Here is a 71,381-nt window from a genome sequence, read left to right as displayed (position 1 = left end):
TATATCTCTCCCATTTCTCCTTCTCTTTTCCTCATCCCGAGTTCCATTTTCCAAAGGTATCTACTCTCCAACATTTTATGTGTTGAAAGATGAATTTAGAAGGAAAAGGACTTTCATGATTGGGGCAGAAAAATGTTGTCAAAATGGGGAAACTTAAAAAAGTCTTGCAACAAAGGACAAAATGTCCTTAAAAGTCAATAGTAATAAATAATAAGGATATAGTTTAGAAAAAGACAAATCAAGATCACTATATCTTCTCTGACCCAACTTCTAGGGGGATAGTTCACCTGGACAGGAGTTGTACCACTTTGTTGATGTCCAGCATCACCTATGAAACAGACCACTCTCCTTGCAAGCATTATCTGTGGTGTGTGTTGGCTGTAGGGTGGGAGAGGTGTTCCAGGTCCTCCTGTGATCGCAAAGCAAAGCCCAACCCATTTCTCAATGGGCTCAGAGTGGCAGGTGCAGAAAGTAGAACTGGAGCTGTGGAGAGACAATCAGTAGTCCCCCAGGATCCTTCCACATGCCTCTCACCTCGGGGTGGTCTTCTCCAGACAAGGATGCCAACTCCAGCCAGGGCAATGGCGAGGACAATGGACCCAGCAACAGCTTTCATCACCAGAGGGATAGTTTCTGATTCTGAAAGCAAGAAAATGAGGAAAACTCCACAAGTCTTCCTCCCCGTCTACCTTAACTTTGGAAGACTTTTTTCCCTGTGATGACTGGGAAGCTCAACACTATTTTTCTTACTGTCCCTTCTCACTTCATAGCTCCGTGGGGACCAATAATCTAAAACAGAGGAACAGCAGTGCTCAAAATGTGTCTGATGCCCCAGGGGTCCTCAAAGCCCTTTCAGGGAGTCCACGAAGTCTAAGTCATGATTTCCCACTTTTTATCTCAATCTCCCACACGTGTACAGTGGAGTTTTCTAGAGGCTACATGACATGTGATAGCAGCATCGCTCTGATGGCTAATGGAATATGTGTTTTTGTTTTCTTGTGTTAATATTTTTTTAATTTTTAATTTGTAATACAGTAAATAAAATAGATATAACCCACATAAACAAAAGCTCTTTGGGGCCCTCAATAATTTTTAAAGTATAAAGGAGCCCTGAGAACAAAAAGTGAGAGACTCTCTGATTTAAAAGAACCATTCTAAGGCAAGCAGTGATCCATGCTTCCTGCTTGCCCTCTTTCCTCAGTCTCACCACCCCTCCCCCCTACCGAGAGTCACAACCCTGTCCTTACCCTGGGGGACCTGAAGAACCGTGTGGAGGCCACAGTGCTCTACATGACAGGAGTAAAGTTCGCTGCTCTGAGCATCCAGCTCAACTGATACCCACGTCTGATAGGTCCCATCCCCACTGGGAAGAATGTCTCCATAATCCACTTGTTGGACAATTTCTTCCCCGTTTTTCATCCAGATCATGGAAATTTCTGGGGGGTAAAAGCCATGAGCTCTGCAGAAAAGAGTTGTCATCCCTGGAAAAGTTTCTCTGCGATTTACTCTGACCAGTGGAGGCTCTACGAAGAAGAAGCTAAAGTTAAATGGAAGTATCTTTTGTGCATGAGCATACAATACTACAGCTTGGCAACTGGGTTTCCCAATTAATTTTTTTCATTGCAGGAAACATCTAAAACCAAGAATGTCCCAGAACCCAGCTTTATACCAACAAACTGCTTTATCGTGTACTTCCTACTAGGGCAGTGTGCCTGGGAACGACGAATGTGGAGCTGAGCCATGCTCTGTCCTCCAAGGGGAGAAAAAGAAAAGGAAAACTGAGCTACAAAATGCATAAGCGACTGTTTGCGATAAGGAATTAAGCAAAAGATTGGAGATTAGAACTCAGCACTCCTTTTTCTTAATTCTGTGTGAGTACAAATAGATATCACAGCCATCTCGGCTCAGCCTTGGCTCTGACTGCTTGTGTACTTGGGCTGGCTCTTTGGAGATTGCTATGTTCTGAATGTTTGTGTCCCCCCCGCCAAATTCATGTTGAAATCCTAACTCTCAAATGTGATGGTGTTAGTAGGTGGTATCTTTGGGAGGTACATAAGTCCTGAGGGTGGAACCCTCATAAATGGGATTAGTGCCTCATAAAAGAGGCTCCAGAGAGATCCCTAGCCCCCATCCACCATGTGAGGACACAGCAAGAAGTTGGCAGTCTGCAACCCAGAACAAGCCCATCTGACCATGCTGGCGCCCTGATCTCATACCTCCAGCCTCCAGAACTGTGAGAAGTAAATTTCTATTGTTTGTAAGTTACCCAGTCTGTGAGATGTTGTTATAGCAGCCTGAATGGACGAAGACAGTGATTGTCATCAGGCATAGACACATGTAATATAAATTATGTCATGGTTATACCCTCTAAGGGGCTATAGAAATTCCTATCAGGGAGTGGCTCCAGCAGTGACAACAACAAATTATCCATCTGTGGCCTTGCTTCCTCTTGACTATTCTGCTAATTTTCCATATGGTGCTGTCCTCAACGTTTCCTGCTGACACTGGGTCACATCCTGGCATGAGCCACACAGAGCCTGGTGGCACACCTGGAGGGACTGCTTCCTTTCACCTCTAAGACTCAGCTCCTCACTCCTCCTTGCTCTCCGCCACCCTGATCCAGAGAAGAGCCTTCATCTCAATGACACCTTCTTTGTCTGTTTCCTGAGGTATGAAATTTAGTAGGAGAAAAAGGCTTTCCAACATTAGAAGAAAATATAAATGCCACCAGGAGAGACACTGCCTGTAAGAAACCGATCCCAGATCCTTTTCTAAGAGCAGGTTTTGACCAAAGGGTTGAGACCCCATGAGGATACTCATTGTAGAAAGAGAGGAGGCAGATAGACTGAAATCAGACTTCCTACACTCTTCCCACACAACCCAGGTGCCCAGGCTCCCCGCTGTTTTCCCAAAGAGCTCCTCACCCCAGAGAAAATCAAGAGGATTAGTATTAACCCTCAAATCCCAATTCAGAGCAACTTTGTCCTAATTTCCCTACCTTCTCCCCAGGGCTGAGGAGCAGTAGGCTGAGAGCAGTAGGCCAGGGGTTCTCTTTGTTTGCAGTCAAAGCCTATGCCCCTCATTGAGATCAGCAAGTGGAGACTCATATGGCCCCTCTTCAGATCTGCCCAGCCTTGGCCTAGAAAGTGTTAGTGATTAAGGGTTCCATACAACCCCAAGTTGGCCATAGATTTCAACCAGATACTAAGCTGCCAAGCCTTCTTCAGTCTGGCTACAATAATAACATTTAATGTGTGAACAGAGACCTATAGTATACAAAGTGCTTTCATATACATCATTTCACATCAATTTCTGTAAGTTACCCAGTCTTTAGGATGTTGTTATAGCAGCCTGAATGGATGAAGACGGTGATTGTCATCAGGCAGAAATATATGTAATATAAATTATGTCATGCTTATCACACCTATTTATTTTATTCAAGATTATTGCTTTCTTGGCCTAGCATCAATTAGCCCACTTTTTCTGATAACAAGAACCTATTCTCCTGACAGACACAAGACATACATTGGAAAATTTGTCCATCCCGCTCCAACACGTGCTTCTGTTAAGAGGTACCGATCTTAATCCTGCCACCCAAACCTAACCCAAACTGTGTGCACTGGTTATTCTCTCTTTACTAGCCCTCAGATCTAGTCTCTGACCTTCTGTACTCTGCTTTGTGCCCCAGGAGCCTGTGCTCATCAGACTCCACCTTTAGGGCTCTCTTGTCCCCAGCTTCCAGCTGGGTTTGGCCGCTGGGAAGAGCATCCTCAGCAAAAGATCAAAGAACTGGAGGGCTTGGGGTCTTGTCTCCCAGTTCCCCAGCCACTGCTGTCTGCCAGTGACCAAGTTCCTCCACAACCCCAGCTCTTGCTAGAGGCTCCTCCAGGCTACTCCCCTTGCCAGGCTCTGGTAATGACGGTCCCTCTCCTTGCCCTTCAGATCTAGGGCATGTAACGGCTTCGCTCTGTTACGAGTCTCTAGGTACCTCACCAGACCTTACTGGTTTCCTCAATCCTAATTATACTTCTGTAGATAATCCTGTTATTGAATTCTCCTCAGTTAAACCATTTTGGGCAGGTCGTTTAGTTCTTGCTGGAACTCTGTTACCCATGGCCAACCTTAGAAACCCATCCTGATGGTCACAATGATTAGTCCAAGAGATGGCCCTCCATCCAACTCAGGCCAACCAGGATCCTCCTGTGGTAAAATTTTTTGTAACTAGAGCTGGGAGAGAGAGGCCCCTGCTGCCGGGATGGTGAAGCTTCAAGGATATGAGCTTTATGCTGGCTGCCGCATCCTCACCTTGGAAAAAGCCAATTAAATCTTGATTTTAATTCCCCAGGTCCCCACACTGCCCAGATTTCTGCCTTTCAAATAGCTTCCATCTTTGTGCTTAAGCCAGTTTGAGCAGGTTTCTGTTACTTGCAACCATTATAATTAAGATGGTTGTTCAGCTAGCAAGTGGGAACACCGAAGCTCAAAATCTAGTCATCTGCCTCCAGGGCCAGCGCTCTTGGACAGACAGTCCATGTTCACAACTGTGGCCCAGATGCCTCCCCAGCGGCCTCCTACAGCTCTTGAAAGTCCACCACTAAAGATCACCCCTGTCGGAAAAGTCACACTGTTTCTAGGAGTTTCCCATCACATGATACAGACATAATTCACTCTGAATAAGATTACAAGTGAAAACTCCTGTATTAAGTAAAAGTTGACCAATTCGGCCATATCTTTAATGTATAAGAGGAGCTTTTTACTGAAAGGAATCTTATCATAAATCATTTAGGAAAACAAAGACCCTCCATTTGTCTTCTTTGTAAGCCCAGTTTGTCACTCGTACTGGTGTTGGGTAAGCCCTTAGGGACTAAACAACTTGTTAGAATTGCTCCACTTCCCAACTTATCACCGACAAAGATGGAAGGGCTTGTCTCACTGGGTCCCCCAAAAAGCAGGCATCCCTGGAGGTACTCGACTCTGGCAAGAAAAGTGAAATTGCTGACTCTTGTCAAGATGCTGATAAAAAGTAATAGGGAAAATTTTCACAAGGAGTTATAGATCACGATAGTCAAACTAACAAGACGGATTTCAGAATATGGTGAATATAACCTAGATTAGACGAAATTATGTATAAAACCAAGGGTCCTGAGGATGTGGGGACAAGGTGTTGTCCCTTCTCTTTACCTGTCCTTTGTAGGGTATCTTTCCCATACTCCAGGAATCTCTTTAACCAGGCAATACATTCTTCTTCCAGCCAATTCTTTTCATATTGTAACTTATGCCGATTGGCCTCCCATGCCTTCTTGGTGATGTAAGCTATGTTATCTAGAGCCGTCCAGGAGAGGGTGTCTTTGTCGAAGATAATGAAATCCTGTCCATCATACGCATATTGGAGAAATCCCGTGGTGCTTCCATCCTCCAGCAACTCGCAGCCGATCATTCTCTGGTAAGTGTGAAACCCTGAAACACACATGCAGGCCAGAAAGGGGTTTACACAGGGATGTGGAGGTGAGCACCCAGGTGATGTGACTGAGAGCATGGCTGGAAGCATCCTCAATCCCGGAATACATCACCCCACAGGCCAGCCATGGCATCACTGAGTCTCCAGGAGGTTCCTGTGACATAAGCCCATCTATCAACAGATATTTGTGGAGTACCTACTGCATGCCAAAAGAACATGATAATTCCTGCCTTGGGGAGTTATCCTACAATGGGAATGATTAATTGATAAACTTTATAGTGTGGTGGAGGAGGGAGAAATATGCAGGAGCCAGAAATATCCCTGGGAAACTTAATGCAGTAAGTCATTACGCATAACAAGCAACTCACTACTCCGGGCCACCAGGAAATGAGATAAAGAACGGCCAAATTGAGAATGGGAAAGGAGAAGATACAGGTCAGGAGCCTGAATAGGATAGGGTAGGGACATGGAGAGCAAAGGACAAAGGGCTCCTAGAGAGGAGACAGACAATTTGGAAAATGCATAGGGCAGTGGGCAGGCACTGAACCCCAACAACCAGATTTCCAGCCTTTTCCAGAAACCAGAGAGACTGCAACTCAGCAATGTTCACATTCACTGTCAGCCCAGGGACCTCTCTGTCGGGGTGGGGCCTAGCAAGGGAAAGCATTCATTGCTGCTGCGTTCACCACCTGAGTGATTGTAGAGGCTCTCCAGGTGCTGCAATTCCTTCTTGAACGTCTGCTGCCAGCCCCTCAGCAGCTGAGTGTACCTCTCCCAGTGATCCGGCGCGAGGTTCTCCGCCATCCAGGGGGCCCGTGGCTCCTTCCGCCGAGAGACACTGTCATATGTGGTGATAGGATGAGAGTCCACATACCCAACTGAAATAAACTCAGGGATCCCATGGCCAGGATCTGAAATGCCCAGGCGAAAATATCTCAGCGAGTGAGTCCCTGGGAGGGAAGCAAAGAAGGAAGGTATTTAGAGTCACAGATGATCCAGATCCATAAGCTGCATTCCATTTAATCCCCATGTCAGTGCTCCACATTCAGCTGCACCCACTCCTCCTGGGGGCCAGCTGCTACTTCCTCTTACCGAATCACACAACCCCAGGAACTGGGACCAGGAAAGGATTTTAGAGCTCTAGCCCAAGACTAGGAGCCTTTTTGATTCAGGTTTGGAAACGCTAGAATGAAATTTTACAGGTCATCTCAATTTGTAAGCGAAGTAGAGAGTGCTGCTGTGGTCTGTGGGAGAGGGGCCCAGGACTACCCATTGGCTCCCCAGAGGGAGCTGTCCCTAAGCGACTCTGAGGGTTTGAAAACCCTGATACCTCAACCCCTTGTGTTACAGAAGAAGCTTCTGGGTGGATAAATGAGGGCCCCCACTCCACCACTGCGTGTGCCCACGTGAGTGTACACACACACACACACACACTCCAGGTCAGTCAGTGTGAGAATTCACATAAGGACTCAGGCTTCCTGAGAAAAATCTCTTTAAAAGCACAGTGCTTTTCCTGTTATACCAAACCATCTCTGTCAACTATTTTCTTATTCTTTCTCTACTTTTTCTTCTGGCAGAATATCATGATAAGAATTGTAATAATCTCTAAGAGTCAAAGTAGGCTAAAATAAACCAAAAGCATTTGGCCCCCTCTGCCACTTCCACACTGAGCTTCTCTCAGCTCGTCCAAGAAGCTCACGGTCTGGTGGAGACAGACAAGACAGTTTCAAAGCAGTGTGATAGGTATTGTGACGGCGTCAGTGTGGGGCGTGGGCCCTCCAGGAAGACTTTCCAGAGGAGATATGTCTTAGGGGAGATCTCAAGGACAGGTAGAAGATGAGCAGGCAAAGGGCTGGGAGGGGAGACAAGGGGAGGGTGGTGGGAGCAGGGCAGAAGCCTTGTGTGTAGGCAGGAGGTATGAGAATGTGGCAGACTGTGGGAACTGATGGCCTAAGATGGCTGGAGTAAGTGTCACAGAGACTGGGAGAGATGACACCTGAGAAGTAGGCAGAGCCCAGGCTGGGAAGGCGCAGGGCGTCCATGCCGTGCCAAAGAGCTGCAGACAGAAGGCACACAGCAACGCTGGCTTTCGTCCCTACTCTGCTCCCTGTTCCCTGGAAACGCCCATCTCCGAGCCTTTTGTCTTGTTACCTTCTGCCCTTTTGACTCACCTAAATCCTTCTCAGTCATCAAAACCCATCTCCAAAGACACTCCCAGGACCAGCTCTGACATTTGCGTGGGTGAGGACAAAGGAGGTGCACACATCAGAGATCCAAATATTTAAAAGGAATAAATCAAGCTAACAAACTGTTAAATAGTTCTATCCTCCTACTTTGACAAATATCCCTTCGTATGACTTCAAAGGCCAAGTTCAAATTTAAAAATATCAGACTTTGTGAAATTCTGAGCCTGAGTGAGATAGCACAGAGAAAGCTGGCCTCCATCCTCCAACCCCTGGCCCTTGACCTGAGACTCACCTCCTTCACTGCCCTCCGCTGGCTCCACCCAGCCCTGCCAAAGGCCTCGTTGCCCACATGTAGACACTGCTGCTCTCTCATTCAAGCTGCATCCACACACACTGCCTCCTGGCCGCTCCTCGGGCCTAGCAGCATAGTCCATCCTTAGGAGAATGGACCAAAGGAAGAGGCCTATATAAACCCAGCAGCCCTGAGTCATCTGGGCAGCGAACTCCAGACACAGGGTAAGCACATGGACTCCTCACTCTGTGGGGAAGGATGTGGTAGAGGAGGGCCAGAGTGGAGCCCTCTAAAGTTGTGGGGCCACATCCACTGCCAGGGACTTCTCTTGCCTGTCTAAGGGATATACTAGACACCACTTCCCCAAAGTCCTTCCAGATTGCCCAACTCAATGCTGTTGTCCCCTTTCTGAATTCCCTGGGCACTCAGATCTTCACGTATGGCCCTTGTCACTGTGCAGAACCATGGATGGGTATCAGGCTCCCATTCCCTAGGCCGAATGCCACTTAAGGATGTTCACTCTGCGCTCTTCATTTGTAAATATATATTTAAGAAAAAAAAACATCAAATTTTAAAACATCAGCTCACAACTGGTTGGGTCAGCCTTTGTGCGTGCAAGTCTGTCAATAATTATCTTTTCTCGGAAACTGCTTCTGAAAGAATTTATAACGTGGAGAGCATCTTTTAGAACTGACCACCCCAAGGCCAGGATACCCGTACTTTAACTACGAGGGGAGACAGGATTCCCTGAGACTGAACCAGGCTGCCGGGCCCCTGCTGGCTAATCGTACCAGCTGTGAACACAGTGCAAGGTCCAGCTCCCCTTTCTCCCTGCCCTCCAGATGGGGTGGAGGCTGCTTGGCAGGGTTCAAAGCAGGCACCCAGCCCCTGGGCCCCCTCCCTGGAGGCTGGGTCCTGCACGTGCGCTGCCATGCTGAGCAAGATGGAGGCTGGTCTCCCCCAGGCTTGGGCAGAGCATAAGGCCCCAAGGCCCCTCAGCACTGCTTTGATCTTTCACCTCTGCCTTTCCCTTCCTGTGGGGGGTGGGGAGGCAATTCAGTGGAAGCCTCTGAGGTTGGACGTAAGATCATCATGGGTTTTTAAAAATTTATTACTTTATGGTTTATTAGAAAGTATTATCCCATATATTGCTTTGTTTGGCCCTTGGATCAACCCGCAAATGATTATTATCCCCATTTTACAGGTGAGAAGTCAGAGGTTCGGAGGTTTTGTAATTTGCCCAAGGTCAAAGTGTTGGTTCTTAGGAAAACAAGAGCCAGGGGTTGAGGCAGAAGCACAAGCTCTATCCGCAAACCAGCAGTTACCATTCTCTGCCTTCTACTCTCCTTTCTTTGCTCACTTTCCACCCACTTCTCCATGCTAGGGCACTCAAGAACTGGGACTTAGCTTTTTTCCTTTGTATTTCCTGCAAGGCCTAGCACTTGGAGCTTGGAACATGGTAAGAACTTTGTAAATATTTGTGAATTAAATTGTTGGCTAAGCATTTTATTTCTCTGCTTTGAAATAAGGAAACATGCCAACATGAATATGAATCTATTCAACCTGGAACTTACACTTAAAAAAAATACTTTTCAGGGGCTGGCTCCACAGCCTAGTGGTTAAGTTTGGCGTGTTCTGCTTTGGTGGCCTGGGTTCAGTTCCCTGGGAGCAGACCTACACCACTCATCAGTGGCCGTGCTGTGGCGGCAACCCACATACAAAATAGAGGAAGACTGGTGGCAGATGTTAGCTCAGGACCAATCTTCCTCAGCAAAAAAAAAAAGCACAAATACTTTTCATAAAGGACAGGCTGGTAAAGGAGAGCAGAACTGAAATCTAATTTATATCCAGTCCAGAGTCTGCAAAAGGTGTACATGCTTGAATCTGCAACCGATTCTGAAACAGTTCTATTTCTCCACATCTGGAAAGGTTTTGCAGCTACTCTGAAGATATACAACTGTTTAAAGATGCGGGCAAAAGGAAGAACAAGTCATGAGCATCAGCTCTCACACTTTGTTAGTATCCATTTGTGTATTCAACAAACATGTGAGCGTCTCCTCTGTGTCAGACACTGTTCTGGGACCTGAGCACACAACAGATAAAACAGATAAAAATGTCTGTCCTCATGGAACCTATACCCTAATGGGAGGAGGGGAGGAAGAGAGACAATGCAAAATAAATGAAATATGTAACATGTCTTTTAAAAAGTGCAATGGAGAAAAAGCTGCAAAGAAGACTAAGCAATACAATTTTAAACAGCAATGGTTAGGAAGGCCTCCTGGAGAAGGTGACAAGGACGTGCAGGGAGTGAGGGAGCCAGGCAGATATCTGGGGACAGCACTCCAGGCAGGGGATGGCACAAAGGCCCTGAGGAAAAGACGTGCCTGGCATGTTCCAGGAGCAGCAAGAAGGCCTGTGGCTGGAGCTGAGGGGGTAAGGGGAAAAAAAATAGGTAGGAATCGCTTCCACAGTTATTCATAGGAAAAAACCTCACAAATCAAACTCTAGGCAAAGAAGGGGAGAGGAGAAGGAAGAAGGAATGAAAAAAGAGACTGTTACTGAGCTAAGTTGGATTGGTATAGAACTTCCCTTGGAATCCAGGGTTCCTTTTATGATCTCTGGGGTCTGCATTCCTAGTAGATGCCAACAAGCAAAAAAAAAAAAAGCATTAATGACTTGGGACATTAAAGCTCAATGGGAAGATTTCTTCTAAGTGAGTATCATTGACATCATCTCCACACATAACATTTACAAGTCACGTAATTTTGCTTTCTTATGAAAACATAACTTCGTAAAAATCCATGTCATCCAGAGTTTATAAGAGGTAAATAGAGAGAAATAGGGTCTGTTGATAATACTAAGTACAGTGTAATGCCCTTTTCTCCAACCTCAATCTCAGTCTAATTCCTGGTTTTGGAGCAGAGTTCTCCACCAGCCAGCCCTGACTTCAAAGGCTGCTCTGCCCCTAAAGGCTGGCCTCCGTCTGCCGGTCGTCTGCCTGTCCATCCCTCATGCAGCTGCAGTATGGCTCTGCTCCACGACATCACAGCCCTCTCCCCTTCGTTTGCCAAGGGCTCGTTACCCATCTGGTGCATCCACAAGTACAGTCACGCTTGCTTCCTAGTTGGGCTTCCAAAAGGCTATGTCGGTGTGATGGGAAATTAGTTGACAGGTATTAAGTCAGAACAGAAAAGATAGAGCAAAGTCCATGGTACTCCTTCTCTCATGGTACATTAGACCTTGTAACAATTTATCTCCTATGGATGTGTTGCCCAGATGATCAGATTTCTAGTATAACTATGAAGGTTGATCATTTGAAAAGACCTATATTTGACCATTTTTGATCTATAAAAATGGCAATTTCATGCCATTCAATCTAATCTTCTGACTCTTCTTGCTCCAATAATTATGAAATTGGGTTTCTCTCTCCCTTTCAAGAAACAGATCATCAGCATCAACTCACTTATTGAACTGAAACCTGCAATTGAGAATTTGGTCTTCTGCCCAGGCTGGTCAAGCTGCTTTGCAAAGGGCATTTGCTGGCCTGTCCCAGTAGTCTCTGAGAGACAATGCTGGAAAGCCTGAACAACACAACCAAACCGCTCTTAGAAGACCACATGCAGTGGTCACTTTATGTCCTAAATGATGTTCCCTTTAACCTATAGATTGACTAGTTGGGCCATTTTTACAAGAGGCTGTGAAAATCACTGGATTATAAAATAATCGATGAAGTGTTTTCAGGTATTCATTCATGGGGGCAATTTATATTTATTGGGTATCCGCCATGTACAAGGAATTGTGAGGCATTGTCAGGAAGAGAAAAACAAATCAGACACCAGTTCTCTTCCCCAGGCACTTACAGGATTATTGGAGAACTAAAGCACGTAACATAAATAAATACAATGCAATAACACACAGCAGCCAGCGGTAAGCGCCGTGAAAGGGGTACCAATGGAGTGCTCCAGAAGCTCAGAGGAGAGAGATCCTGCTTTCCTATGAAGGATCCAGAAACGCTCCAAGGAGGAGGTGGCAAACCTTCCATGAAGTTGAGCCTTCAATGAGCCATGAAGGGCAGCAGCATCCAAATCATAACTATCAGAACTGCATTGATTTATTGAGTAGGTACTATGTGTTGGGTACCATGCTAAGCCCTTAATAAACATGAGTTTCATTTACTCCTCACAGCAATGCTTTGAGGTAGGTAATTCCCATTTTGCAGACTGAAAATAGGTGCAGAGAGGTGAAGAAAATTGCCCAAGATCATCCTTAGAATCCATAAGTGGAAGAGCCAGGAATCACACTCTGATCTCTCTGATGGGAAGTCTCTCTGCCTTAGATTACCCAATTGGCCCTAACGCAGGGGCACTTTCCCAACCCAGGCTCTGTTTCAGGCTCCTCATCCTGTCTTCACTGCTCTCTCTCTCTCTTGCCCCCTTGTGTCAAGGATGACTCACTGTCCCCGATTTCCCAGTCCCTAGGGGCCTTGGCTCCAGATCTTCCTACAAGTAGCTGTGAGTCCTGATTGGATAATGAAGTCAACAAAATCCCAATTATTTGTTGGCCCTCCCAAATAGCCCAATGCCTCATTATAGTCAAAATGAGTAGGATTCCTGGGAACTACTCTTCGGAATTTCAGGCATCATGGGAATGAGGGGGAGAAGTGGACGGCGATATTTTTAGTTAAGAGGACCTATGGACACTTCTCAACCATGCAGTGATGTGAATGGTACTATGCACAGCAAGAACTGCGAGCCCCTCTCCTCACAACTCATCTAACTACAGGAACTCATTGAGGGCCTGAAAGTGCTGAGTGGGACAGGTTGATTTTTTAGTTACTCCTTTGAGGCTATCCTTTGGAGGTTACCAATACCTTCCTTCATATCAGTTTTACTCTTCTCTGAATTTCCACAGGCATAGTCTGAGCTGCTAGGGACACACCAATGAACACATCAAAGTCCCAGCCCTCTGAGCTAATTTCTAGGAGGAAGAAAGGCAATTGATAGATATATAATACAAGATCAGGTGGTGATGAAGATTGAGAAGAAAAATAAAGCAGAGAAAGGAGATAGAGTGTGAAGAGGACGGATCTCTTAGATAGAGGGACGGGAAAGGCCTCTCCGAGCAGGTGGTGGTTGAGCAGAGATGTGAATGAAGTGAGGAAGTCAGCCATGGGAGAAGAACCTTCCAGACAGAACAGCAAGCCCAAGTCCTCAAGGAGGGTGCCTGCTCCGCGTGTTTGAGGAGTAGGATGGAGACCACTGTAAGGCCATGTAGAGCTTTGGAGGATAGACGAATGAGCTCTGGCGGGTTTTTTCTCAGGACTCTCTGTATATGATGATGACCATATATCTTACATTTCCCAGAAGAATTCCAATTTTATGAATTCTGTTCTTTTTAAATGATTTGTTGAAGATGTAAGAAAATGTGATTTGATATGTATACTCTTGAAAGACTTTTCATAATCATTATGTATTTGGACATCAGAAAGAATGTCCTTTGTCATCTGTCTCAGTTTGAGTTTCATAAAGCAAGTGTTTAAAGAACCACGTGTTTGATCTTTAACCCAGGTTCCCTCCCTCCAGTTCTTCGTAATCCTCTGGGGTAAGAGCATTGAAGTCAATGGATTGTAATGAGAATAGATAGATATTCCAACTAGTCAGAAGAAAACCTACAAATTATTCGAATTTCTCAGATTTAGACAGATTCAATGTCAACCAAGAAGAAGAGAGCCTTAAGGGAGTGAAACATTGTCTTGGAGAAATTTCTACTGCATGTACCTTGGCAACAGCTCCATGGAAACAGACTGAAGCCTAATAAAGTCTATAGCAAATGCCCATATTTTCTCATGTTAACTCTTTAAACTCAAGGTGATTTCTAAACAGACAATCTGCAAGTCAGTCTTTTAACACTAGCCCAGTTGGCAACTTAGGGGGCTTATCCATCATCAGTCATTGTCTGTGAAAGACTCCATCATTCGTTAAGCAGATTGATAACACCCATAGAATTGTGAGTAATACCAAGAGACTGACCCTGGTTATTTCAAGATTAAACAAAAACCACATATGGCTATGCAAGAGAGATCCCATTCATGCCCCTAGACTAATTACACCCACCCACATCACCAAATCACAGTTTCGCACAGGATGAAATAAAGAACAGGATGAGTTGTAAACCATGAAACAGTTTTTTTTTATCTACAAATTCTGCAATTACAGTAAACCACAGCTGCAAATTTCTAGTCATTATTGCTACCCTAGTTCTCTGTGGCTCACAGTCAGATAATTTCAGTGTCTTAGAGACCTTACCTTTGAATATAAAATCACTTTGGAAACATTCATTAAGTGCCTATTGGTCACTAGGTAGTGCCAGGGAAATAAAGAAGAGGAAAGTGAGGAGATCTCTCTCTGCCTTTAAGGAGAGCCTCGAAGGAAAGATTTTGTAAACAGAATATTATAGAACTGTGACCAGGAGCTATGGGAGTACAAAGGAAAGAGCAATCACCTGCAGGCCATGGAGTCAATGAAAGCAACACACAGGAAGTACTGTTGGAGTTATCTTGACATTTCCTGGAGTTGTGACCCCAAACACTCTGCTATCTCCTCCCTCCATTGCCATATCTAGAAGCTCCTACTCAGGGCCAGCATTAGGCACAAATACCAAGTAGAGCAAGTCTTTCTTCATAACCTCATCTCCCTTCCCTCTCAAATCCTGTCCCTCAATGTTCAAGAGTGCTCAGTCAGGGTCCTGGCAGGAAGCAGCCTTCACTCCAGATGAGCCACATGAAGAGACCTTAATGAAGGGCCTCCTTGCAGAGGTATGGGCAGGGTTAAGGGAACAAATGAGGGATGAGGAGGCACCAGAAGCTGGCAACTATGGGAAGTTGTAACCACCCCTAGGGCTGCAGAGATAAGAGTAGCAAATTATGGAGGCCCAGTGGGAGCTAGAACCACGAAGAAGGGGCTATTCAGAGAAAACTATATTGCAGACGGACAAGCTAGCACCAGAGACATTAGAGAAAGAGAGGAAGGAGGAAGGAAATACCCTAACCTCCCTGCTGTCTGATCTCTCTCCTTTCAGCGTCTTCCATTAGGTGAACCCAAATGGAAATCAGCCTGCAAGAGAGACTAGGTGACACAGTCTGTAGCAGTCAGCCTCTCAGGGCACAAGATGGAACAGAGGAAGATGGAACAGAGGAAGATGGAGTCTAAGGAGTCAAAAGGAGAATAACCAGCACAAAGTGACCTTCCCTACCCTTTATAGCTGACTAGTTTTACTTCAAATTCCACAGATGATCAAAGTGCCAAGTGTTCACATCCAGAGTCACTGTGAGATTGTGGAAAGCCTGGGACTCAGGCTGGATGACCTGTATCCACCTTGGACTCCGCTCCTTATGTGAGCTGAGTCAACCTCTCTAGGTCTAGCTTTCCTCATCTGGTTATGGGCATATTTTCTTAGTCTACCACAAGGGTTAGTGAGACCATCACATGAAAGATTGTGCTTAGAGGATACTGTGGTCATATTATCGGAGAGTTCTTTGAGGATCAATGCGGGTAACATATAAGCTTTTAACTTCTAGAAATATCACCCTTTACCTCCCTCCTCCCTTCTTCTTTCCATCATCTGTCTCCTTATCCCCCAATCTTTCCCATTTATGACTTGAATGGTAGGACTTTTCTGAATTAAATTTCTACAAAGCAGGAACTATGTCTGTCTTGTTCACCGCCATATCCTCAAAAGTGCCTGGCACATAGTAGGTCATCAACCAACATTGGTGGAATTAATACATAGATGATTTGAAAGAGCTCCTTCCTGTCATGTTCATGAGTTACCACCTTTGGTGGTGGCCCAGACAACTGAGTTCTAGACACCATCTGCCCACCTGCCTGGGAGTGCAGGCCCCCAGCTGGGAGAGCAGTTGCTAGGGTAGAGAAGGCTGGCGCTTCTAGCCCATGGGCCTTCTCATGTATCTGGGGTAACAGAAGGCGCCTGCTTCCCCAGTGACATGGGGCCCCGAAACAATGACAAACTCTTCCCTCTACTCAGTTGACGTCTCTTACACCCAGTACACTAGTCTAGAACCATAGTTTTATCTTTCTGGGATCTTTTGTTACAAGTCGGGCTTGTGATGAGGAGGAAACATAAATAAACATGGACAATGATCTGCTCCACTCTGCAATGCCCCTGAAAACTCTGACTACATCCCCATGAGACTCACCAGGCTAGTAAAGAGGAGAAATGAAAGTAAAACAAGATATGAGCAGAAAAAAATAGGAGCAATGCTCAGAAGGAAAGTTAGGAAGTTACTAGGAGGGTCTTTCCAGAACTATTTCCACCCCCTCAGGTGGGTGACATCAAAATCCTACACACATAAACTGGGAACCTGTTCAGCTAGTTCATCGCTCCTACAAGTCCTTGGCTTCATAAATACACTTTTCCACCCCTGGCTTCTTCCTCCTTTCAGCACAAATTTTGGGAAGACAAGCTGTTCCCCCTAGGCTGCCTCAGCTTTGGAGTTGAGAGCAAAGAGAACTTGGGTTACTCACGGGCATCGCTGAGCTTCCCTGTTAATACAATGATGAGAGGTACCAGGAGCACCATCTGCCCCGTGAAATCCTTCTCTTTCGGATTCTTTTAACCAAACTCTGACAGGTCCCAGCTGATCTTCCAAGAAGCTGTATACCGCGCGCTCTTCCGTGATTTAGCAACTGAGCACACTCAGGGCCCTCTCCCTGTGAAAACAGGGGAAACGTTTAGTGTCATCAGTTGCCAGGCAGAATAGAGAGAGACCAAACAGTGACTTTTAACCCTTTATTGGTCTCAGACACTGCTTGTTCCTTTTGGTGCATCTGTCTTGATTGACCCTGTCCCCGACTTTTAAATATTTATAGAGTATAGCTATGTGCAAAGCACAGGGAACACAAAGACTAACAGTAGCTGGTCCCTCAGGGGGCTGGAAAGAAAGAAGCCTTTGCTTCTTCTCTGGACCTTAGATTTTGCCCAGGGTCGATGAGGGAGATTCACATAAAGTTCCAAAGACTTGGAACTCCCTGGTCTGGCTTCCTACAACGCTATAGTTCAAATGTCTGCTACAGCGTGTATCACTTAGACTGTCCTGACATTTTTTAGCTTAGGTCTATCTTCCCTGCTATTCTAGGACCCAGCAGAATAAGCTCAAAAAATGCTTGTTGAATTTTTGGAGGTCAAGAAAAAAGCCTAAAAGAAGATTCTGAGGCCCTAGGATCAAGCTATGACTACATTGTCATCAGACAAGCATGACGAGTTGGGAAACAGCAGCTTCAGCTTGCCCCGTGAGCTGGGGGCCAGGCCCAGACAAGAAAGAGGAGGGAGAGGTGGATGGGAGAGATGAGAGGAGGCAAGGCCACGAGGCAGCCTGGCTTGAGCTCAGGTTCAGGGATCTGGGTTTGCATCCCAGTAACTTGACCTTGGGTGGAATCCCAAATTGTGCTAAGGCTCAGTTTCTTCAACCTCCAAAGCAAATCCTGGCATCTATTTCCCAAGGGTGTTGAAGGATTAGATGAGGTTCTGTTTATTATGTACCCAGTAGGTAGTAGAAATATACATATTGGCTTCCTTCTGTGGCAGGCTGAAGAATGCCCCCTCACCCCAAAGATATCCACATCGTAATCTGCAGAATCTGTGAGTATGTTACCTTACATGCAAAAGAGATTTGGCAGATATGATTAAATTAAGAATCTTGAGATGGGGAGATTATCCTAGATTATCTGGTGAGTCCAATGAAACCACAAAGGTCCTCATAAGAGGGAGGCAAAGGGTCAGAGTCAGAGAAGATGTGACAACGGAACTGAGGTTGAAGTGTCATTGCTGGAAAGGGGACATGAGCCGAGGAATGCAGACAGCCTCTAGATCTGGAAAGATAAGGAACAGATTTTCCCATAGAGCCTCCAGGAGGAAGGCAATCCTGCCAACACTTTGATTTTAGCCCACGAGACCCACTTTCAGGCTTCTGACATCCAGAACTGTAAGAGAATAAAGTTGTATTGTTTTAGGCCACTAAGTTGGTGGCAAGTTGTTATAGCAACAATAGGAAACTATATGTCTTCCATTTCCCAAAAGAAGAAAAGAAGCCAAATATGGAAATTAACATTTGGTAACCTCTCAGCACCTCCTAGCGCTTTGAGTCTTAGGTCTTTGCATGTATTTCTTCTCCTTCCTCCTTCCCTCCTTTTTTCTTCCCTTTATTCTTCCTTGAACAAACATGGAGCACCATGTGCCCCTCCCAAGCCCCCATAGTCCCAGATGTCCCCTGCCAGCACTGGAGCTCTATGGCAGTGTATTTGTCCCTTTGAATTTCTGTCCCTATCTTCTTCCAAAAATGCATATTGTACCACGGTCTGCTGCATTTACATTAAAAAGTAGATGTGGTGACCATGCCTTTGATTTTTAAGTCATTTTACTCTAATTGCAAATTAGCAAATACAATCCAGAAAACTTGAAAAACACACCAAAAATCAGAGTAATAAGGCAAAAGTCACCCCTCATAGTAAACCACCGTTAACGTTTTAGTACACGTCTTTTCAGTGCTTTTCTTATGACTATATATACTAGTACATAAACGCACTTTTTTGGATTCCATTTACCAAAAACAGCTTTCACATCCTAATACTACTTTGTAAATTATTTTTCACTTAGCAATTTCCCAATATTAACATGCATTTTTTATGGCATAGCTTTAATACTCCTTAAATTTTTAAATAAATCGATTTGATAAGGATCGTGATCTTAAGGGACTGGTGGAGACTGCCCCACTAAGCTGGGACGCATGGGGGTGGGGAGTGTCTGCACATTCTCCTGGGGAGGAACAAGCTCTGCCTCTGAACACTTGTCTATCCTAGAATCTCAGGCTGCACTCTTCAGCGGCTTGTGTTTCTCTTGTTCACTACCAGTCTCTTTAACTATGTCTTTGGCTCTTTAATACCCGCTTTATGACATGTGGCTTAAAGCCCTTCTGAAGAATCTGACCCATTTGCAAACAGGATAAATCATCGTCAAAAACCAGAAGACAAATTATCAAGTTAGCAAGAGGGTCTTGTTCATTAAATAATGTTGTTTTCAATATAATGTATTTTATCACTTCCAATAAGTAGTTTCCTCTGGGCTGTTTTTAAAAATTCAATAGGGGTGTGTGTGTGTGTGTGTGTGTGTGTGTGAAGTCTGATCTGAGCCATTTTCTGTGCTTAGGTAAACCTCACTTGCCAGGTTTCGGACAAGGCTAGCCCTGGTATAAATGGGCAGTAGAGAACTGTTGCAAAGAACATGGGTTTAGGAGTCAGATAAACTTGTTTTCAAATGGGGATCTGCCACTTCCTACCTATGAGACCGCGGGCAAATTCTTAATCTCTCTAAGCCTCAGATTTCTCTTGTAGAAAATCTGCCTTGAGAAGTTGTTGTGAGGACTCAATGAGATCAGCAGTGGTGGAACCAAGAGGTGACTTGCCGCATCTTGGGACTTTAGGACACGATTATCACACACACATAATCACCATCAGCCCTCCCGAACCAACACAAATAAACCCATAATTTAAGAAAAGACAGCGGGTCTACCACGTAACCTCAGTTCAAGCCTCCTAGACCTGCCAGCCAAACAAGTTACCTTCTAAAACCTGCCCCACATAGAAATTCTGGAGCCACTGCTGCAGATAATGCACCTATATCACTTAGCACAATGTCTGCTACACAGTAAGTAAATGGTAGCAATCGTTGTTACTATTATTGTTATTCACTAGTTTACCAAGAGTCGTGGTTTTTCCTTCCCTGTGCACTGACAAACTCATAGAGGACGGGAAAGGCTGTACCTGTCCTGCTACAATGGTTCAAATCCACTGTTTTGTCAAGAAGTTCACTGAATTCGAATAACGTATTTTAACTTTTGTGTGTGTGTGAGGAAGATTGACCCTGAGCTAACATCTGTTGCCAATCTTCCTCTTTTTGCTTGAGGAAGATTGTTGCTCAGCTAACATCTGTGCCAATCTTCCTCCACTTTGTGTGGGACCTCACCACAGCGTGGCTTAACAAGTGGTGCTAGGTCCACACCCGGGATCCGAACCTGCAAACCTCGGGCCACTGAAGCGGAGACGGCAAACTAAACCACTACACCACCAGGCTGGCTCCTATTTTAACTTTTTATACTCACCAATATCAATTCATTCAAACATTCTTAATTCGCCTTATTCTAAAAAGTATTTAAAACTGCTAACTTTCGATGCACTTTTTCATATGTGGTCACTTGGCTTTGTCACTTCTCTTTTTAAAATTTTTCTTTTTACTTTTTATATTTCTGGTTATCCAAGTAAACATTTCATTGCAGAAAACTGCCAAACCTTAAATACATTTCCTTTTTTCTATGTATAAAAAATTTCTATGTATAAAACATTCCTATATATAAAAATGAACAGAGTTAAAATCATATCATTTATACAACTTTTTGTCTTGCTACTTTCAATATATGTCATAACACACTTTTAAACAACATTTCTAATGAGCATCCATCAAATGGATACTCTGTGAATTCTTAACCACTTCCTAGCGTTGGATATATAAGTCGACTGGAATTCCTTCTTGTTTATTTGAATCCAGTGTGTAGGTAAGGGTAGAGGTGTTGGTAACAACCAAGGAGAGGAAGGAAAACATAACCAATGTGTGGATATTTCCTGTGGTCAAGGCTGGGAAATGTGACGGCTATAGCCAGATCAATGGAAGCCCACATGAACGACTGTTTCCTGGAGTGTTCCAGAACATGTACATGCATGTTAGGGCGTTTAAAAGACTGGGATAATGATGAAGAGTATAAAACCTAACATCTATGTAACACTTTTCTCCCTTACTCTGTCTTGTTTCAAAAAGGATTTATGGTGAACTCAACAACAAAAAAACAAACAACCCAATTAAAAAATGGGCAAAGGACTTAAGTAGACATTTCTCCAAAAAAGAGATACAAATGGCCATATGAAGACACGAAAAGATGCTCAACATCGCTAATCCTTGGGGAAATGCAAGTCAAACCCACAATGAGATACCACTTTACACCTATTAGGATGCTTACTATAGAAAACACACACACACAGAAAATAACAAGTACTGGCAAAGATGTGGAAAAATTGAAACCCTTGTCCACTGTTGGTGGGAATGTAAAATGGTGCAGCCAGTACACAAAACAGTCTGGTAGCTCTGAAAAAAACTAAAAGTAGAATTACCATATAGTCTAGCAATTCCAATTCTGGATCTATACCCAAAAGAACTTAAAGCAGGGTCTTGAAGAGATATTTGTACATCCATGTTCATAGAAGGATTATTCACATTTGCCAAAAGGGGGAAGCAACCTAAGTGTCCATCAATGAGTGAATGGATAAACAAAATGTGGTATATACATAAATGGCATATTAGCCTTAAAAGGAAGGAAATTCTGACACGTGCTATAGCTTGAATGAACCTTGAGAACATTATGCTAAGTGAAATAAGCCAGTTACAAAAAGACAAATACTATACGATTCCATTTATATGAAGTATCTACAGTAGTTAAATTCATAGAGACCAAGTAGAATGGTGGTTGCCAGGGGGTGGGAAGAGGGGAGAATAGGGAAGTGTTTACTGGGTACAGGATTTCAGTTTTGTGAATGAAAAGAGTTCTGGAGATTGGTTGAGCAACAATGTGAATGTACTTAACACTACTGAACTATATACTTAAAAATGGTTAAGGGGCCAGCCCTGTGGCAGAGTGGTAGAGTTCACACGCTCTGCTTTGGCGGCCCAGGATTTTGCTGGTTCGGATCCTGGGCGCAGACATGGCACCGCTCATCAAGCCATGCTGAGGCGGCGTCCCACATGCCACAACTAGAATGACTCACAACTAAAATATACAACTATGTACCAGGGGGACTTTGGGGAGAAAGAGGAAAAATAAATTTTTTTTAAAAAAGAAATGGTTAAGATAGTAAATTTTATGTTATGTGTATTTTACCACAATTAAAACATTTTAATTATTTTTAAAAAAGGATTTAGGGTGGCTTACAGTATCACATTGATTGCAAAATGCTTTCACATTTGTCATTCTAGTTGATCCTTAAAACAACCTAGTGAGAGAGCAGGTTGGGCATTAATATTCCCATTTAAGAGTAGAAGGGCTCCTCTTCCAGGGGGTCATGGAATTCCAACAGCTTTTAGGGGGAGGGGTGGCTTGAGTCTATCCTGGCATCCTTAGCCATAGGATGTGAGTTGATCCTTTCTGATCCTTATCCTCATGGGATCTGTGGGCTGGTGGCCTGTGCCCTAGTCTCTGCATTGGGTTCTCCTATTTCAGCACAAGATGCCTTGCAGGACCCACTAAGCACCCTCCATCACTCACTCTCCTAACTGTGGAGAGTCACTCAGGGACCAGTTTCTCCTGGAAGCCCTATCAGGACTCTACAGAAAACTCAGAGTTCGAGCATTAGCCTCCCCCAGAAAAATGCATAGAATCTAAGTGTCACAGTTTGATGCATTCCACAAATGCATACACCTGTGAAACCCACACTCCTATCAAGATACAGAACATTTCTATCACCCCAGAAAGTTTCCCTTCTCAGGCAATACTCCCCACCCCAAGGCAACGGCTTTTTTTTTTAAAGATTGGCCCTGAGCTAAAATCTGTTGCCAATCTTTTTAAAATTTCTTCTTCTTCTCCCAAAGCCCCCCGGTACATAGTTGTATATTCTAGTTGTAGGTCCTTCTAGTTCTGCTATGTGGGACGCCACCTCAGCATGGCTTGATGAGCGGTGCTAGGTCCAAGCCCAGGATGTGAACCAGCGAAACTGTGGGCTGCTGAAGAGAAGTGTGTGAACTTAATCACTTGGCCACAGGGTCGACCCCTGCAACAGCTGTTTTGATTTTTTCACTCCATTAGAATTTTTAATTCTCCTTTGTTGGGGAGATGAAGGGGCATGGGACGAGAAAGCTGCTTGCTGAGTATTCTTTCTGAGTTACTGTTTATACCAAGACTCAGAGGCTGTTAAACTAAAAAGAAAGAAAGAAAAAAGAAAGGAAATAGCTTCCTTTGTTTCTCCTTGCATTTTAGCCATGTTTCCCTTTTCTGGGGTAGTGGAAGCCAAGGCCTAGTTTGGTTTGAGAGAGGGTGCAGGAGAGTGACATATTACAGAAGGGACTCTCCCCTGCTCCACACACATTTCATATCTCAACCCTCCACTATCTCCCTTGCTGGTACTTTTTCCAAACCCCTAATTATGGGAATTCCCCAAGCCTCTGCCCTCTATCCTTTATGTTTCTACTTATAAAACATTGACCTCTCATTTGTGGTTTAATTAATAAATTCCCGGAAAAGATAATAAGAGGCTATGCCAGGTATTGAGGTGATGATGACATTAACATAGTCTCCCTTCCCTCCAGGAGTTTGCAGTTTAGTGGGCAAAACCAATACGCCAGCAGCTGATTTATGTCCCCCTAAATCTCATCCTCCTCCTGTGCTTTCTTTCTCGGTTATTGCAACTAAAACCGACCCGCTTCCAACTCCAGAACCCTGCAGGCCTTCCTCCGTCTTCTTTCACCAACCGCCAATCCCCCAAACCAATCAGTCACCAGGTCCACTGATTTGGCCTCTAAAGTGGTAAATGTATCCCTTCTCTCCATCCTAGTTGCCATGAGCCTGGCTTAGGACACCCTCATTCCTCCTCTGGACCACAACCACCCAAATGACATCCCAGCCACCGCAGCATCCACGTCAAGTGCCAGTCTGACCCTGCCAATTCCCTCAGCTGCCATGATCTACAGGAGTGCATCCACAGTTCTTAAAATCACAGTCAAGGGCCCTCGGTAATCTGACCTTGCCCTTCTCCACCAGCCTCAGCTCCTTCTCCTACCATCCTCTTCCTTCCATTCTTCCAACACCCTCTGCCATGACTCCCCCACAGGCTGCCACGCTGTCTCCTGGTTGCCTCTAGTCACTCTTTAGAACGTCCCATCCAGACACAAATAAACTTGTACCTTGTCTCTGTGTTTCTCTAGCAACCTTTGCCCTTCTCTCAGTGTGTGTAACTGCCCGTCTCTCCTACCAGGCTAAGAGTTCCTTGAAGGCAAGGACCAAGCCTGCTCATCTCTGGACCTCCCGTGCTTAGCACAGACTAAGAGTACCACACACATGCCACACACTGTTCTAAGAACCTTTCACACATCAATTCATTTAATCCTTATGACACTCTATGCAGGAGGTGTTATTGTGACACCCATGTCACAGTTGAGGACAGTGAGAGATCAAGCAGCTTGCCCAAGACAATAGTCAGGAAGCAGAACTGGGATTTGAACCCAGGCAATTTGGCTCCAAGTACGCCTCTTAATTACTATTGTCATCCGCCCCTCAACTTACGTGTGTTTGTTGAATGAATGAATGATGATCCCTTTTCACCTCCCCATCTCAATATACCCATATCCACATTAAACGGTTCTCCCCCTATAGCCTGCTTACCCACATGTGCCCTCCGCTGCTCCTCCAGGGTCTCAGAGAAGCCTGGATGGAGTCTCTGACTTTCACCTCTCTCTTCCCCAACCCCATTCAAGCTCTCATCAGGTCTAGGTGTCTTGTTTTGTTTTTCCTTTGAAACATCTCTCAGATTCACTTCTTCCCCTCTATTTACAGTTGCTGTCCATCCTGGTCTGGTCTTCACCCCTTCAGGCCAGATGACCACTGCAGCTTCCTGGCTGGTTTCCCTGACTTCACCACGTGATTCTACTGGGGCCTTGGGGTTTAATGCATTTTTATTTAACCTTCACAACAACCCACAAGCTAAATATAATGATGTATGTTTTACAGATGAGGAACTGAATAATAGAACCCAGGCGCAGACCAGGTTTGTTCGACTCTAAGAAAACTTCCATCCCCAAAGAGATTGATAACCTTGGGCAAGTTGCTTATACTCCAAGACTCTCAGATCCCTCATTCATAAAATAGAGATAATAACAGTAATTAGCTCATCCAGAGGGCAACTGAGGTAACACTTAGCACAGTGCTTGGAACACAGTAAGTGCTCAATGATTATCAGCAACTAAAGTCTATAAACCCCACAGCATATCTAGCATATGAGTTGGCTAGTTGCTCTGACCAGAATCCTTCTGGAAGAGCTTTTGACCCATAGCTGAGAGGAAGTTGCCCTACCTGGCCCCTTCTTTGTCCCTCAAAGGTGCTCTCTCCTGTATGAAAAAATTACCTTAGTGTCACTTGCAAAACGCACACCAAAAGAAAATACACCCCCATCTGGAGGAAAGTGCACAGAATCTGTGGCTTTCCCCAGTCCAGGCTGTATGACCACAGGAAATCTTGAAACCTCTCTGAACTTTCCTCATCTACGAAATGGGAGTACCTTCCTCTCAAGAATGTTGAGATAATGCGTATACAACCTTTAGCGCGTGGCCGGACACAGAGTAAGACCTACATAAAGAAGTTGCGCAACATTATCATAGTCAGATAAGGTATACGAGCACGCTTTATTGTAAATTTAGGACAAGAGGGATTTATAAATAACACGTTATCAAAATCAAGTATTGAAAGTAGAGGAAAGATAAAAGAATTGCGCAAATCAAGCACTACTCAGTAGCCTAGAAACCTAACCGCCCTCCTAGGAGGGATCAATCACCTCCTCCCGCAAAATCCTTAGCGGCCAACCGAGAAAACACCAGTTCTCCTCCCACGCCCCTAAAGCCCCGCCCCCAGTGTCGCCTGACGCGCTGCTCGGGCCTGCCGACGAGGGGCGGGGCCGACCCTGATCACGTGAGCGCGGGTGCGGAAGTGCTACAGCGGGCTGCGTTCGTGGTTGGCCGGGCCGAGACCCCGGGGGCGGGGTCAGGCCGGCCGGACGCGCCGGGAAGAGCCGGGGGAGGAGGCAGCGCCGGAGTCAGGGATTCGGTCTGCCGAGGCGGCCGAGCGCTGGACCGGCGGCGGGCCGGTGCACCTGGCCTGCGCGCCCCCGCTGCTCCGGGTCCCCCGGGCCGAGGCGCCGGCGGCTGCTGAGGGAGGCCAGCGGGGTGTGCGGAGGGAGGCCAGGAGGGCGCGGGCGCCCCGTGCACGAAGCAGGTGTGAGGCGGCCGGGGGCCGGGACGCCATGTCCATGGAGGACCCCTTCTTTGTGGTGAAAGGGTGAGTGTCGCCGAGGACTCCGCTGGAGGCGGCCAGCCCGCACCTCCCCGCTCTGCTCTCTGTTGGGGGAGGGGAGACAAGTTGAGGCTGGGGAGGGGGCGGTGGGGACGGCGTAGCCTTGAGGGCCATGACCAAGCATCGAGACATCCCTCCCCGTCCTACCTGGACTGTGAAACCCGTGTCCCCAACCAAGCCCCTGGGGAGGATGTCTCCTTGGCCTGTGCGCTGCGGTACAACTTATCCGGGCGTCGAGGGGTCCGGCAGCTCTGCAGGTGGGGAGGGAGACACGGGTCCCAGCCCCAACTGGGGCGGTAGCGGAGCACGGGGCCCTGCTTCGAAGGAGGGAAAACAGCATCTGGGCAGGAAAAGGGAAATGGCCCTCCTGAGCTTTGTAGTTGGCCTGGACGGGGGTGCGCTCCCATTGTCCATTGAGTTTGCAGCGCTCGCCCGCAGCCTGGTGAGACCACAACAAGCCCAGAGGCGTCTGAGCACGTTTGCGGGCGGGGAGGCGGGGGCGGTGTGGCTCGGGGAGGCTGGGAGCAGGGCTCCGGAAGGCAACTCAGTTCAGTGGGGGAGTTATTACTGACTAATGCGAGGGGGGTAAAGCAGGCGCTCATACTCGGGGATGATGTTGGAAGGAAAACAAAATGCAATCAGCCAAACTAAACTTTCCTCAGCTTTCTGTTAGCACCGGGATTTTCCCACAGTGCTGAAGGAAATGAGTGCTTTCTTGTTAGCTCCAGATTTCATCCAGGCCTTTTGACAGCTTTCCCCCATTTCTTCTTCTAGTCGGAAAGACTAGAACTGCCTTAACTCATTTTTCCTTCTGAGCTGCCCTGACTCCATCTTTGATTGCTCGGTGGTTTGGAGATAGAAACTTTAATTGCACTTTGTTATATCAGCTTTGTAGCCATTAAACAAATGGAAGAAAGATCATTCTGATGCTGTTGTAGCCTGTCAGCTTTATGTTGTAAATGTCAAACAAACGTAAAAAAAAAATCTGAGAACTACGAAGTTCTCAGAAGATGAGTACTAATTATCATAAGGTGTCCGTTTGCCTTCAACTGGTTGCTGCTAGCTTCCTATTTCTGTAGTGGTAAAAGCTGACAAGTTGCTTGGGGCGGGGGGCTGTTTTTAAGAGTTCTCAGAAAATTTAAATGGTACTTTAGGTGAAATGCTTTACTATCCATGATACTGTAAAACATATTTTTGTACTTCTTAATATTTCCCTAAAATGGGTTTTCTTCAGCTTCCTTGAATTTAGATGGGAAAATGCCGAGTTGTAGTTTTGTTAGTAATATGTGGCTCTCTATCTGGAAAAAGTGTTATATTAAAAGGCTTGATTTAGGGCTTAATTTTTAAATGTTAGAGCTGTGTTTTAAGCATTTTTCCCTTGAATGTAAGTTCTTAATGCTTAGGTTGCAAAGATTAACTCTGACAGTGGAGACCAGAGAATCAGATTTTTATTTGTTTGATTTTTAATGAAATTTGTGAAAATGCTAAATGCTCTGCCGTCTTGACACTTTTTTTCCTGATAGTACCCAGTACAGTCTGCCAGTGCTTGCTCATTGATGAGATGTCACTGCTTTCTTTGAACATCAGTCCAGAGTCTTGGTTGACTTTTACATCACTTTAGCTCATGTCCTTAAGTTGTCTGAAGGAAAAGAGTCTCTCTCAGTACCTTCTGCTGCAGAAAAGTAAAATCGACCACGTGGGTGTCTCCAGACTGTTTGTGTGACAGCATATTTGGGGAGCCATGGACCTCCATTTATTAAAAATACTGGAGATGAGTCACACAATGTGGAAAAATTAAAGATGCCTAAATTATGGCCCTTAGCCTAGGAGCTTATAGTCTAATCTGAGAAACAACTCTCTCCAAAATTAAGTAGAAATGACAGGTGGTAATGATTAAGTGCCAAAGGGAGTGCTGCAGAAGATGACAGCCCCGGAAGTTCGGAGAAAGGCAACATTAGGGATTGCAATGATTGAGAAAGCTTTTGGAGGTAGTAAAAGGTCTTGAATGAGGTTTTGAGATGGGTGGAATTTAGATAATTCAGGCCTGTCTTATCTGGACTCTTATCAGAGAGTCCCTTGTTTGGTCTTCCTGCTTCTGGACTCCTTCCTCTTTCATCTGCCCCTAGTTCTGTGGGATGAGTGTTATCCAGTAGAAATATAATGTGAGCCATGTATGCCATTTTACATTTGCTAATAGCCACACTAAAAAAGTAAAAGGAAACAGGTGAAATTAATTTTAATATCTTTAACCTCAAAGAGTCAAAATATTATTTCAATGTATAATTAATATAAAGATGAGACTTTTTTGTACCAAGTCCTCAAAATCTCGTGTGTATTTTACACTTACGGCACATCTCAATTTGGACGCTAAATTTTCATCAGGAATACTTGATCCAGGGCCAGCCCGGTGGTGTAGTGGTTAAGTTTGCACGTTCTGCCTCAGCAGCCTGGGGTTCACAGGTTTGGGTCCCAGGTGGGGACCTACACGCTGCTCATCAAGCCATGCTGTGGTGGCGTTCCACATACAAAATAGAGGAAGATGGGCACAGTCGTTAGCTCAGGGACAATCTTCCTCAAACAAAAAGAGGAAGATTGGCAACAGAGGTTAGCTCAGGGCCAATCTTCCTGACAAAAAAAAAAGAAATACTTGATCTGTATTTAGAGTATATTAAACTTACAGTTGAAAAAGTAGATTCACATACCCAAATTGTTCCAAACATACTTAAAAATTTTCCAATAACTGAATTGTGTATCAGTTTTAAAATTTAAATTAATTAAAATTAAAAATTTAGTTCCTCAGTCACACATACCTTATTTCAAGCCTTCACTACTCACACGTGCCTTCCATATTGGGCAGCACAGGTGTAGCTTTTCTAGAAGCCCAGTAGGCGTTCCTTACCTAACATCATTTAGTGGCTGCCTGTTGCCTACAGAATAAAGTGCAATTTTTCATGACCTCCAGCCCTCCTCTTCCCTCCACTCACTCTGCCCGCCCTCAGCTCAGGGCTCCAGCAACGCCAGACTCAGTACAGTGACCGTGAGCGCAGTACTGAATGCTCTGCTCCACAGGCGCCCACTCTGCCTCGTTCACCCGCTCAGCTTTCAGGATTCACTGTAAGCATCTCCACTGCTTCCGGGAAGTGCTTCCTTTGACACCTGAAACACATTGTTGCTCCTCTTCCTCTGGGTGTCTTTCATTGTTAGACTGTGAGCTCTGAGGGTTGGGACTGTTTTTCCAGGCCAGCACCTTAAATACATAGTGCAAATGTTGAATGAATACTTTTGGTGGTGGTGGTGGTGGTTCATGGTGAGAACACTACCAGCAAAGGCCCTGAGGTGAGCATTGCGTATTGAGAAATCAAGGAGAGCAGCCCAGGTGGAGTAGGAAGTTTATTTGGGGAAGTAATAATAATAGCATTTAAAGGCTGCCACTCCTATGCCAGGCATTCTGTGCTAAGTAAGCACTTTATACAGATTTTCACTTTATAAGTGAAGCTCTATGACATGGGTATTAGCCACATTTTAGAAGTGAGCGGCTGAGGGAGGACAGAGGGGTTAAGTTAATTGCCAGGGTCACACAGCTAATAAGGGATGGACCCAGGATTCAAATTTGAATTGCCTCGTTTTACTGGTACTCTTAGCACCTCACAGCACAGATAGAATAGGCTCAAGGAGAGTCTCCTTTCCAACTTTTAAAGCAGGGGAATGACATGCAGTTAGGGTTTTAGGGATGTTGATTTGGTAGTGGTGATGGATGCTTCAGTGTGAGGAAGAGTTACAAAAAGGAGACCAGTAGAAAGCTGTTTTCATTTAAACGTGCAATCATTAGTGCCTGAGTGTTTGAGGCTCATTTTCTGAGGCTCAGACATTGTCCATGTCTGGTTTAGCGCAGAATCCCAGCACACAGAGGAGAAGGAGCCCACAGCTGGGCAGCTGGGCTCTTAGGCAGAGGTGGCCCTACCTGGCGCAGACGTTCACAGTGGTATTTACACTGGTAGAACTCGGTCTCTGAAACCCCTGGCTCCACTGAATCTCCTCTGGCCTGCCTCTCTCCCCTCACCCCTTCCTGAGTGTGGCCTCTCTAGTCGTCCTTTCTTGTGTGTTCTCACTGGGTGAGCTTTATGATCCCGTTGCCTCAGATTCCCCCTGGGTATCGTGCACATCCCCTCCCCAGTCAATGACCCAGCTCTCTCCTGAGAGCTGTTCTGTGTTTTCCACTAAATATTCCTTATCCCCCACCCTGTGGGGTGGATGTCTTCCCCTTCTTTTTCTTCTCCCCTCCCCCCCAACAAATGCCTGACCCACCCTCCTCCTCTTATCCCTCTTCACTCCTGACTCAGCTCTCTCCTTCAGTCCCGTGTCCACTTGCTCATCCTGTCCTATCAGTGCCAGCCTCTGGAATCTTCTCCTCCTCTCTAGTTTGGTTCCTCTGCCCTAGTTTGTGTCATCATCCTCTCCCTCCTGGACTCTCCTCTCACACCTGGGCTCTCAGAAGCAGCTTCTTCAGCAAGTCTACTTGCTGTCAGTCTCTTCACACTGCTACCTGATGCGACCACAGAGACACGATCAGGGCGTTTGTCTATTCAGAATCCTTTATTCTAAAATATTTAGTGAGTGTCTGTTTTCTGCATGCTAGGAGCTGAGGCGACAGCAGTGAACAAACACGCCTGTCCTTAATGGAGCTTACATTCTAGGGACCAGACCGTAAACGTGAAGGATATATGGTATGTCAGCTGGTGATGAGTTCTGTGAGAATAAGCTGGGCAAAGGGAAAGGAAATGCGTGTTCTGGGTGTAATTTTCTTTTGTGTGACTTCGGGAGGCAGTGAGGTTTGGTGGAAAGAACTGGGCTTTGGTAATCGGGCGGACCCAGGGTTGGAATCTCACTTCAGCAATTACTTGGTCTAACTTTTGGCAAGTTGATTATCCTCTTTGAACCTGTTTCTTTATGTCCAAAATTGGCTAAAAAGTGCCTACTTTATCAGTTAGGAGGATTAAATGAATCGATGCGTGTAAATTGCCCAGCACAGCTGGGAGAACATGTTAAGTGCTCAGTAAACATCCTCTTTTAAGTGTCTGTTTAATGTTTCCATCCAACCAGGCTGCCCTTTCTGAGAGGAGAGACCATGTCTGATCATTTTTTGAGTAACATTTAAAATAAAGTTAAACTGATAGATGCTTATTTTAGACAACTTAGGAAATAAAACTATAGAGAATAAAAACTTATTAAAATGCCACCATACAGAAATAATTAGTTAAAATTTTGGTGTCTTTTGGACCTTTGTTTCTATTAATAGTTTTATGTAATATTGTCCATCCGTTTTTGATTTCTTATTGTATGTCAGGGATTGTCCTTTTAATCCTTATGAAGTAGGTAGTAGTACTGTTATCATTTTACAAATGAAGAAAATGAAACATTAAACTTTTTCTAGTTCATATGCTTGTAAGTGGAAAGGTCAGGATTTATATATATGTGTAGTATTACTAATAATCATTTTAGAAATTGGGATAATACTGTTTTTATAATCTTTTTATCTGTATTTCCTTATATCCTTAAAATGTCTTTGAAAGGGAGTGCTTTTAATGACTGCATTGTATTTCATCATATAAATATAACATAATTTAGCACCCAGAATGGAATTTGTGATGTTCCTAATTTTTCACTATTACAGTTAATGTGGTGGGAATCCTTCTTGTCACAGGTCTTTATTGCTGCTTCAGGTTGTTTCCGTAGTCTGTATTTCTGTGGCAGAATTGCTAGTTCAGAGAGAATGCACATTTCAAAGCTTTTGATGCATATTACTGAATTGCCCTCCAGAAATACACCCCCAGTGCTTGAGGGGCCTATTTCCCTTGATCTCTTGCCACTACTGGGATTCTCATTTTAAGAAATCTTTACTAATTTGCCAGGTGAAAAATGCCACATTTGAATCCTGTCATTTTCATCTTTGTATTCAGTAGAGACTTATGCAGTGCTTGTTTGATGAGTGAACCCATTTTCAGTTTTTAGTTCTGTAGGTTTTTTTCCCTCTCTTGTTGGCAAGCTTTTAAAATTTGCAGCTTCTAATCGAACAGGCAGCTAAGGAAACCGCAGAGCTGAAGCTGTTGGAATATGAGAGTGTGGCCTCTCCTGCAGGTAAAAGGCGCGAATGCTGTGGCTCTTTCATATTCTGCTGATCTGGAGGCTTTATGTTCCTGAAAAGGGATAGTTTTATTTCCAGGTTCTTGGCCGTGGATCAGTGGTGGGAATAATGGCATAAGTAAGCAGATGAGCGAGATGGTTGTGTTGTTGTATTCTCTAATCATCTCTTGTCGTATATTCAGCCTTTTAAACACTAGATTATGAGCTCCTTGAAGGCAAGCATCATGAGTTTTGTTCACAATGTTGAGAAAAGTGTTTGTTGGTACAGTCAATGTGAAAAAATTAATCCTTGTTTCCAGAGTAATTTTAGTGCAGTAAAATTGAATGTAAGTCAAATCTCATTGTCTACTTTTTAAAAATCAGATTCATATGTTTCATTGTGAAAAACGTTCCGAACATTTCTTATAAATTTATTGAATGCCTAATACTATATTTGGCTCTAGACATTGTAGTCTAGTTTGGAGAACACTATGCAGATATGTGAAAGAATGTATGTGAAAGACAGCATGCATTGTGTGTGAGATTTTGGAATAGAGTTGAGATGGTGTGGAGGCTGAAAACAGGACAGACCCACGGGGGAATGCTGGTCAAGGACACTTTAGTGAAGCAGGCAGGGTCTCAATCTGGGCCTTGAGATCGCGGGATGTCTGCTTTCCATTTGCAGAGGCGTAAGGACTCCCAGGCTGGGGAAGCAGCTGAACAAGATTCTAGAACCAAGAATGAGAAAAGGGAGGGTAGGAAGACCTCCTGCCAACGGAAACAGAATTTGTTTTAGTGAGAAATCAGGTTGGATATTCAAGCTGGCCAGTTTGGGGGAAGAGGAAGCGTGGAGTACCCCGATGAGGAGTTTAAATTTAATGTTTCCTATCATAAATTCTTTATCAGGAGGCAATTTTAAGTAGCAGTTATATTCACTTGCCTATGGTCAAACAACTTTTCAGGGCTCAAACCCAGGTCTTCTGATTCTCCTAAGGGAATAGATTTCCTAAGTCTGGAGGCTTAGTGAAGAGGGGATTGGATAGCTCCTCCTCGTGGAAGGTGTCTCATCCTCCGGCTCAGAAGGACTTGTGGCAAACAGCCAAAACGTCTGAGCCCCAGTTCTGTGATTTGTTCAGTGAGTGCAGACTGGTTATCTTGAAAGTTCCTTCCGGATTTGGAATCCAGTGATTGGACTTGAGTAGAGGTTGTGCAAGGTAAGAAGTAAGAGGAAGAGTCAGAGATGACACTTGTCTAGACAAGTTTCGTAGCTTGGAAAACAGTTGCACTATTGACTAAAATGGGGAAGTTAAGAAAGCAGATTTTTTTTTTCTGTTTTATCTTTTTGTTTGAATACTTGCTTTTTTGTTAGTTTGCTTTTTTGGTGTTAGTCCCGTCAGTCTATTCCAACTCCCAGCGACCCTGTGGACAGCAGAGCGGATCCCTGCCCGGTCTTTTTGCACTATCCTCTCACCTTCCAGCGCTGTATCAGACAATGCTCTGCTGCTATTCACAGGGTTTTCATGGCCAATTTTTTCAGAAATGGGTGGCCAGGTCCTTCTCCTAGTCTGTCGTAGTCTGGAAGCTCTGCTGAAACCTGTCTACCACGGATGACCCTGCTGGTATTTGAAATACCGGAGGCATAGCTTTCAGCAACACAGCAACATACAGCCACCACAGTATGACAACTGACAGACGGGTGGTGTGGTTCCCTGACTGGGATATGAACCCACACCCTGGTGGTAAGAGCGCCGAATCTTAACCACTCGACCATCAGGTCTGGCTAGTTCAGTTTTAGACAAATGGAATAATACTATAGGCAGCTAAAAGTGTAGAAATTAATCCTGGGTAAGTGGTTAGGAGCTGGAAATGCATTTGAGGAGCCATCATCTTCATGGGATGTTTTGAACCTGTGAAGGTTGATGAGCACCTAGGAGCTGTAAAAAGAGTGCTAAGAACCATTGGGACCAAGTAGAGAAAGAGGAAAGAGAAAATTGGTAGAAAACTAGAAGTGCGCAATGTCACACATACACACAGGGAAGTGATTGTTTAAAGAACATAAATATGAGGGCTGTAGTGTCAAGTACATTGAAAATGAGGGTGACTTCAAGCCACTCAAGATTTTGACCGGCACTGGCATTGGTGGCAGTAGTACTATCCCAGAGGAGTTGTGGAAGCAGCAGCAGGTTGAGGTCAAAAATTGTATACAACTATAGGTAACTAAGTAAAGATGGTTTTTTTTCCCCCCACAGGAGTAATTGCAAAAGGTATCATAGTGATGTTGAATTTGGAAATGGCAGTAAGGGCAAGTGAAGGGTACATGTGTTTTCCCCCTCACATGCAAAAGATGTGGATGTGGAAGTCAAGCAGAAAAAGAGCTCCTCCCTTAGCTAGCCCAAGGGATTGGTGGTGCAATGAGGTTGGTGGAGTATGGGGTGGGTAGGAGGGTGATGTGGTTGCAGAGGCTTACAGAGCCTGGGTTTTTCAGGTTTCGTTACTAGAACGGAAACTGTGTGCCTTTACTAGCTTTGCAATATATGATGAAACGGGGTCTTTCTGTAAAGAGACATGCAGAATAGGTGCTGCCCCAGATACAGGTGTTGTGACTCGACGTCATCCTCATTTTCAGTGTACTTGACACTACAGCCCTCGTATTTATTTTCTTGAAACTCTCACTTTCCTTTTTTTGTGTGTGACATTGTGCACTTCTTGTTTTCTACCAATGGCCTCCCCAATATATATCCTGTCCCATTTGCTTTTGTTAAATTATGAAGCTGGCATTCTGTCAAGCTGGCATCCTCGTTCCTTTCACTTAAACCTGAGCAGACCTTTGTAACTGCCTTGACTGACAGAGTGAGGCGGAAATGTCACTGCTTGACTCCTGAAGCTTAAGTCATAAAAGACAACCAATACGGCTTCCACCTGCATCTTTCTGTCTTGGGACACAAGCCTGGGGTGCCCTGAGCTAACATGTGAGAAGTCCAACTACCCTGAAGCCCCTCTGCTGGAGAGATCGTGTGGAAAGACTACACAGAGACAGAGATGCTGCTGAGGAGCACCCACTCTTGCAGCCCCACCCTATTGAGTTTGTCAGCTGAGACCCCAGACATTGTGGAGCAGGGACACGCCATCCCTTCTGTGTCCGGTACGAATTCTTAACCCACAGAATCCGTAAACATGATAAATGGTTGTTTTACACCACTAAGTTTTGGGGTAATTGTTACACAACCACAGTAACTGAAACAGATGCCAATTCAGCATCTGCCAGCATGGTCAAAGAAGAAAGGAGAACTCAAAAGGATGGCGGAGTTTGCAGCTACAATTATTCTGCAATTTGTTGGCACAAGTGAATGACAAGTTCTGGGGAACTAAAGCTCCCTAATGGCTGAGATACTCCTTCCTCCCATTTTACTGACAAACTAGGTTAGATCCAAATAAGAAAACTTTATGATTTCATGGACAACTGGTTGTATGGCCTGTAGCCCTAAAGGTGGATTGGGATGGTGAGCCCGTCATCATGGTGGAACAGACTGGAATGTTGTATGGGAGAGGCTCAACTAGCAATGGCAAGGGGTTAGTGTTGGGCTGGCTTCCAAAACAAACTAGGTTAGTCCTGCCAGTGTCAACCTTTTTTTATAAGGAGTGGAAGAATCTGGTTTTGATAGCTTGAATGACCTTATTTTTGCCCAAAAGATAACATTCTTTGAAGTGGACTGTGTTTTTGTTTTTGACAGTTGCTTACTGGGAAAAAGGCTGTGCATTGCAAGTGCTCCCACAGACATTAGGGTGGATTACAGTGCAGAACTTTCATTCTGGTGTTCATAGGGAGTTCAGTCCCTGAGGATGTGACAGGTCCCATGATTTTGATGCACCATTTGGTGGACAGTGAGGGGGAAGAGCCTCATCCTAGTGTTTTCAATGCTGTGGCTCTCTTTGCCCACGAAGTATGTAAGACAGACTGACTTTGGAAGTCTATGCAGCAGATGTGGGAGCAGAAAGTCTGCTTGACTGCTGTGGAGATCCCCATCTCTCTCCTTTCAAGGAACTGAAAAAAACTTCTCTGGGTCAGGAGCTACACCTGTAATTCCTAGGAAAGTAATTAGCAAGTTTTCGGAGAAATGGTGCCAGATATAATTCCCAAAGCTATCACTGAGCAGATAGTTATTTACCAAGAAGTTCGCTAAGCTGAAGAGCCCCAATACTTCAAGGTATACCTGGCTTCTCATGGAAAATTCTGGGTGTCAGGCTTTAATCATTGCCATTACATTGTTGGAAGAAAAACCTGAAAATAGCTAAAGCAGATTCTCCAGGAAAAAGAGGCAGTGTCTTGTGATTTTGACATTTCTGGAGACCACAGACAAAAGCAGATTGCTACTGCCTAAGGGGTCCACAGCTGCAGCCGCTCCCGCAGAGTGCCTCACAGGGTGTAGCGCTCACATGGCAGACTGTGTCTGGCTGACAGCGCTGGGTGTGTGGGCGTGGGAAGTGCCAAACTAGCCAGTTCATAGGGAAACAACTCCCTTGCCTTTTCTAAGAAAGAGTGAAGAAAACTCTATGGGCTCTTGTCTCTCTCTTGTTAAAACCCTCAGATCTCAAACAGATAACGTGGTTATATTCTCCTTTGTTCTCTTAATTGATGTACTTGGAATGCCAAGTGATTGTAAATATTGAGTTCCCATGTTTACACGTGGTTCTGAATTGAGTGGGTTGTCTCACTAGTTAGAATCTCATACTCAGAAACCCCCCAGTTCTTTAGGAAATTCTGATTACCATTAATATTTGGCTTAAAAATAGGATTTGTTGGTGACGCACGTTGTTTTCTACTTTCCATTCCTGCTACTGTTTTCAGGTTCATGCTAAGGTGAAATGATGTTGGAAGAAGAAAGGTTGGGAGATGTTTTAAGCTTTGAGGGAGCCCTTAGCTGCTGCTAAGATAGGATACACTTGATACACTGCAGGTTCTGGCTTTTCTTTCTAGATCTGAAACATTGCTGACAGTTCCCACCTTTGTGATCCCTTAAAAGATCTGTCTTAGAAACGTAAAATAATGACTACTTTGCCTTCCTAATGCCTGTGCTATTAAATGAAAACTAAAAATGAAACTGCTTTTAAAAACTAAAGATTGAGAGTGGAATAAGCCAAGTCACTGGCTAGGCCTGTGGGGTTTTGAATGTTATTCTGGAATTGCTTTGTAGCATTTTTCTAATTCCTGTCATTTCTTTGGTTGCTTCCTCAGAACATGCTTAAGTTCTTGCATGCTTGAGGACTTCTTGGTTTCACTTTGTGCTACTATATCACATCCCCCTGTGGGCCCCCCTACTCCCTCAGATCTGAGTACCAATGTCTTAAGAGTTGTGGGTCTAAAAATGCGATCCTTGGATCCCAAGAGATTCTTGAGATCCTTTCACAAGAGTCCCTCAGCTTAAAACGCTTTTTGTAATACTCAGCTGTTACTTGCTTTCTTCATTGTGTTGATATTTACACTGATGGTGCATAAGCTGTGGCAGGTAAAACTGCTGGTGCCTTAGTTTAAATTGAGGCAGTGGCGCCAAACCGTCCTAGTAGTCATTGTATTCCTCCTTCACAGGAAAAAGAAAAGAGCTGTATTCTTTTAAGACTGTTCTTCACAAAACAGTAAAAATTATTAATTGTATCAAATCTTGATCCTCAAATACACTTCTCTTCGTTTTTTAAAAAGTTGTGGGGCTGGCCCGGTAGTTAAGTTTGTGTTCTCCGCTTTGATGGCCTGGGTTCAGTTCGCAGGTTCAGATCCCGGGTGCAGACCTAGCACCACTCGTCAAGCCACACTGTGGAGGCATCCCATATAAGGTAGAGAAAGATTGGCACAGGTATTAGCTCAGGGCCAGTCTTTCTCTCTCTCTCTCACACACACACACACAAACAAATGTACCTACAGTAATATTTACCCCTTTTAGAGTACAGTCCTGCAAAATTTGACGAACACATATAGTTATGTAACCACACCTCCACAAATAAGAGAGGACAGATCCATCTCCCCTAAAAGTTTCTCTGTGTCCCTTCTAGTCCCTCCCACCATGCCCAGCACCTGGCAACTACTGATTTGTTTCCTGTCCCCATAGTTTTACCTTCTCCAGAATGTTACATAAATGGAGTCATACGGTATGTGGCCTTCTGAGTCTGGCTTCTTTAATTTAGCATAATGCATTTGAGATTCGTCCACATTGTCACATGTATCAGTAGTTTATTCCTTCTTATGGCTGACTTGTATTCCATTGTGCAGATGTACCACGGTTTGTCCATTCATTAGGTGAAGGACATTTGGGTTGTTTCCAGTTTTGGACTATTATGAATAAAGCTGCTATAAGGATTTGCAGGTTGTCATATGAACATAAGTTTTCATGTTACCTAGGAGTGGGATTGTTGAGTCATATGGTACGTATACACTTAATTTTAAGAAACAGCCAAACTATTTTCCAAAGTGGCTGTACCGTTTTGCATTCCCACCAGTAGTGCATGTGAGTTCCAGTTACTCCCCGACCTGGTCAGCACTTGGCATTGTCAGTTTTATTTTTTGTTTTCTTTTTTAAGCCATTCTAAGTATGTAATGGTATCTCATTGTGGATTTAATTTGCATTTTCCTAATGACTAATGATATTGGGCATCTTTTTCGTGTGCTTAGTTGTCATCTCTGTGTCTTCTTTGGTGAAGTGACTGTTCAAATCTTTTGCCCATTTATAAAATTAGATTTGTCTTTTTGTTAAGTTTTGAGAGTTTTTAAATGTATTCTAGATGTGTAAGTCCTTAATCAGATGTGCGATTCACAAATGTTTTCTCCCTGCCTTAGTTAGTATACATTTTCGTATTCTATGTGACAAAATGAGAATGTACATAAAGCACTTTTGCTATATTGTAAGATACGATGGTTATCTCCAGGAAAAGCACTTCTGTGATTGAGTTGTGAGCTCACAGAATCTCCCCACACAGAATCTCATTTTTGCTTGAAATAATGACTGACAAACTGGTTATTGAGACTTGCATATGTTCTCAAATCTCAAAATTATCCAAAAATACTTGATATTTTCTTAAAAATGAGTGAGATGAACCTGTCACTTCATGGAAAACAACTGACAGTATTTTTGCTGATGATAAAATTAGAAACTTTTTTAAAAGATTGGCACCTGAGTTAACAACTGTTGCCAATCTTCTTTTTTGTGTGTGTGCTTTATCTCCCCAAACTCCCCCCATACATAGTTGTATATCTTAGTTGCACATCCTTCTGGTTGTGGCATGTGGGACGCCGCCTCAGTGTGGCCTGATGAGCAATGCCATGTCCGCGCCCGGGATCCGAACTGGCGAAACCCTGGGCTGCCACAGCGGAGTGCGCAAACTTAACCACTCAGCCATGGGGCAGCCCCTAGAAACTTTTTTTTTAAACAGAATTTTTAGAAAGCTTATCTCAACTACTATCATCTTGCAGATTCCCAGTACTTAGATTTTTCTGATGAGATTGGTGGTGAAATTATTATAAGGTTTTGGATATTGCATAATGAAAGGAATCAGCATTTGAAACATCTGTGATACTCAGTAAACTAATATTTTCCAAATGACCAGTACATGATGCTATAAAATCATACTTGGGTAAAAAGCCATTTAGGATACAAGATAGAGCGATGGATTGTCATGTATGAGAGTTCACAAACTCTTGAATACAGCTTCACATTCCACATTGCAGCTAACCTCTAAGAAACTGCCACTTGTCAGGTTTTGCTATAGTGTCAAAAAAGAATATCCAGAATATCTGAAAAAACTATTAAAATTCTCCTCCCTTTTCCAACTATATATCTATATGAGGCTGGATTTTCATCATATACTCAACTGAAAGTATGTCAGCACACTGAATGTAGAAGCAGATGTGAGAATCCTACTGTCTTCTATTAAACCAGATAGTAAAGAGATTTGCAAAAATAGAAATGTTAAACAGCACCACTCTTCACTAAATGTTTTTATTTTAGAAGTTAGTTTTTGCAAAAATATGTTAACGTAGTAAGTTCATTGTAATTTTAAAATTAACTGATAAATATTTTTTAAATGTCTGTTTGAATTTCTAATATGATAAATAGCAATAGTTGTAGCCCACATCAATCCTAATTCTTTGAAATCTTCAGTAATTTTGAAGAAGGCAAAGGAGTCCTGAGACCAAAAAAGTTTATGGATTGCTACTTAAGAAAATTTAATTCCAGCATCCTAGTTAATGTACTGGTGGTGGAGAACATGGTATGCCCTAGCCTGTGGCTTCTTAGGATTGAGGCTTCTAGTTCTCAAAAAAAATTTATATTTACTTTACAGAATTGTCAAATTTTATATTCTTTAAAATGAGGTATCATTATAGATACCTCTTTAACTGTCTTCCATTATCAGCGATGATATTCAGCACCTATAAATACACCAAATACCTTGTACTATGGGAAGATGTGTCTGTTTCTCTATCAGATCAGCCAAAAACCTCAATAACAGTAAGGATAGTAAATTTACACCTCATTTATTTAGTCCTTCCCCTGGTATTTTCCAGTAGAGTTTCTCATTGGCACTGAAAGTCTAAAGGCTGACATGAGTGGAACAATGAGAGGGCTTGCCTAACCCATAAATTGGGTATGAACATACCTTGGTAGATTCATTTTGGCCATATAGTTCAATGATTTATTCCACCTGGGTCCAGTTGCTATTTCTCTATTTAATGCTCAGCCTTTTAGCTCTCATCAATATTCCACAGACGGAAAGTAAGGCACTTTTCATTTTTTTTAGTATTTTCTCTTCTGGTACTTGAAATGTCAGAAGGAATAGGATGCATGCAAATCTGTCTTAAAGCTACAGAGAACAAACACCCTGATTGAGCACCCAGAAGAACTGATTAAGAAATCATAGAAAGGGCCAGCCCTGGTGGCCTAGTGGTTAAGTTTGGTGTGCCCCACTTTGGCAGCCTGGATTTGGTTCCCAGGCACAGACCTACACCACTTATCTGTCAGTGACCATGCTGTGGTGGCAGCTCACATACAAAACAAGGAAGATTGGCAGTGGATGTTAGCTGAGGGCAAATCTTGCTCAGCAAAAAAGAAAAAAAAAATTAAATCATAGAAGGATCAAAATAGATCTCTTAGTTTGGGAGCAGTAAGGTAATTATTTTGTACACAAGAGACCATGTGATTATAAAATGACTCTTTTTTGATTTTCATATGCAGTAATGTTAGATTATAACATTTAAATGGTGAATATTGGCCCAGTGGTGGGGAGAAAAGTTTTTAAAACCTTGTGATTATATCTAATCTAAAAGCATACTAGATCATGGCACCTAGTGGCCTAGTCTCACTCTCTAAACAATACACTAATCTGCTATACAGCATTGCTTAATCCAGGAACGTAGATATATTTAAAGCTAATAATGTTTGGAAATCCTCTAATGAGATTTTGGGTTTAAAAATGTCTCAGATTAAAATACATACTTCTAGGGGCTGGCCTGGTGGTGTAGTGGTTAAATTTGCACTCTCCACTTGGGCGGCCCAGGGTTCACGGGTTTGGATCCTGGGAGCAGACCTAGCACTGCTCATCAGGCTACACTGTGGTGGCATCCCACAGAAAATGGAGGAAGATTGGCACAGATGTTAGCAACAGCCTTCCTCAGGCAAAAAGAAGAAGATTGGCAACAGATGTTAGCTCAGGGCCAATCTTCCTCACTAAAACAAAACAAAACAAACTTAACCTCTAAAAAGCTAGCTGTGTAAGAGTAATGCTGCCTCTCCTTCCTCCCACCCCCCAAAGAAAAGCTGTGTTAGGACTTTTTCATCTTGGAAATTACTATCACACCATAGGGCAGCATGTGGAAATGTTAATGACCTCTTAGTTAATTTGTAGGATTTCTTCTTATACTACTTTTAAGTATCATCTGTTCAGAGAAAAATTAAATTTTGTCCTTCTCAAACAAACTTGATATTATAACTGCTTAAATAGTGGCTATTTTATTCTGAATGTCAGCTGAGAACATAATACTCAGACTGTTATTTTAAAGTTTTGAACTTTGGTACTTGTCTATGAGGAGCCTTCTATAAAGACTTAGAAACTTTTGGGAATGGTGGTTGCTGAAGATTGGGTGTGATCATAAATGTTAACTTAAGTCATGCGGTACCTTGTTCACGGGACATGTTGTCTGTGATTTCTCTCCTTTCCTTTCCCTTCACCTTGATGACAGAGAGGTACAGAAAGCAGTCAACACTGCCCAGGGATTGTTTCAGAGATGGACAGAGCTCCTCCAGGACCCCTCCGCGGCAACAAGGGAAGAAATCGACTGGACCACCAACGAGCTGAGAAACAACCTCCGCAGCATAGAGTGGGATCTAGAGGACCTTGATGAAACCATCAATATCCTTTTCTGTGGGGTCTGTGCCATTTGAGGCAAACAGGCAAATGAACAAGTTTTTATTCAGATGTCTCAAGTACATAGATTAGGCATTTCCTTTCATAATTGATGGATGTTGCTCTTATTTGTACCATGCCACACTTAAAATAATTGCCCAGTAAGCTAAGGTAGAGTAGCAAATTCTTCCACAGTGCATGGCAAGTCCTGCAGTTTAGAGGCAGCGTGTGCAATGGCTTTGAGCTCGGACCCTGGAGTGAGACTGAGTGTTCAAGCCCTGGCTGCACCAGTTAGACTGTGTGACTTTGGGCACGTTGCTCTGTGCTTCAGTTTCCTTTTCAGTAGAAAGTTAGGAGAACAACCAGTACCTAGCTCGTAGGTTGTTGAAAGTTTAACATATAAAGAGCTTAGAATGGTGCTTGACACACAGTGTACCAACCCTCATGGATTTTATGACGGTGGTAGAGAGGGGTTCAGGGGGCAGAGGAACAGACATTAATCAAATAGTACAATGTGTGCTTGCGGACTGAGAGAAAAGTACAGAGAGCCATGCGAGTGTCTGACATGGGGTGATAGGACCAGGCTGGGGGTGAGGCCATCTGGGGAAGCTTCACTGAAGAAGCATTTCGATTAAGAAGCAGTTAGTTTCTTGATGTAAGTGGAATGGTTTAGAACGGCAAATGAGAAAGGCCTGCAAAAGCTGTTAAAGGTGATCTGGAGTCAAAAAAGAATAGATCCAAAGTGCCCACAGGCATCTGGAAGAGCCCAGCTCAGCTGTGGTCAGACAGCTGCAGATTTGTAGTGAACCCCGTTAGCAGGGGCTCTTTCTGAACCTGGCGGGTCATTTGCACCTTGGGCATAAGGATCTTCATATAGCTGTGGGCAGAGAAAGTTTGAGCGTGATTTGTGTCAGGTTGACTATGGTTTCAGAAACGTTGGGCCAGATTTTATTGCTTGCCTGTGAGAGATTCTCTCGTTTAACACGATGTTGTTTGTTAGGCTTTTGATGATGAAATTGCTTTACCTTGACTTTTTGACCCACGCATAGTTGAAGCAAACCCTAGAAAATTCAATCTGGATGCAACCGAATTGAGTATAAGAAAAGCCTTCATCACTAGTACTCGGCAAGTTGTCAGGGTAAGAACTATGATCTTGTGTTATTTGTGTAAGAAATAGCCAAACTTCTTAGAACTCTTTCCCTTGTAAACTAATAGGTCAGCTCTGAAACCACTTTTTAGTATGAATTAAATGCCAGTTTCTCACATATAATTACTCTGATTGAAAAAAAATCTATTCTTAGTCTTGTCAGGCTTATTTCTTAGAGCAGAAATGAGAGCGTTTCTTGCTGGCTTTGGGAAGGTTACTTTAATGGTATCCTACTTGTCCATACCTCTCCTTCCTCCAAGCTAGTTATCTTTTTTCCTCTTTGTTTCTTAGTGTACTGTATTTCTGGACAAAAGGACGAGTTACTGTTGTAGAAACCATTTGGTTTCTTGATTGATTGGTAATCACTTTGCATTGTGAGGAGTGACTCTATTGGGTTTGGATGTCGGCCCCTTCCACCATCTGAATTGCTTCTGGAACTCTTGCAACCCATGTTACTGACATTTCCATATACAACTGCTTGACAGCCTTTCGGGAGTTATCCAGAGCAAGCAGACATGTATCAGAGTGTAAAAACCCAGTCCAAGTGAACAAATATTTAGTCTCCAATTATTTAGGTAATAACCTATTATTTAAAAACCTGAGAAAATTGCATTTAAATAAAACCTTGTATCATTAAGATATGTTTGTATTTTGAAACTATATGGCTAAGCCATTTGATTAGCATAACTAGATATAAGAGAACCAGCTGTCTTTAACATATGTACTAGAAAGCAGCTTCCTTGAATAAAGAGACTTGGGATCATACCAGTGCTAACATATGGCTTTTTAAGAGTCATCTTAGGCAGGAACCTTGGTATATGTTTGCCAAAGACTTTATGTCGTGTGATTTCTTTTTGAAATTATTTCAAATGGTAGATTATCACTGAACTTTAAATATTCTTGTTCCTTGTTTTATTCATCAGTTGCCCTTCTACATACATATATCTAAATTGTTTATGAATAAACCCACATTTTGATGGGGCGGTGACCCTTTTTGGTCCTCGGGTGCCCCGTCTATACAACGAGCATTTCGATTAGACACTCCTAATTTCTAGCTGGTTCAGAATGCTATCCTGATAAGGAAACATGTTAGGTGACATTTTTTGATAAGGTAAATGATTCCCCAACTATTTATTTTATAAATGTAGTTTGCTTTTTAATTTTTTGTAATAGATTTCCAGAAGGAGACTTCTGTAGGTGTTGGTATTTAAATCCTACCAACCTCGCAGTGAAGCATTTATTTTTGACCTTAATCATTATATTTGTTCTTTCTGTGATGTCATGCTTGTAAATTTTGCACAGTGAAATTCAGAGGTCAATATATTGAAAGTTGTTAGTTGGTATAATTGGAAGTAAAATCCAAAGTTCGTTTTCTAATATTGGAAAAGCATTTAAAAATACTTCTTTGAGAGAAGTATTCTAAATCAAATCTGTGCTTCGAAATGTTACAGTCCTTCTAGAGTTGAGATCTAAACCATACTCAACTATATGATCCAACTGAATATTTTGGGGGTTTTCATCATTCTTGTTTTAATTTACGACTGTTTGTTGGAAAGCTGTTACTGTTTGCCACTGGTGGGGTAACAGTAGCACCTAACTGAGCTTTTGCACATCTGATCTTAGTAAATTCTAATTGAAATCCTGTGGAAGAGAAGGAAGCGGTATTGATGCTAACTTGATTTTTAAACAATGAAGAGCACCTTGTATTGATTCAGTATTACTGCATTCAGTTAAACAGTACTTGTCTGCAGAGCTCTCTGGGTTCCAGGTGGAGGAGATTGATAGAGAGGGGTCAGAGAGTTCGCAGATTGGAGAAATGAGACGCAGGACTGAACTCAGGTTAGAGATTTGGACATCACAAGTTTATGTAAGCTCTTCTGTTACTGTTGTCAGCAGGTTTTCGTAATGTTGCTCCAAAAGGGATACATTTTGATCCACAGTGTATGCCAATTGTCCTTTCTCCTTCTTAGAAAGGGAAGTTGGTGATACACTCTGTGTGTGTGTGTGTGTGTATTTATATATATTGTTGTTGTTGTTCTACCTGAAGAAATCTTTCTCCCATGTTTCTTCTCAGTGTTCATTGGTTTTGTGTTTAGTAAGCCCCTTTATTTAAAAAGAGTCTTATTGTGTATGTTTTTCCAAGCATCTTTTAAGTTTGTGCAGTTTTTTTTTTTAAAGATTTTATTTTTTTCCTTTTTCTCCCTAAAGCCCCCCGGTACATAGTTGTATATTCTTCGTTGTGGGTCCTTCTAGTTGTGGCATGTGGGACGCTGCCTCAGCGTGGTCTGATGAGCAGTGCCATGTCCGCGCCCAGGATTCAAACCAACGAAACACTGGGCCACCTGCGGCGGAGCACACGAACTTAACCACTCGGCCACGGGGCCAGCCCCAAGTTTGTGCAGTTTTTATTATCTTTTGCTGGCCATTTTTACTGAAGAGAGCAAAATATTTTTGTTTTTCTGTAAATAGCCTTGAAATTTTTGAGGTAATCATTTTTACATTTGCAGAGTTGCCTGTACATCAGATTTTGCATATGAAGTATTTGTATTATGGAAATATATTTGAGAAGTAAGGTCGAGTGACTTTAATAATGGAAGCTTTTGTGGTATATGGCAAAAGAACAGTGATTGAGAGGTGAGGAGACCTGAGTTCTAGGCTCAGCTGCGTGACCCTAATCCAGTTTCATCGCAGCGAGTCATTTAGCCCCACTGGTTCTTAGTTTTCTTTATCCATGAGCTGATCCTCACTAACATTCTCTGACTTATTTTAGCTTTCGAGGGCTATCAGAACTATACCCCCCTCCCAAAAAATCCAACCTGTTCCAACCCAAGAATTGTGTATAGTTAATTATGCATCAAGATAGAAGTGACTTTGGTTAATCAAGAAGGGTGAGGTGTTCAGTGTAGCCACAGATGATGTTGGGATGTGAGGCCTATGAGCAGGATGCCCTGGGGTTTATACTGTCCTGGTCACTCGGCTTGGAAGACAGTGTGAAATGGGAACAGGAGCATAAATAATCAGGACATTTGTTGTTCTTTTGGCAGATGAACCATATTTTATTCGTACTAACAGCTTCTTGACTGCTGGTTCTAAATTTCATATGTTAGGAAGAAGATGAGTAATTATGTTTTTGTCATGACAGGTTGTTACATAATGCTTAAAACTGTTTAAAACTGTTTAGTGACATAGCTTAAAATTCCAAATCCTGATATGAAGGTGATGTGTCTTATGGTATCTGGTGACTTTTAACCTGTGTAGGAAAAAGGCCATCCTAGAGGGGAAAGCCGTAGCTCCTTAATTGCAGCCATGGCCACATGCAGGATGCACACCACACAGCTGTGGAAGACTTCACTGACCATCAGGGCCGATGCACACACATGTGCATGCTCACTCGCACACATCCCCACCCCACATATTTTTTATTAAGGAGAGAGCATTAAAAATGAACTTGTGAATATTTATTTCATTAAACTAGTGCATGCTCATTAAAGAAAATTAGGAAGACTTTACAAGAGGAAAAAATAGAAAAAGAAAACTAAACTCAAAATAATACACAAACACAAATCTTTGTTGCATTTTCTTGTAGTTTTCTTCTCAATATATGACAGTTGTGGTTTTACATGATTGTGATGATACTGTTATGCAATCATAAACATTTTTTATTTTACTTGTTTAAGTTAAAAATCTATACTTATTTTTTAAATGCAAATAATTTTGATGTATGAGAGGTGAAAATGACCCTCTATTCTATAATTCCACTCCCCAGAAATAATTGCTGACAGGTTTCATATATTTTTTCCAGCCATTTTATGGACATTGGAATACACTCTTAAAAGAACTGGCATGAAGTTCCAATTTTTTTCTATGAAAAAGTATATTGTGGACGTAGTCTTATATCAGTATAGACACATCTAGAGCAGTGCTGGTCCAGTAGAAGTATAGTGCAAGCCACATGCATCATTTTAGATTTTCTAGTAGTCATATTGAAAAAGGAAAAAGAAACAGGTGAACTTAATATATCTATATTTAACCCACTATATCCCAAAGATTATCATTTAACATGTAATCAATACTATAAAAATATTAATGAAATATATATTTTTTTAATTTCTAATTTTTTTGTGCTGAGACTTCTAAATCTGGCATGTATTTTACACATAAGCACATCTCACTTCAGACATGAAGTTTTCATTGAAGATGCTTGATCTGTATTTAGAGTTTATAAAACTTACAACTGAAAAAGCAGATTTGCATACTCAATATTTTCCAGATATGCTTATAAGTTTCCCCGTAACTGAATTTAAATATCAATGAATTAAAGTTGAATACAGTAAAAAGTTGGATTCCTCAGTTGCACCAGCCCTACTTCCAGTGCTCGATCACTGCAGTCGGCCAGTAGCTGCTGTATTGGACAGAGCAGATTTAGATTATCCTTTTTAATGGTTGAGTACTTTTGTATGGGGATAATACTTAATGTTTATTGAGTGTTTACTATGTCGTTGGCCACTGTTATTCACTCTCTGTTTTATCTCTGTTAATCCCCACAGTGACCCTATAAGGTATTATCTATACAGAAGAAATGGGCACTGAGAGAAACTGAGTAATTTGCCTAACTTGGCACAGCTATTAAAAAGCATAGCTAAGTCTTGAACCCAGGTCTTTGGCGTAAAAGACCATGCTCTTAACCTGTTCTCTTACCTGGCTCTGTTATGATTTGCTTAATCATTGACCCTGTTGGTAGATAGATGACTGATAATTTTTGGCAATTACAAATCATATGTCAGTGAACATCTTTGTGAATATAACCTAGATATTTGTTTAAGTAATGAAGAGTTCATTGAGAATACTCATTTTAAATACTGGTTAATATTATTAAAGTATCCTACAAAAAGACCTTATCAATTATACTTCTAATAACAGTGTCAGATTCCGTATTTCTTAATACCTTCACCGTTGCTAAGTATTACCAGTCTTTTTTTAATCTTTCCCAATCTAATTGGGAAAAATATCTCTTAGCTTGCATTTCTTTGATTATTAGTGAGTTAGTGTGTCTTTTCATGATTGATCCTTTGTGTTTTTCTGTGAATTGTGTGTGAATATGTATGTATGTACCCCAGGTATGTACCTGCATGTATCCCAGGTGTGCAGCTTGAAGAGTTGATGAACTGATCACAACCATGGAAGCAGTACCCAGAGCATTCCAGAGCACTCCCAGCTCCCCCCACCCCCGTGAAGCCTCCTTATGCTCCTTTACAGTCGTTACTCCCCCCCGACTAACTTCTAACAGCAAAAACACATTCTACAGATAATGTTCAAAGTTCAGTTGAACTTCACAATGACTTTTCCATACATGTGTGTTGATATTTTTAGTTATGCAAGTAATGTTCATTGTTTAAAAAAAAGACTATTATAAAATATATTAAGTCCATTTTAAAAAGCATATGTTATCCCACCAGTGAACATTTCAGATATTTGCTCTGCATAGTTATTAAGATATATTAAACAGATGGGATTATACTATTTATATTGTTTGATTGAATATCAGAATGTCATCTTAAACTCTATAGGTAAGCAGCAGAGGAATTCTGCAGTCCAGGAGATATTAGCGTAACGGTCTCACTTTGAGGCTTCTAGAATTTGTGTGGACCAGAGCTTCTCAGACTTCAGTGTTCATGAGCCTCACCTGGGGCACTCGTTAACTGCACCTTAGAATCTGACTCAGTAGGTCTGAGTGGGGCCTAGGGATCTGCATTTTTAACACTTCAGGTGACTGAGGTAAATCTCAAACATTTCAGAAACATGCCTTATAGCACTGAGTTTCCCTTCTTTTAAATATACCAATATCTATATTTTTACGATGAATACCTTTTTTTACTAAGTATATTTTTCTCAGTTTCTGTGGGTAGCATTCATTTATTTTTTGTCTTTTGAGGTTTGTGAGCAGATGAAATAAGTAGAGAACCCTAGAATTTCTGGGTCAGCTGGACCCTAGATGGAGCACCCCTCTCAGATGCCCTGCCTACCCAGTGTCATTTCCAAGGGCTCATGGATGCTCTTGTTGAAGGCCCCCAGAAGCAGGGAGCTGGCTCCTGGGTGTGCTCTTTCTCGTCTTGAGCAGCACGGTTCCTCTTGACAGGTTCTAATAAGGTGATCTGCTCTGCTTGATTGCCAACATTTTTTCCACGGAATAACCAAAGTGATCTTTTAAAACATGAACCAGAATACTCCACGGCCCTGCTTAAAATACTTTTAAGGGCTTCCCATTGCCTTAGAACAGAGGCCTGCAGTCTGTGGCCCATGAGATCTAAGAATGGTTTGACATTTTTTAAAGGGTAGTTTAAAAACAAAGACTATATGGTAGAGGCCAAATATTTACTATCTAGTCCTTTATAAAAAAAAGTTTGCCAACCCGTGCCTCGGAATAAAATCTAAGCAGCCAAAGGCCCTGCGTGTTTTGGCCAACCTTACCTTCTGTCCCCGCACTCCGCACACACAGTTGGCTCCTTCAGCCACACTGGCCTTCCTTCTTAAAATCTAAAAAGCACTAAGCCTTTTCCTGCCTCCAGGCTTTTGTACTTGCTGTTCCCTTTGCCTGGAATTCTCTGCCCTTCGTGCTTTGTGTGGGTGGCTCATTCTCATCCTTCAGGTCTCGATTCACATGTCACCCCTGTCCTTCCAAAGCGGCATTCACCCACTCGATTATGCCCTTCCTTCCCAGCCTGGTAATGACCTTCTTGACGTGTTTGTGTGATGACTGTGCCTCTTCTCAGCCATGGGCGAGCTCCATGAAGCAGGGGCTGGGTCTGTGGTGTTCACTGCTGCATTCCAGGCACGTGTCAGGCATCAGGGAGTATTTGCTGAAGGAAGGAATGGGCACTTTGAAAGTTGAAGCAAGTGGTTGTTATTCATACTTAGCACAGAGGAGTCATGGAAGCTGTGGCACTGTCTGGGCTACCGTTCACTTGTCATAGGTCTTGGGAGAAGTTTCTTAAAGTCTAATACCTTAACATTTGCCTCTATAAAATAGTCTACTTGCCAACAGAAAGTTATGAAGTATTTTTGCAACCTTTTTTTTTTTTTAAGAAAAATTGTACTATAGTAATCATGTACTCAGTTCAAATCATTTTATAGTATATGGGGTTGCGGTTAAACATGATAAGCAAAATGGCTCATATTTAATAAAGTGTTTTGCCTCAAATTAAGTAATGGTTCCATTCATTGTTCTTTCCATACAAAATTATTTTTGGTACCACTCTGGAGATTCACTCTGACATTAGAAATAGTCTAGATTTCACATGAGTCCAACTCAGAAGTAAAAGAAGTGACCTGTTGCATCACAGTTGGAAAGCATTCTCTAATGTTTAATGGTAAATGTACTTTATCCTAAAGTACATGGTTTTCATATGTATCATACTCGAAGATGCTAGCCCTTGAGCACAGGCTTGTGTGTTTGAAGCCCAGGGTTGCCATTTACTGGCTGTGTGACCTTGAGAAAGTGTCTTAGGCTTTCTCGATCTCGTTTCCTCAGCTGTAAAATGAAGGTAATACCAGCTTCACAAGGTCATTGTGAGAATTCATTGCTGCTGTATGCACTTGTTTAACAGTATTTCTGGCTTGTTAGGTACCCAGGAAATGCTAGTTCCTTCCTCTTAATTTAGTATCCAGCTTACCTCTTTTTAAGGGGGTGTCATTCTTTATTTCCTTTATTTTTGAAATAAAGCCCAAAGAATGCTCTTTCTGTAAAAAAATAATAATAATAATAATAATTGTGTGTATTTTGCTAGTGTGCAAAATATTAACCATGATTTTGTTTAAAGTAAGTATGTTTTTTATTTGTTTTCTGGTCTTCTACTTATTAGGACATGAAGGATCAGATGTCAGCTTCATCTGTGCAGGCATTAGCTGAAAGAAAAAATAGACAGGTGAGTAAACATCACAATATACAATATCGTCAAAGAAAATACACAGTTTGGATATTTGGAATTTAAAAATGCTGACCATTCGTGTGTCATGTGATCAAGCAGAAGCCCTGTGCATGCTGAGCCCGGAATGACGATGGCAAGTTTTATGAAGGTCTGGTCAGCCTCCTGCCCCAGCACCACTGTCAAGTGTCCATCTGTCCCCACCACCCCCTACTCGCTTCTCTCCTCTGGACTCCCATAGCACCCTCTGCTGACCCTCAACAGCCCTTAGCACACAGCCATTTATTCCACACCTCTTGGGCACCTTCTGTGTGCCAGACTCTCTGTTAAGAGCTGTAATTGCTTAGTTTCTTGTCTTTTTCTCTGCTGGACCCCAAGCTGCGTGAGAGTGAGGAGGGATTGTCATAGTCTGTTTGGTTTTGTTTTTAAATCTCTAGCTGCTGTTACACTGCCTACCCATAGAACTCACTAAACATTTAATGATTGAAGTTTTGTGTAAAGAATTTGAGGAACCTTAACTGTGTGTTAATTTAATGTATGTTAAATTAAATCTTTCATTGTTTTAAGTATCTCTTTTTTTTGAGATGAGGTCCAGTTTTTATTAGTTATCACAAATAACTTATGAAACCTAATAAGTTTCAGAAACCAAAGCACAGATATTGACACATCAAAAATAAAAGCTACAAGAGGCCAGTCCTTGAATTTTAAGTATCTTTTTAAAATTAGACATTTTGGTGTATGATAGAAATTCCTTTCCAACTGATAAAATACAGTCCTTTTTAAAAAATGTACAAGTCGAAATTTAGACTTGATTTAGATTCTGTTCAGACTCCATAAAGTTACCAATATTCCATTTAATAGACTTTTATCTCAAGAAAGCAGCTCACTATTTTTAACTAACTGGGAATCAGTTCATAATATAAATCCTTACTTTATACCTGTGGGTGTTCATTGACCCTCTTAAGTTTGAAAACAAGTATTATAAAAGCTTGAAGAAGGGAAGGGGGCTCTCCACATATCACCTAAGTTATTTTTCCTTTCCCTGCGTTTCATTTTCCAAGTCGTCGTCATTTTTTCGTCCTGTCTGCCTCCCTTGCTCTGACAGTGCAGCTAGGAAAAGCCATGAGCTAGCCCTTTCCACGTGGCACTCCCTCTTGAAAGAAGCTAGTGAATGGCCACAAGCTGACTAGTTTGAGAGTTCCCTTTTCGTTTCCACCCCAGCTTGCGGAAGTTGAGTGGCAGTGCCTAAAGTAGTTGTGACAGTGAGGTGGGTAACACCTATCTTTTATCACTCCTCACTTGCATTTTTTATTCTCTAGGTAGTGTAGTTGAACTAACATAAATAAAATGTGTATTTATACACTGCCTTTCCAAGTATGGCTTGGAACTTTGTTTAGCGTGGTGAGTGAAATGTCTTAGAGTCACAGACTTTCCAGGAGTGGCAGGGCCAGGGTTCCCTGAGCACTGAAGCTGGCAGAGTCGGCCTCCTGCTTCGTGTCAGACCAGGTGTTGTGCTACTCGCTGCTTGTCCAAGACCTCTGCTCTGGCACCTCACACAGGCTGGTCTTTAGTGCACTGGGCCCTCTCCACATCTTCTTTCCCATTAAAACAGAATTCTCCTGGAGGTCAGACTGATGAAATCTGAGCTATTTCACAGTGAAGCATAGATGACGCTCAACAGTGTGACATGTGTCCACCATAGATAAGCTAGAAAAAATAGCCATGGCTGTGGTCCCAGGAGCACACAAGGCCCTGGCAGAGTCCCAGTTCTCTGTCCGTAGCCTAATGATGCACTATAGCCTTTTTCTGACCTTGAAAAAATTGTCACTAAGCCCCAGGGCCCTCCACAGAGGTCCTTATAGTCTTTCCATCGGAAAGAACAGGATCTTTTAAATGTTTACAGCCCTCAGGCCAGGTTGGGGCAAAGCCATCCACAAAAAGCCTTGGGTCTGCTTTATACCAGAGACAGTCACCATCCAGCCTCTCGACTGGGCTGGAAGCTCTCAGACGTTCCTGATCCTCTTGTCGTAACCACCTCAGAACTTAGGCTCCGCATCCTGAGCCCCGCTGAGCCCAGGCCCTAAAGTGTGGCCGTTTGACTGAATTCATCTCCGAAAGCAGGGCAAGGCAGACAGTGTCATATAGAGGGGCTTTTGGAGGGCTTTTCAGACAGAACCAGGTCATCAGTTAGGCTTTTAACAGTTACAGAGAGATAAAGTACTGGTAAGAAAACTTGGCAACCCTACAAGGAAGAAGAATCTTAGTCGCCAGCATCTTCTGGTTCTTTGTGCAGGCCTGGTGTGAGAATTTACTTTGACTAGCAGCTCAGAAAGGTTCGTGGGATCCTTGTTGGAGCTGGCCGCCTAGACGGAGCTCTCACATTCCTGGCTGGCCTCTTCATGCAACACAGACATTCCCAAACTTAGCCTTTTCTGGCTACAAACTTCCTTGAATTTGTATTGGGAAACCTGACCCTGGCGTGTGGGGGCCCCGGTAGAGAACTCTGGCTTCGGGGCCAGCACCTGCCTGGGTTGTCAGGGTCAGGCACCCATTGAGGCCATACCTGCCTGGTGAAGCAACCCCCAGTTCCCATCTGGGAAGCCTGTAGCCTTTTAGTTCAACTGAAGGACATTGGGATTTATTCATGGGTTAAATTGAACAGACGTTTGTGGTTCTTGTGCCTTCTGTACGTAAGGGGCTATGACTTAGCTTCTTGTCGTTCTAGGGAACTCTCCCCTCCCCCCTCCAAAAACACAGAAGCTTTCCTGGGTCATACTTAAATAAAAAGAACTCTAGATCTCTGGAGTCAGGCTAGAACCTGTGGGTCTCTGGTGAACTTCCAAGGGTGCTTAGGAAGAGCTGGCCTGAAGAGACAAGTGCTTGTAGATTGTAAGGCAGTACACAGATGGGCATTTGTTGATTTGAAGTTGACATTTATTTGCAGTTTAGTGGGACAAAGCCCATTTGTGAGTCCCTTTGGGAGAGTTGGAGACAGAGAGTGCCTTTCCTGGCATTCCTTAAACGTACCACGCAGGCACCAACCTACTCCACTACATGAAAGGCTGAGCCGGGGGAAGATAGGTCATGAGCAGTATGAGAACTCTTTATGTCACTGCTGGAGTGCTGGTTCAGAGATAGTAACTGTGTGTTCCTCCTGGCCCCGCTCTCCCCTGTCCCGTCCCGCAGGCACTGCTGGGAGACAGTGGCGGCCAGAACTGGAGCACTGGGACGGCGGATAAATACGGACGCCTTGACCGTGAGCTCCAGTTGGCCAACTCCCATTTCATCGAGGAGCAGCAGGCACAGCAACAGGTACCTGAGAACCCACCAGCTAAAGACCAGGAGGTGGGGGGCAGGGCCCTTCCCTCCGGTCCTCTGCCAGCCATGGGGCTTCGCTGCTGATTACAGGCAGGCGGGCCAGAGCTTGTCCTGCGGCTGCCTGTGTCTCATGTGTAATGATTGCATCTATAAAGGGTTGTTAAAACCTCCTTCAGAACACGACTGTTTCAGGAGAACCGAGCTTGATTAGGTCCCTTAGGAAAAGCTGACCAGACATCCAAAACTGACAGACAAGGCCGTTGGTTAAAAAAAAAGCAGCCTCTTCCCCAGCCTCTGTTTGTATACTCAGTTTTTGTTCGTTTCATCAAACCCATTTTCAGAAAAATTGTCATTGTTTTTTCATTGAAAATTATTGTTGATTCCATTATATAAACATGATTGTTTTGGTGGAGGTTAAGAGGTAGAAGGAAGGTGAGGTCGACTATGTCTGCGTTGTTGCTTTTGATAGGTAGTTGTATTAAGAAAAGGAAGCTAATAATAGTGTGGGGACTTGAGGATCATCTATCCATTGAAACGATTGGTTCATAAATACTGTGTTATGTGTACGTGTAAGTTATGTATTCTTTTGTTCTTTTTCCACTAGCATGTCTAGACAATTATCTACTTAAATTGCTATTTACCAAGCAAACTTTTTTTTGTAAAATGTGAGGAGGCTACAGTACAGTAAAAAGTAAATCTTTCTCACTCAGTAGTTGTCCTTGAGGTAACTTACTGCCGCAGGGCTGTCTCTGGTTTGTCCTTGAGGACGGAGGAAGGGAGTCTGTGGGCGTAGTTTTCCCGCATCTAGAGATTTGCCAGACTCTCGTATTTAAGCTGTGGCAATCTGTTGTGAATTGAGACCTTGACCCTGGCACTGGGCTTCCTCTCCCCAAGCACCCCATGTGCCAGTGGTCGCTGCACAGGTGCTTTCAGCCATTGTCTGTTCCTTTGTTGGACCTCCGCCAGCCAGAGTAAAGCTCTCTTGGTGGTTTGAAGCCCCGCTGACTGTTCACAAGTTGGATCAGCAGGAGACATCAGTAGCTTGACAACCCAGCCTTTTGAGCAGCGTGTTCTCGGAGGCGACGGTCTGGTCCTTTGATTTCTGGGCTTTGCTTCTGAATGCGAATTGTCCCAAGTTGGCAAAGAAGCTAGCAGCTGCTAGAGTGCTGGGCTCAGAACCAGGTAAGATGGATTTTAATTGCTTATTTCCCGTTTCTCTGGCACCAGTTGATTGTGGAACAGCAGGATGAGCAGTTGGAGCTGGTCTCTGGCAGCATCGGGGTGCTGAAGAACATGTCCCAGCGCATTGGAGGGGAGCTGGAGGAACAGGCAGTGTGAGTACCAAAATGCCCCTTCCACTGCAGCAAAAGTGAGGGGAAAGCCATCTTATGGGACCCCAAAAAGCCTGACAGTTACATGGCTAGTAAAACCAAAAGCTGTTTTATTTATGGCTGCATCTTTATTCTGCTCTGCAGACTAGCCTCTCCAAAAGATTTATCAGATAAAACGTTCAACAGGGTTTAGGCAAAGTTATTATTATTACCATTATTTTTAAACACCTACAAAAACAGATATGAATTCCTCTGAGTAGATACTTGAAGTGTAGTTATGATGTGAAAGAAATGGCTGCATAACCTCTGTGGAGACTTTTGTCCCAAAGAGGATAGGACGTGAGCTAACTTAACTTTATCATCCCGTGACTCTCCCGCTACATTGAGCACAACTTTTTGTTCTGCCTTAAATTTTAACTTTATGAAAAAAAACTTATAAATTTAACTCCAATTAATAAAAATATCCCCCCTCTAAAATAAAATGTAAAAACACACAAGAAAATATAACTGGGTTTATTTGCTGTCTCCTTTTGCTGTCTGATGTATAACACCAGAAACAGCATTCTTAAATGGTGCTACATAACACCTTTACCATTTTACAAGGTCTTTTTGAAAAAAATAAGACAATCCACTAGGATATTTCAGACACTCTCCTATCTCAATCTCATGTTCAGCGTTATACATTCATTCCTTGTAAATTCAAATTGGGCGTCTAGTCTACTGGGAGGCGCTGGGTGTTGATAGAGGAGTGAACGGAACAGACTGTCTCTGCTCTCAGAGTTTACCGTTTACTGAGTAGAATGGACATGATATAAATGAATGCGAGTCATTAAGTGGCGATGGCGAAGTGGAAGGACTGCTGTGATGGGGGAAGTGCACGGTGCTTTGAGGGCCCTGACTTAGCCTGATCTGCAGACCCAACTTAGTCTAAGGCCCCTGAGGAGAGAGGTTTAACTGGAACCGGAAGGGTGAGTAGAAGATGGTGAGCCGAGAGTCAAGTCAGGGGGAGGGGGTACCAGGAGGAAGAAAGAGCCCTTGTGCAGATGTAGAGGTGAGAAGGTGCCTGGAACAGAAAGCTTTAGTGTGTCTGGAGCATGGGGATTGAGAGGGGAGTTCCAGAATCAAGACAGGGAGGCAGAGAAACAGATCAGGGAGGCCTTAGAAGCCATTTTAAGGAGTTTTAGGACTCTTTATTCTAAGGGTGATGGGAAACAGTGAAGGTGGCGTTAGGAGTAATGACGTGGTGAGGTTTCCGTCTTTGGAAGGCCATCTGTCTAGTTTAGATGAAGAAAAACAGTAGAGCAGGAGTGGAAGCAGGGACCCCAGGCAGGAGGCTGGAGTAGCAGGAATCTAGGCAGACATGTTTAATTTCTGTAAAATGCATTCTTACCCTAAAGTTCCAGTGTGGTAATGGGAAAGGACTAATTGCCTGAGCTGCTCCTGTTTGGGTAGATGATACAGCAAACCTTGGAGACTTCCAGTTAAAGGTGGTGAATTAAACACCCACTTTTTTTTTTTTTTTCAAGATTTAAAAAAATTTTTCCTTTTTCTTCGCAAAGCCCCTCAGTACATAGTTGTATATTTTTAGTTGTGGGCCCTTCTAGTTGTGGCATGTGGGGTGCCACCTCAGCATGGCCTGATGAGCGGTGCCATGTCCGCGCCCAGGATCCTAACTGGCGAGACCGTGGGCCACTGAAGCAGAACACGCGAACTTAACCATTCAGCCATGGGGCCAGACCCCTGAACAGCCAGTTTTATCTCATCTCCCTTTCTAAAGCCCAATAGAACAATAGCAAAGGGATTTTTTTTTATGGCATAAACCCGTGGGGACATACAGCATGGAATAAGAGACAACGGTAGCACTTTAGATCCTGGAAAGTAGAAAGATGAATGGTTACTGACTCAATAGACCGGAGAAAGTGAACCCTCAACCAGCAGAGGGGGGAGCCAAGCAATGTGATTCATGCCACGAACCCCCCAGCTTGGAAGAGTGTGTCACTCATGACAGTGTAAACCCCGAATAGTGACCTCATCAAATTGTGACACAGTTACTTTGGAAGGAAGGGGAAAGGGAAGTAGGAAGGATGCTGGGGTGGGAATGAAATGGGAAGAGAGCTAAGCCCTAGCCTTTCACAGTGCAGAACCAGCGGGGTCAGGATCCTGAGGTGCAAGTCTGTTACTGCGGCACAGAGGAGAGCACCAGGGGCAGTGCGAGGGGTGGAAAGCCGTCGCCCGAGGAAGTGGGAACAGCTGTGGTGTTTATAAAAAGCCTTACAGGGCTTTTTAGTTCTTTAAACGGTGAATGTGTATAACTAATAAAAATAATAAGTCAATTAAAAAGAAAGCACATGGGCCTAGACCTAGCCCTGCCGTGCAGTACTGTCGCCGCTAGCCACACGTGGCCACCGAGGACGCGACGTGGCCAGTCTGCACTGAGACATGCCCTGAGTGTAAAACATACACCAGAGTTGGAAGACTTAGTTTGAAAACATGTAAAATAGTTTGTTAATAATTTTTGTATATTAATCACATTTCAAAATGATGGTGTTTTGGACTAAATAAAACAGATTATTAAGGTTAATTTCACCTGTTTTTATCTTTTTTAATGTGGCTACTAGAAAATATAAAGTGGCATATGTGCCTCCCATTTTTCATATTCCTGTTTCTTTTGGACAGCAGTGAGGTACATAGATCTGAGCTAGAGACTTGGTTAGTGGGTTTCCTTGGGCTGGAGGTTAGATGACTTGCTCATGTTATCTTCAGGAAGAAAAGTCATGCCCAGCGCACAAAGGTAGCTCTGTTTGTCAGCACTTGCCCTGCCTGGATAGGTCTGCGACCTGCACAGCCAAGATGCCACCAGGATCTAAGATGAGCTAGAAATATTTTAATTTGAAAATTCAGTTAAGGGACAAAGACTTGTTTATTTAGTTGTCAGCAGGGAGTTTATTTAATAATTGACTTAATGAGGAGTCGGTTGCCCTGAATCCTATGGAGCTGTCACGTGCCTCGTGTGGGCACAGACCGAGACCAGTAGTTTCGAGCTGCCATTGATGCTGTCAGAGTAATAAACCCTTTGTAGTAAGACCTCTGCTTCTAATTGTTATGTTGCATTCTATCCTCAGAATAGTCATATGTTAATCAAAAGTTGAAAAGTCTGGAATGTTGAATAATTTATGAAATAAACACTATTGGAATAGGAGTATTTTGGTGTTTTCTTTGCCACCTGCACCTTGGACAGCAAATAGTCTGAGCCTCCTGGAGCCAGTTCTCTTAGTGGGGAAACACTGGCTTCCTGTGGCTATAGACAAGGAAGAGCACATACCGTCAGGAATGTCAGTCCTAAGGCCTCCGGCTTTATGATAAAGTACAGACTGCTTTAAAAAGGAGAGATTATTTGATTAAAGTGCATTTCCTAACTCATCCTGCGGTAGAGTGTTCTGTATGTTACATGGTGCTTACAAGACCCTGGTGGGGAAGCTGGGCTGACAGGATTGCCCCACTGCACAGGTGAGGAAGCACTCCCAGCAGCTGTAGGATGCCTTGTCCAAGGTAAGCAAGTGGCAGAGGATAGTTGTCTGACTTCACATCGCCTTTCTACCACATTTCACTGACACTTAGTTTGTCTTATTGTATGGTCAGGTCTACACTGCCTTGTCCGTAATTCTGAAATTTGGAAAGTTGAGAAATGTAAAAAGGATTTTTTTTTAAGTTTGCAGTAAATTCATGTTACAGAGAAACCTGACCTGAACAGAGTGCAACTATGATTCCTCGTAGTCTTCTCTGCAGAAGTGTTCATGTGTTTGATTATGGGGTTGGCCCCAGACCCTGCTGAGGCTGTTGGCTAAATATACAGCATGTTATAACATTACTTTTTTTAAATTCCCAAAATTCTGAAATCAAAAACGTATCTTGTCCCAAGGATTTTGGGCAGTAGACTGGGGCTTGAATCCCAATATGGCCTGTTTTATGTTCGCTAACACTGAAGCCTAGACCCTGATTTAGTTCCAGGAGCGATGCATTGCTGAGACTTGGTGCTTACCAGCCACCTTCTCTGTCTGCTGCTCTTTCTAGTATGTTGGATGATTTCTCTCACGAGTTGGAGAGCACTCAGTCTCGGCTGGACAATGTGATGAAGAAACTTGCAAAAGTATCTCACATGACCAGTGGTATGTATGGTGTTTAAAGCTTAAGAATTCTTTCTTACTTCTAGAAACACAGTCTTTGGGGGCTCTCTCACAGGTGTGCCTATTTGGATCCCTCTCCTGGGGCACACTTTGGTCATACTTTCAGGTCAGAGCAGGAAAGACTTGTCTGCGCTTGTGGCCTTCGCTCGGCTCTGTGCTGCCCGTGCACGAGGCTGCTGGTGGTTGGTGGCTTTTCTCTTGGTGAGGCAACTTTCTTTGCAATTACAAAATCCCTTTTTATTTTATTTTTTTTCCTTGCCAAAATAGAGAACTTATGTTAAAGAATAATTAAGAGCCATTACTGTTTCTCCTAGACTGACTTTCTTTCATTGAAAGAAAAACGCCTACCATTTCAGAATAAGATGACCTTGCAGATCTAATTTAAGTTGTTTTTATTTAAATCCATAGTGAAATGTTCCGGGAAATTTGCTCCAGGATGGGGGTGAAGAAGTAACAATTTTCAGATTAGTTGCTATGTAGGAAGATGTGTTCCACTGACTCTGTTTTTAAGTTACTACAGCCCACCTCCCCTATTACAAGAGACATGATATATTTTAAATAAAAAAAAATTCAGTATCTCCTTTTTTCGTGATTTGGTGAGGGTGGCTTTGTGAAGGGAGGAACTGAGATACTCCTTGAGGTAACTTCAGTGTTCCTGGACCATGGCACCCCTCCTCCATTAGAACATCTCTTGTTTCTTGACACCTCGTTCCTCTATTGGTTTCTTCCTGTCAGGCGCACGTTATAGGGTCTAACAGTGTAGCCTTTTGAGGCAAGATTTAAATACATACGTATATTTGCTTTTCAGCAGTTTAACTCGTAGTGAAGTTACATAAAAGCTCTCTGGAGCTCAGTTTCTTATCTGTAAAAATAGGTTGATGCCAACCTCTCAAGGTCATTGTGAGGATTAAATAATATTATTAAATAATAATAATTAATGTAGAAGTGTTTACCAGTATCTCCCATGTATTAGTACTTAGTAAATGTTTCTTTAAAGAAAAAGAGTAAGATGGGCAGAAGTTGACCTTAAGGGGCAAAGGACCTGTATATCCAAAACGGAGAGAAACTTGTAGCTGGACTGAGTCCTCCTTTCTTCTCAGGGGCATGTGTCTTCATGCTTCCAGCAGGCTCTTCATTGCCTGGAACAGGCACCACCTTAGTTCATCTTTCACTCCCTTAGAGAAAGGTTTGCAGAGTCTTGTTCCTGATTCCCTCTGTTCTCTCCTCTTCTGCTCTCACCCTTCTGCTTAAAAAAAAAAAGGCTTTAGATGTGGAAGCAACCCAAGTGCCCATCAATGGGGGGAATGGATAAAGAAGATGTGGCGCGTGCACACACACACACACACACACACACCCCCAATGGAATACTACTCAGCCATAAAAAAAGGCAAAATTGTGCCATTTGTGACAACATGGATGGACCTTGAGGGTATTACACTAAGCTAAGTAAGTCGGATAGAAAGAGACAAACACCGTATGATTTCACTCATGTGAAAGATAAACACACACACAGATAAGGAGAACAGATTGATGGTTACGAGAGGAAAAGGGGGTCAGGGGAGAGCAGAAGGAGTAAAGGGGCACATATTTATGGTGACGGATAAAAACTAGACTGTTGGTGGTAAACACGATGCAGTCTATACAGAAACTGAAATATAATAATGTACACCTGAAGTTACCCAATGGTAAAAGCCAGTATGACCTCAATAAAATAAATTTTTAAAAATCTACTGAAAAATAGATTCATTAAAAACAAATTAAAGCTTTAATGAAGTATCATATAACCCAGTTTAAACACAGGGCCTCTCACTAGTGTATGTATTAGTCCCAAAGTCAAGTAGCTGCTTCAGCACCAGTTTGTCTGGGGAAGAACAAGTGCACAAAGACGCACTGTGTCCTTGTCTCCCAGCATCCGGGCACGAAGAATTTAGAAAAGGACTTGTGTTGTGATGAGTGGCATAGTGTGTGTCAATAGCACTGAGCCTGCCTTATGCTTTATTCTACTTTCTCCTAAAAGAAGAGTTTGGGGAGCAAAGTAAGAACTTTAGTTATGTTTGTCTAAGAGAGCAAGGAAACAGGGCATTTAGCCTGAAAGGCCCCCCAGTTGGACAGCTTGCCTGTGCTCCCCAAACAAAGATTCCCCGGGGCCTCCTGCTGGGTGGTGTTGGCTTCAATTTGACGACAAAGCAATTTGTATTTAGGTCTTTTCTCCTCTGTAACTTTCAGGAAAGTTCACTGCCTTTTAATCAAACCTGTACGTAAAGAAAGTTTATCAAGATACACTGAGGTTTGATTGGGCAGTAACTGAACGCACACTTCTCAATTCCTGAGAGGCAGCACGTCTGCTCTCCCCATGCCTGGCTGCTTTGTGGGCAGTAATCAGCCAAGACATCACACTTATTTTTTTGAATGACCCAACAGTGATGCTAGTCTCCTCATTCTCCTACAAAGAAGGTATCTTCTTTTGAGTAGAAGCCAAGGTTTTCTTCTGCTCACTTTCCAAAATTCCGTTGTTCATGTTTTCTCTTTGAGGGAGGAAAATATATTGGGAGGAAAAAAAACCAAATGACCATGGAGTTCCCTTTGTTTCCCTCTTGACTTTTTGAGGCTGGTCTTGAGCTTGCAAAAAGCTGCTTAGGACTTTTCACTTGAGGTCACAAAAGCCCTTGTGGTTAGTACCCGCCCCTTCTGGGGAGAGTCTGCTAGGAAAGTAGTTACCTGGGGTTACTTAGTTCATGCTTCACAGAAGCAACTCACCACTTCAAAGATTTCAGCTTTAAAAGAGTGTTCCCGGGTTGTACTAGCGTGTGTGAGGGTGTTCTCCTTGATGAAAACGCCTGTTGAATGCAATTGCAGAAGAGAAAGCGACTGGAGGTGGGGAGGGGGGTGGGTACAGACTGAAAGCCAAAAAGTGGAAAGCTGGTTCCAGGTTTGAAATTCGGGTTTGAAAATGGCTGGACCCCAGGGGGTGGAGGTTAGCAAGCAGTTACCTTTACTGCTTACTCCTGGAAGAATGCTGACTAATCATCTTAACGAGAGGGGTTTTAAATTATTGTAAACATTTTTGAATAGATGAAAGAATGCTAGATAGCCGAGTTTTCTTGACCATTGAAGTCATAGTTAAACAGATTCAAAATATCATCTGGAGTAGCCAGCTCTGCCTCCCCGTGCCCTTTGGAGCAGTCCTGTTTCAGAAAGGGAACGGAGAGCAGGGGTCCCTGCCCTAATCGCTGTTACTACCTGAGTTTCTGGCGTGTCTGAGGTAGGGCAACATGGCCACCGCCAAGAAGGTGCTTGCTTTAGTGACTGTCATTTGGTGGCAGTTCTCTTGGCTGGGTGTAAGACTGCTACCCATGACATTTACCCGTGTTTTGTGGACTTAGCATTTCTTTGTGGAAAGTTCTACAATCTATTTTCCTAGATTCAGACCTTTGTATAATGTGATTCTCAATAGCTAAAATCTGATAGCTAATGATGTGCTAAAACCTGCAGGCTTTCAGATAAACTTTTGATGAATCAGTATACCTTTATATTTGTATTTAAATAGAACACTAGGGGCCAGCCCGGTGGTATAGTGGTTGAGTTTGTGGACTCTGCTTCGGTGGCCTGGGGTTCACAGGTTTGGATCCTGAGCGTGGACCTGCACACTGCTTATCAAGCCACGCTGTGGCGGTGTCCCACATACAAAATAGAGGAAGATTGGCAACAGATGTTAGCTCAGGGCCAGTCCTCCTCACCTGAAAATAAATAAAAATTTAAAAAATAAATGGAACTCTGATTTCTAGCAGTTAAACTACACTTTCATAGTGAAATTCTTTTGTATGAGTCTGACCCTTTGTGGAAAACACCAGGGCTCACCTACAGAAAGACTGCGTGTTCTGTCTGCGTCTCCCTGAGTTAGGGAAGCGTCCTGTGCCCTGGACACAGCACAGCATGTGTGTGAGGCCAGCTGTGTTGTTCAGTTCCCTCAGCAGCCTGTGAGGCCGCTGCTGTTGAGTCAGGATTGTGGGCTGGCACAAGATTCCCCCGGGCCTGTGTGGGCCCTTCTGTCCCTCAGGGCTTCCTTGTTCTTGGCCATTTAGATGGACTGGAGCCACTGTTTCCTGTGCCTGTTCTAAGTTGTTGGTAGGGCAGAAAGTCTCAGAAAAGACATTCCACTTTCCTTTAGATATAAGCTACTTTAACACGGTCACTGGTTAAATAGTCTCATTTCTTCCTGATGAGGTGTGGTGTAGACCCATCATGCCAGTGATCACTGGAGCTTGCTTTTTCAGCCCTTCGTTTCCTGAAGTCGCTTTCATCTCCTTGCCATCCTCCCTTAGTGCTCAGTGAGAAAAGCACATGATTACTGTTGCACTGACTGATGCGACTTTGGTGGGGGATTAAAGCAGACAGGCTTTGATCTGTACCACCAGTGCCAGCGCCTTTTCCTGGGACAGGTAACCACCAGCAGAAAGCTGAGACCCACAGAGCCTAATTAAAGACTTGAGACACAAAGCCCGTACTTACTCCCAGGCTCACTTGCAGGGCCCTGGCAGAATTGCACCTGCATATCAGTGTGGGCCAGGAGCGGAGCAGCGGGACAGTCCCAGACGCCTCGGCAGGTTCAGGACCCTTTCTGCCCCGGGCATTTGCATGGTCTGTCCATTTTCTTAAGGGTGTTATCTTAAGATTCATGTAACTGTATATTGGGGAATGAAGAGTCCCAAGAGAGCTAATCCTCGTGTCCTGCCTTCCAGATCGGCGCCAGTGGTGTGCCATTGCCATCCTCTTCGCCGTCCTGCTGGTCGTGCTGGTCCTCTTCCTAGTGCTGTGATGGGTGCTGTTCCTCCCGCACACACAGCACGAACCCAGGGGGAGAAGGAGAGGCGGCATGCCGACGTTGCCATCTCCTCACGGTCCTCTCCGGAGAACAGCCTGCACTGACTTTTCTCTTTGTGATCCACAATTGAGACAGCTCCTCCGTCCCCGCGCTGCGGGGCCCATGGGAAGAAGAAGCGGACAACTGCACACTCCTGGCACCGCCTGTCCTGTTCTGAGGACAGCTGGCCACAGCTTTGCCTCCCCGGACCTCGTTCCCCCTGGAGGGCCTCTGAGGAATCCAGAAAAATTCGCAGACTCAGTGTTCGCTGTTGCTCGTTCCCTCGTCTCTGGCAGCTCTCTCCTCCTGCTCAGCCCCTTCCCCCCGCTCAGCACACCGCTGTTCCTCCAAGAGAACCCTGTCGACCTGCCGCTCCGGGTAGGTTCCTATCCTGTTGTGGTAGCATTCCTTGGCCCCCGAGAGCTGGCTGTTAACGGGGATAGAGGGCTCAGTGGTTTGTGACAGAAAATGGAGTGATTGATTTTTCAGGGATAAGTGCTAGGATGAAGTTGCTTTTCCTGGCACGTTTTTGTGTAGTAGGAATAACTAATGGAAACAAATGAAAAGCACTGGGCTTTGGGGTGCTGACTTGTGGCTTGAATTGAAGGGGAGGAAAGGGCAGCAGGACCCTGAGTGCACAGCCCAGGGAAGCGCGGGCAAGGTCGCCAGAGGTCAGTCTTGCGGAGTTCCCGTCCCTGTCCTACAGCCTTCTCCCCAGAGGAGCAACTGGCCTTTGCAGGGTGACCCCTAAATGTCTGGCTGCTGAGCAGCTCGGCGGTCCCCTTGAGTGGATCAAGACCTGGGTGAGCCTCGCTGACAGTTATTTTATTCCTGGGTCACTCCACGTAGGGGGATGGGGTTGGGCATGGTTAGCACATTTATTACATTTACTCAGAAACTAATGACAGGAAAGGCTAGTTCTGGACCAGACTTTCTTACCACTGCAAGGATTGGTAGGTGAACTGGGTTCTGTTTTCCCTACGATGACCACTCAATCTTACCATCCATTCAGATAACTGAGCCAATCCAAAGTTAAATGACCGGCGCTTTAATTGAGTTTTAGTAGCTGAAACTGCTGAGACACTAAACGTCAAGCTTCTCACGACTTTAAAATGCCTCTGGCGTATACCTGTACACATGGTATTTTTATAACCCCTGAGGGAGCACGTAATGCTGAAGTAGCAGCGGAACCCACAGCCCGAGTTTGGCGCAGATGCTGCGCGTGTCCCCTCCCCGCTGTCGTTTGCGCTTAGAAAGCACAGCAGCCTTGGACAGAGTGCTAGCTTTTTGTCTTCTTTCCTCATGTTTTGGAGTTCATTCCTCAGCACAGTTTTTTTGTTTTTTGGGTTTTTTTTTTAACTTTTTTTCTTGTTTTGTTTGTATTTTTTTTCTTTGTTTTGGGCTTTCCCCCCCTTGTGATTTGCAATGATGTACTTGCCCAGCTAACTTTTGAATTGCACTTTTTAATAAATATTTGTAACAAATTTTAAAAGAAGGGTATTTTCTCATGTTTAGGATCATGATAGGTAACAGTCTTCCTGTTGATGAAGCTAAAAGCAGATTTAGAAAACTAAAGGGGTGGTTGACATCCACGTTTACACTCAACTGTATTTGATATATAGATAAGTTATTTCTTTTGAAATTAGCAAAAACAGTGATTAATACAAAGGGCTTCAAATGTAGGGTACTAGATTATTTGTTTTACAAAGTTTTGAGACTTATTCAAATAGTCTTCTATAAATAGAGAACAGAGGTGGTCCTTAGCTTTGCATTAAAATATACAAGTCTGTGTTAAAAATAAATGTGGACCTCATCTCAGTACTGTACTCCACACTCTCCACATTACAAGAAGCACTGGCATCTTAGTGGATTCTGCGGTCACCGTAGTTAAAAGCCAGGCTGTTGCCCTGCTGTTACCAGATTTACTGTGCCCTGCGGAACTGCTGTGTGTGTCAGTGGGGCCTGTTGGGAACACGCATGGTCATTAACGAGTAAGATACTCCCCTCACTTCAGGGACCAAGTATTGTGACTAAATGTTGGCTAGATTTAGAATCAGCATGCTGGCCTCACTGACTTCAGGGGTTTGCTAGAGGGCGGCTATTGTGGACCAACCATGGGCTGAAGCTGAGGACGGAAATATTTAGAGAGCGCAAGTTTTCTTAAAACTAGCATAGCATGCGTTCTCCCTGTAGGGCCGCCGTTCTCTCCACTGCTCCAAGGAGCTGTTCTTTGACAGCCGGCCCCGCCCCCAGCATAACTTCTGGCCCCGCTGGCTTGATCCCAGGTCTGACCCTGTTGTACCCGGACTGGGCAGTCACTACAGACATTATTCATTCGAAGGCCCTCCTCTCAGACTCCAAACTGTGGCCGTCAAAGAGAGCAGACCAGAGGCTTGGGTTTATTTTTAAGGACAAATATTTCCTCATCGGTGCTGTAGAGGGCACCCAGGTGGTCCTTTGCCCCTGTGTCGTAGAACGAGCAGAGCAGTGGACCCCAGTGACCCCACGCTGCCTAGAAGCACATCCTGTGGTATTTGGGCTTTTTTTCTCCTTCAGCACCTCATCCCATAGTCATTTCTTCTAAAGAACTGGCAGAACGTGATGGATACCAGAGAAAGAGCTCAATCCATGTTTATCGGAAGAACGTTTCACTAATCAGCTGACTTGGGGGTAAAATGGGGAATGAACCATTGAGAGAGTTTGCCAGAGTGGGAATCCAGCTGGAAAACCAAAATACCTTTGGTTTTCCGTCCCAGTTTGTTATCTCGTCTTTGCGTGGCCTGTGAACAGTCACAGTGCGCTCTGTGTGCCCGCTGCCGTGCGGCAATTGGAAGCCGCAGCGTGTGTGTTACAGGAGGATCTTCGCGCCAGAGCCGGAGCGGGGAAGCTTGGTAACTTGCCCATTATTCTCTGCTTTTAGCCAGAGTTAAACAGACTGATGGGTCTGGTAGCCAACAACTTGGCAACTTCCACTCCTTCTCACCTCGTGAGATTAAGGGCTGTGAAGAGAAATCTAGTCGAACTCCAACAGAAATCTGTCTCTGTGAAGTGTTTTACCTTCTGTACGTGAGGGTGGCAGAGCCAAGATTTTTCTTTTGGTAATTTCCCTGGCTGTGAAGTGAGACCGTTACCTTTCGAGAGAATTCATAGCTTTTGAAGATCTAAAGACTGAATGATAAATATGAGCTGCTTTTCCCCTGTGGATGGGGACTGTTTGGCTTCACCTTGTACCATGGGATGAATTTGTAAACAAAACAAAATTCGGGCGGTCTGGAAAGCTGAAGTTCCGAAGGAGGGAATGCACCACCTCTGATGTTGCATCTTCCTCCCGCTGGCATTCCTTTCCTTCCCAGGTTTTCTAAGAATAATTTTTTTAAAGTATGTTCTTTGTCCATCAAGAGCAGACAGAAAGTGAAACCAAAGAGATCGCAGACTTACGGGCCCCTCCTTACAGTCACACTGTGCCGTCCTGACCAGGGTCAGTCCATGAAGACAGGGCCCCATCAAAAGGCCTGGGGGCCGTCGGAGGCGCAGCGCGCGCTTCTTCTCAGCCTCTGCTTCTGTGTCAGGGACGGTCTAGTCCCCTGGCTGGCCTGATAAGAGGAGGTGGGGTCTCTGTAATGTCCAGCTGCCCTTCCCAGCTCCCAGCCTTCAGAAGATGTGCTTATGCTCAGAATAAGGCCGTCCTGTTCTTATCAGGCCTGCGTCTGTTTGCCACGCGTAAACATGCATGCCCTTCTCACCTGTGTTGACTTGAGAATGCTCACTGGGGAACTGCTGTTTGGTGTCGAGTCCAGAAAGCCCAGAGAGTTCTGAGTCAGACAGCCCTCCAGACAAGAACGGCACTGCTGTGAACCTTCCAGGCTGAAGCCTGGCACTGGGGCACCCAGGGCAGGGCCAAAAGGCCAAACTCGCTGACTTCTGGGGTCAGCATCCCTAACAGCAGACTCACTTGGCTGAGCCCTGCTGTTTTAGAGATGAAATGGTTACAGCCCCCCCACAATATGGGAGTCACTTGGCCTGTTGCATCCTGGACTTGGCCCCAGGCTGCCCACATGCTGTCTGGGACAAGCTTAAGGATGTAAAGCTGACCTCAGTGACATAAAAGACAGGCTGATAGTAACTTGTACTCACCCCTCCCCGCGCCGTGTGATGTTTGTTGCTTCGGGACGAACGCTGGAACTCTGAATGTGCGGTGGCGCCCTGCTGGTGTTGCTGCAGGCTGCATACAGTGGGGAGTGCTTTGTTAGGTTACGGCCTCTTCACCAACACAGACACTTGGGGAGGTGAGGCAGAAAGAAAAAGAACTTGGTGTCGCTCTGACGTGAGCCAACACGTTGGTGCTGTCTTCCTTCTGACGTGCCCTTTGTCCAGAGATGCCCTTCCTGAGGCTGTGTAGATGGGACCGTGCTTAGAAGTGGTGGTCCGTTACTGCCCCCTGCCTTGGGTTTCTCATGAACGTTTCATGGGCCTGGTTTGCCAACTGCAGCCAGACCCTTGTGCGACAGTGTATTTTAGCATTTTTTTGTTATGGTTATGAGTCGTAAAGCCCAGAAGCCACTTGATTATCCAGGAGGTGTTAGAAATAAGACCACCCAGCCTCAGTGTTCGCTGACCAGAGCTCTCGGGCCCTGCTTCCTGGTGGCAGCCTGGTGCCAGGCTTTCTGTCAGCCCCAGGGTAGGACCAGGTTCACGGTGGTTCTTCCTGCTCTGTAGAAAGTAGGTTTTAGCTGAGACCCTGCTGCTGAAGGGCAGTTGTGACCCTGTGGTTAAGGTCTGTTCTGGGAGAGGCAGACGTCCTAGTCCTCAGGAAAAGAGTACCTGTGCCCTGTCGTCCGAGCGGGTGAGGAGGGTCAGCCAGGTGTCCCACTAGTAAGTTCTTGGAACTTCTGGTAAGTGCCATCTGATTGCGTCCTAATGGGCCCGGGCTGGGCGCTGCTGTCGAGAAAGCTCAGAGAATGCCCAAGGCTGGCCTGGAAACCACGAAAAGGCCAGAGACAAGCTGTAAATGATATGCATTGAGTTTTTGTATGTGGAAATACGCTTTCACTGCCTCATTTGTAATCAGAAATTTGTGTCATTAGCAGAATGTGTAATACACGGCAGTACTCAGCAGGACTAAACTTGCATTTTTCTTCCAAGGATAAATAACCCACAGTGTTTTATTTTTAAATAACTAGAAGGTACAAGCTAAAGAAGTGAGATCAAGGATTAGAGTTGCGAATGCCTGGGTGATTTCCAGCTGGTGCTCCCCCGACCCCCATGAGGAGAGCGCCAGAGCCCTGGTGCCAGAAGTTTACCGCCCTCGCCACGGGGGAGAGATTCTTGCTTCCTCTACACGCTGGGCCTCCAAGTGCAGTGTGGGACCAGTGGCAGCAGCGTCCCCTGGGAGCTCATTGGAAATGCAAATTCTCAGGCCCCGGCCCAGACTGGCTGAGTCACACACTGTGGGGCTGGGGTCAGTGTGATGCCCACTGTAGTTTCAGAACCACTGCTACCGCCTCGTGGGGTCTAGGGTGCAGTAACCCATCCTCCAAAATAGAACATCTTCCACAGCTTTGATTGCAATCTTGACATTAAACAAACTTTGATGACACTATAAACTTGAAAACTTTTAAAAAATACTTGTGTAAAAGAAACCTCAACTAGCCGTCCTAAAAAGTGATATTTTTACACCCTGAAGTTTATCAGTTATGTTTCTTACTTCTGCTCTTGAAATCATGTTACAACTGTATAAAGAATACTGTTCAGTATTAAAGAGAAATGGAGAGACCATGAACTTTTTTCTGGGTTGGTTTTTTTCAGTTTGGTTGTTTTTTGTTTTTCTTTTTTTAGTTCTTTTCATACCTAAACGCGGCTCCCTCCCCTCCTTCCACCAGCACTAATAGATATGGGCACACCCCTGTGCCTGGGGTGGGGAAAGTTTGTGGCTGCTCGGAGATCTGAATTCTAAATTGTGCTTTCTCTAGTGAGCAAGTTTTATAAATTCTTAAACCCCAAAATAACCATA

The 71,381-nt window shown here is 43.9% G+C and overlaps 2 protein-coding genes across 2 annotated transcripts in view; one reads left to right on the top strand and one right to left on the bottom strand.

Annotated features, from left to right (window-relative positions):
- The window catches only part of LOC124251491 (major histocompatibility complex class I-related gene protein), an 18,268-nt gene extending 1,642 nt beyond the window's left edge, over positions 1–16,626 (bottom strand). Inside the window, exons 1-5 of the mRNA XM_046684354.1 lie at positions 16,480–16,626; positions 6,148–6,408; positions 5,182–5,457; positions 1,248–1,523; positions 535–639 (exon numbers count right to left, since the gene is read on the bottom strand). Of these exons, the coding sequence (XP_046540310.1) occupies positions 535–639; positions 1,248–1,523; positions 5,182–5,457; positions 6,148–6,408; positions 16,480–16,534 (973 nt within the window). The 5' untranslated portion in view covers positions 16,535–16,626. The remainder of the gene's footprint in view (positions 1–534; positions 640–1,247; positions 1,524–5,181; positions 5,458–6,147; positions 6,409–16,479) is intronic.
- Positions 16,627–25,820: 9,194 nt separating this feature from the next.
- On the top strand, positions 25,821–71,150 carry STX6 (syntaxin 6). The gene is made up of 8 exons (XM_046681378.1): positions 25,821–26,090; positions 42,445–42,614; positions 43,652–43,746; positions 51,615–51,677; positions 54,864–54,989; positions 56,223–56,329; positions 60,398–60,492; positions 65,250–71,150. Exons 1-8 carry the CDS (start codon positions 26,056–26,058, stop codon positions 65,324–65,326), a joined length of 768 nt encoding a protein of 255 aa, XP_046537334.1. The 5' UTR covers positions 25,821–26,055; the 3' UTR covers positions 65,327–71,150.
- The last annotated feature ends 231 nt before the right edge of the window (positions 71,151–71,381 follow it).

Source organism: Equus quagga, chromosome 13 (assembly GCF_021613505.1).
Source record: "Equus quagga isolate Etosha38 chromosome 13, UCLA_HA_Equagga_1.0, whole genome shotgun sequence".
Lineage (NCBI taxonomy): Eukaryota > Metazoa > Chordata > Mammalia > Perissodactyla > Equidae > Equus > Equus quagga.
The sequence above is the reverse complement of the archived record's forward strand: the minus strand, read 5'-3'. Positions and strand labels throughout refer to the sequence as shown.

What these genes read in the sequence shown, in the direction of transcription:
- STX6 (XM_046681378.1), top strand. Translation starts at nt 26,056, where the DNA reads ATGTCCATGGAGGACCCCTTCTTTGTGGTGAAAGG. An exon ending in GGACCTTGATGAAACCATCA is followed by an intron (nt 42,615 to 43,651) that starts ATATCCTTTTCT and finishes TTTTTGACCCAC; the next exon opens with GCATAGTTGAAGCAAACCCT. An exon ending in AGCAGCAGGCACAGCAACAG is followed by an intron (nt 54,990 to 56,222) that starts GTACCTGAGAAC and finishes CTCTGGCACCAG; the next exon opens with TTGATTGTGGAACAGCAGGA.